This window comes from Littorina saxatilis, linkage group LG7 (genome assembly GCF_037325665.1).
Source record: "Littorina saxatilis isolate snail1 linkage group LG7, US_GU_Lsax_2.0, whole genome shotgun sequence".
Classification (NCBI taxonomy): Eukaryota; Metazoa; Mollusca; class Gastropoda; order Littorinimorpha; family Littorinidae; genus Littorina; species Littorina saxatilis.
In genome coordinates, this window is record NC_090251.1 from 51,477,480 (window position 1) to 51,549,418 (window position 71,939).

General features: G+C 41.8%; 6 protein-coding genes across 6 annotated transcripts in view; 2 read left to right on the forward strand and 4 right to left on the reverse strand.

The window, feature by feature from the left end:
• Nucleotides 1-2,133: 2,133 nt before the first annotated feature.
• LOC138970231 (uncharacterized) lies at nt 2,134-6,198 on the reverse strand. The gene is made up of 2 exons (XM_070342727.1): nt 4,872-6,198; nt 2,134-2,222 (listed from the first exon to the last, which is right to left on the reverse strand). Exons 1-2 carry the CDS (start codon nt 6,196-6,198, stop codon nt 2,134-2,136), a joined length of 1,416 nt encoding a protein of 471 aa, XP_070198828.1.
• Nucleotides 6,199-18,793: 12,595 nt separating this feature from the next.
• On the reverse strand, nt 18,794-20,546 carry LOC138970232 (toll-like receptor 2 type-2). Its single transcript, XM_070342728.1, has 2 exons — nt 20,443-20,546; nt 18,794-20,091 (listed from the first exon to the last, which is right to left on the reverse strand). Exons 1-2 carry the CDS (start codon nt 20,544-20,546, stop codon nt 18,795-18,797), a joined length of 1,401 nt encoding a protein of 466 aa, XP_070198829.1. The 3' UTR covers nt 18,794.
• Nucleotides 20,547-26,036: 5,490 nt separating this feature from the next.
• Nucleotides 26,037-44,304, reverse strand: LOC138971764 (uncharacterized). The gene is made up of 2 exons (XM_070344566.1): nt 43,980-44,304; nt 26,037-32,096 (listed from the first exon to the last, which is right to left on the reverse strand). The coding sequence occupies exon 2, from the start codon at nt 32,084-32,086 to the stop codon at nt 30,341-30,343; it is 1,746 nt and encodes a 581-aa protein (XP_070200667.1). The 5' UTR covers nt 32,087-32,096; nt 43,980-44,304; the 3' UTR covers nt 26,037-30,340.
• Nucleotides 34,568-37,962, forward strand: LOC138971763 (uncharacterized). The gene is made up of 3 exons (XM_070344565.1): nt 34,568-34,831; nt 35,228-35,411; nt 35,985-37,962. The coding sequence occupies exons 1-3, from the start codon at nt 34,734-34,736 to the stop codon at nt 36,417-36,419; spliced, it is 717 nt and encodes a 238-aa protein (XP_070200666.1). The 5' UTR covers nt 34,568-34,733; the 3' UTR covers nt 36,420-37,962.
• Nucleotides 44,305-56,027: 11,723 nt separating the features above from the next.
• On the reverse strand, nt 56,028-62,902 carry LOC138971765 (uncharacterized). The gene is made up of 2 exons (XM_070344568.1): nt 62,732-62,902; nt 56,028-58,639 (listed from the first exon to the last, which is right to left on the reverse strand). Exon 2 carries the CDS (start codon nt 58,627-58,629, stop codon nt 56,785-56,787), a length of 1,845 nt encoding a protein of 614 aa, XP_070200669.1. The 5' UTR covers nt 58,630-58,639; nt 62,732-62,902; the 3' UTR covers nt 56,028-56,784.
• A 2,918-nt stretch (nt 62,903-65,820) lies between these two features.
• Nucleotides 65,821-71,939, forward strand: part of LOC138971766 (uncharacterized) — a 10,923-nt gene continuing 4,804 nt past the window's right edge. The window contains exons 1-3 of the mRNA XM_070344569.1: nt 65,821-66,278; nt 67,069-67,200; nt 71,518-71,602. Of these exons, the coding sequence (XP_070200670.1) occupies nt 66,236-66,278; nt 67,069-67,200; nt 71,518-71,602 (260 nt within the window). The 5' untranslated portion in view covers nt 65,821-66,235. The remainder of the gene's footprint in view (nt 66,279-67,068; nt 67,201-71,517; nt 71,603-71,939) is intronic.

Here is a 71,939-nt window from a genome sequence, read left to right on the forward strand (position 1 = left end):
AGTACAAACACCCTTTCATTTAAACACTCACCGATTGAGAACATCCTAGGTGCCCTCCGTAAAGAGCGAACAATTTTCAAAGAATTTATTTTTGCTCGGTTTATCTTACCCCTGAGCCATCGTGAATCCGTGTGATCCAGTTTCCCTTTTTCACAATGTAGTCGTCAGTTAGTCATTTGAATGCGACTCGATGTGAGCTTATCTACAATAGCACGTTTTTATGCACGAAACAAACGGCTGTGGTTCACAAGAACTCTACCGATGGCTTTTGACTGTTGAGAGGAACGGCGATATGCATAAACCGTCGTCTGCTTCGACCTTTGCGTCTCCGGGCTTTTCTTTTTTCAAACTTTCACAACTTCGAATTGTACTGATCTTGTCTTGATGAAAAAAAGAATTCTTTTATGATTAAAGAATGTTTGTGTAACAAGCTGTCAATTTATTATTTAGATTTTAAAAGTTAGGTCTAGCGCAAAAACGCACCACGGTCCAAAAACATTCTGATAATCATCGATCCACGGCTATTACCAGTTTACATCGATAGAATGAGACCCGAAGGGAAGTAACTCATTTTTGACCTGAGTTCAGGATGGGTCCAAAAAGTGTTCAAGACAATCTGCAAAATTAATTCTTTAAAAATTGCTCGCTCTTTACGTAGGGCACCTAGGATGTTCCCGTTTGGTGAGCGTTCAAATGGAAGGGTGTTTGTACTGTGTGTAAAAGCCTGACAGTATCTGTGATGGTTTACGGGAGGCTTACTGTCCGGGCGTGATTTCCGGTATTGAATATTCATAACAGCCGTCCAGCACCAAAACGAGGCGCCATTGTTGTAGAGGAGCAATTCCACGAAAATAAATTCTTTGAAAATTTCTCACGCTCGACAGAAAGCAGCCAGGATGTTCCCGTTCGGTGAGCGTTCAAATGGAAGTAGGCCTGTACTGTATGTAGACGCTCGGGGAGCTCTGTGATGGTTTACGGGAGGCTTACTGTGCCTTTAAATAAACGATTTTTAAGATTTTAAGATGGAAGCCATGTCAATTGCGCTCAGGTTACGTTGTTCTGTAGTTTCTCTCATGGGAATTGTTTTCTCAGGAAATGCTTGAAAGAGACAGAGAGAGAGAAAGCGGGGAGAGGGGACGGGAGACACACACACTTATGTTCACAATCATATGCACACAAATGTACATTTGGGCACACACACACACACACACACACACACACACAGTGCACACACACACACACACATACACACGCGCGCGCACACACACACACACATGCGCGCGCACACACACACACACACACACACATACTCATGTACGCACATTTGCACACAATAACAACCATTAGCACCCACACACACACACACACACACACACACACACACTCACACACACACACACACTCACACACACACACACTTTAACACACACATACATGTACGTTTATTACACGCACACATACTCATGTACGCACCTTGGCTATCCAAAGTTTCATTAGCACCCGCATAAATATAAGTGCACACACACACACACACACACACACACACACACACACACACACACGCACACACACATACACACACGCACACACACACACATACATGTACGTTTACTACACGCACACATACTCATGTACGCACCTAGGCTATCCAAAGTTTCATTAGCACCCGCATAAATATACGTGCACACACACACACACACACACACACACACACACACACACACACACACACACACACACACAAACACGGAGTTACAGGTAATACAAGACGTCCATGCAGTTATTCGTTCCACAGGGAGTTCATTACTGGTGTTTTAACCAACATGGCGAGCACAGTAACCTTTAGGGAAGATGACTTCGTGTGAATGTTTAAAAACACCTTACAAACCTACATACGTACGCAGTATTGATCAAATAGTGGTAATCAAAGTTTTTACACCAAAGTCTTTGCGTGCAGCACAAGTCATTGACGCACCATTGAAGGAAGCTCTTGTTGGACAAAACGCAATTAACATTGCTGTTCTGAAAACTCAAGATACATCTGTTAAACCACCCAGTCGCCTATCCGATGAAGCAACGTCCATCCTGAAGGGCAGTTTTCACACCAAGTGGAAGAACAGCCTGGCCATCCATTCAGAAGACGATGCCATCGACCTCCTCACAAGAGCACAACATGTTATCTTCAGGCTCCGGACTGGTCACTGGCGGTTCGTAGCCTACCTCTACAGAATACAGAATCTTTAATTGCCCAAGGTTTGGAATTTGTGATGACGTTGCGGTTAAGAACGGCATAATCTTTATCAGTTGTTTTTCTCTGTTGTTAGTTATATTGACTTATAGGATACAAATGTGAGAAGATAATGTGGTTAAAGTGTGATAAGGTGATAATGTGATATAATTTTTAAACAGGCAATGCATTGCTTCTATTTGTAGGCTTATTTTAGTAAGTGTGTGGGTACAATGTTTGCGTGTAACGATATGATGTGAATATGCGATGTAAATGTTACTACATGCATGGTTGATTGATTGATTAATTGATTGATTTTACAGACACACAGTCAAGCTTGTAATTTCTCTTTTAGAGATGAATAAAAATTATTGTATTGTATTGTATTGTAAGAAACATTTTACTGGGTGGCCGAGTGGTAACACACTTGCGCTCGGAAGCGAGAGGTTAATTGCGAGTTTTACCCTGGGTCAGGGCGTTAGCAATTTTCTCCCCCCCCCCTTTCCTAACCAGGGGGGGTGCACTTTGAATCGAAAGTGAATGTGATGAGCGCGAAGCGCCCGAATTTGCTAGGGGGGTCTGGGGGCATGCCCCCCCGGAAATGTTTTTGCCCCAAAGAAGCAAAATGGTGCCATCTGGTGCCATTTGACTTAGAAATGGTCATAGAATCAGAAAAAAAGATCACTAAAGACTTGATTTTTTTTTTTGCTGGAGGGGGGGTGCAGTGCAGTTCTAAGCGCAGGGATTTTTTTATGCAATTTATATCGCGCACATATTCAAGGCGCAGGGATTTATTTATGCCGTGTGAGATGAAATTGTTTTACACAATACATCACGCATCCGCATCGGCCAGCAGATCGCAGCCATTTCGGCGCATATCCTACTTTTCACGGCCTATTATTACAAGTCACACGGGTATTTTGGTGGACATTTTTATCTGTGCCTATACAATTTTGCCAGGAAAGACTCTTTTGTCAATCGTGGGATCTTTAACGTGCACACCCCAATGTAGTGTACACGAAGGGACCTCAGTTTTTCGTCTCATCCGAAAGACTAGCACTTTAACCCAACACCTAGGTTAGCAGGGGCGGACGAGGGAGGGTGCACAGGGTGCAGGTGTACGCACGGAATACGCGCGATATAAGCCTCATATTGATTGATTGATTGAAGAAGCATTTTAATCCAGCCATATACACCAACACACGCATCATTTATACAAACTGATCAACAACATTAATTTAAAAACAACACTGGACAGCATAAGTTTAAAAATACATTCACTAAAGCACAAATGAAGATCTCACACACAGACGACTGTCCGTGTGGAACAGACACGCAAACCCCAGAGCATTTTCTCCAGACATGCCAAACTTTTGCGGACCTAAGAAGCGAAATTCTGGCCAGAGATTGACATGAAGGAGAAGCTGTGGGGCCCGGTGTAACACGAAATTTTTACTCCACGAAAATTTACTCCGGAGTAAATATTTCGTACGAAATTCTTATTCCGAGTGCACTTTTTGTACAAGAAAGGAACTCCCCAAGGCACGAAAAAATTACTCCCTCCACGAAATTTTTACTCCCCATTTTTTTTACTTCCAGTAAAAATCTCGTACGCAAAAATGGGATGCGGGCGAAGGGATAATGCCAATAAGTGATTTCGCGCACACAAATGTCGCGCTACCCTCCTTCCACCCCCTCCACCACCAAGACTAACAGGGGACAAGGGTGTAAAAATGTACACCTGGCATGGGAAGTTAAATTGCTCGTGTTGGGGTGAAGTAATTTATTCGTTATTCATTCGTCAGGGGAGTAACAATTTTGTACGAAATTTTTACTCGGAACTCACCTGTCTTGGGGAGTAATTTTCTCGTGCAATGGGGGAGTGCTTTTTTCGTAAAGGGAGTAACTTTTTCGTACGAAATGTTTACTCCGGAGTAAAAATCTCGTGGGAGTAATTTTCTCGTGTTACACCGGCGGAGTCCCTGCGGCGAACTGCAGACATCATCACGTCAACAACCTTGACAGTCTAGCGTGGCGACGGGAACGCAGAAGAAGAAAAAGAAGTAACTCAAGATAGATCTGACCAGGCCTTTACACGGAACAAGAGTGTGTGTAATCTTGAACAGATCTGTTGTGGTTTACATGATCTTTTACACGGAGAGAAAGTAAATTTACAGATCTCTTGGTGGGCACGCAGCTCAACGGTATCGGCGTGGTTTCGAAACCGATTTCGGAAAGAGTTTTAAACCCCGTCATAGACCCGTTTTATTTGAGTATGACCACTGGTGTGCATTTGTTATAATGCTGCGTCGCTCACAAGAAATAACGGTTTTAGGTGTGACGAAAAAAAGAACAGGGCCTCTTCTTCTTGTCGTTCGCTGTTAGATCGTCAGTCCGGACTGCAGGGCGAAACGTGCTGTCCTCTCCAAGTCCTCTTTGGGGCCGTATAGCTTCTTTTGTAGCGCTGACCAGATGGTGTCCCTCAGAGCACTGTGGTATGGACAAGCCTGCAGGATGTGCTCTGCTGTCTGATTCTTGCCACACGGACATAGGGGGGAGGGAACTAGCTTCAGCTTTGTGGCCATATGATGGTTTAGTCTGTTATGTCCAGTGCGGAGTCTGAGTAGGACGACTTGTTCTTCACGTTGGAGCAGGTGGTAGTCATCTTTCTCCGCTCTGGTTTTCCTCTTGTTTTTGATGATTGTCTTTTTTTCCTTGTACTGCAGCTGGGACGTGAACTGTTCCTTTGAGGCACCTTCCTTGGCAAGTTTGTCTGCAGCCTCGTTTCCTGCTATGTCACAATGAGCTGGCACCCACTGAAGCACGACCCTTCGGTTCTGAGCAACCTGTTGGGTGGCGTTGTTGAGCTCAGTTTCTTTGTTGGCAGACAGAGCTTGGAGTGCTGACATTGCGTCTGTCAGAAAGACGACCTGAGGACATTCATGGTCTGATCCGTCAACTATTGTGGCTGCTGTCTTCAAGGCCCGTACTTCTGCACTATAGTTGGTGCAGTGCAAACCTGTGGGAATGCTCGCTGTTTGTGCCTCTCCCTCTGGGTACCGAACAGCATCAGTGGCTGACCCATCAGTGTAGGCGTGGATCCACGCTTCTTCAGGGTAGTGGTCTGCAATCATGGCCAGGGTAAGCGCCTTCTTACTGGTGTCACTTGTGTCCCGTGATGTCACGCCTTTCACAGTTGTGTTGATCTCGAGGACCCTCTGGTTGGCTTCCCAAGGTGTTGGGCATGTTCCTGTGGCATCGAGCGGCAGAGTGCTTTCCGGCAGGTGGGGTAGGTACTGTCGCTTGAGGCTTCTGCTTTGGTGCACAAAGCTTGAGCGTTTCAGCCTGTTCCTGATAGGTTTTTCCATTCTGCTGTTCATTGGGTGCTTTGGTAGGCTTTTGTATTTCTCTGCTTGGATGAGTGTCTTTGTGTCTCTTCGAGTGATCAAAGGTTGGACTCCTGTCAGGGACTCCATGGTCTTGGTTGGAGTTGACTTCATTGCTCCTGTCAGGATACGGAGTGCTTGATTCTGGACTTTGTCCAGGGCTTGCAGGTTGGATTTGCAAGCGCTTGACCAGGCTGGGGCTCCGTATTCAAGTTGGGGTCTCACCGTGCCTTCATACAGTGTCTTCAGGGTCTTCTCACTGGCACCCCAGTTTGTTCCAGCCAGCTTTCTCATGATTGCCAATTTGCGTCTGGCTTTGTTTTCTGCTTTCTGGATCTGTGGTTTCCAGGTCAGTCGTTTGTCGAATGTGACACCGAGGTACGTTGGTTCGTCATCATTCCTGAGTGGTGTGTCGCCAAGTTTGATGACTCCTGGCTTTTGTTTTGGGGACAAGGTGAAGAGTGTGGTCGTGGATTTCTCTAGATTGATCTTGACACACCAGTCGTCTGCCCAGGCTGCAAGTTTGTCAGCTGCCAGCTGCAGGCGGTATGTTGCTGTGGTTGAATGTTCTTCGGTGCACCACATTACCAGATCGTCAGCATATAAAGCAGCTTTGACTCCCTTTGGCAGTTCAGGCAGCAGATCGTTGATGAAGATCAAAAAGAGAGTTGGCGAGATCACTCCGCCTTGTGGGACACCGTGTCGTATCAAAACCCTCCTGCTCAATCGGCTGCTGACTGTGACCCTCGATCTGCAGTTGTGCAGGAAGGATCGTATCCAAGACAGCATCTTTCCACTGACTCCACATCTCTGTGTCTTCACCAGAAGGCCATCTGTCCACTCTATCAAACGCCTTCTGTAGGTCTATCCAGGCTGCAAAGACCATCTTCGGATTCTGGAAGGCATCCTCAATCTCCTGAGACAGGTAGGTGGCCTGGTCTTCTGTGCTCTGGAACTGGCGGAAGCCTGCTTGCTCTGGTGCAATGTGTCCGATGACGGTTACACCATGCGGGTAAGAGCCGCATTAAAAGCTCTAGCCCCCGGTAAGAAATACCCCATGTGTTCCCAGGGTTAGGTTTTTGAGCCAGGAACTAAGGGCGGGGTAACCCTGAAAAAAACCTAAGGGCTGAAGTCGGAGGATCTGGGCCAACAGGCGCACCTTAACCAACCACAGATCCACGCAAAAACGCACAATGAAGAGAGAGAGAAAAAGAACAGGGCCTGAGTACGGTGATAAATACAAGACTTATTTTACAACCATTTGAAAAATACATACATCCCCCGTGGCTGCCCGCATAACGAAATCGTTTTTCTCGTGTTTTGAACTTGCGAGTGTTACAGCACAGAGCAGAGTCCGTCCCGCACTTTGCTTTGTGTACATCACGTGGCCATCCAAACACCCGCACAACGCAATATATTCACGAGAAAAACACGTTTATTTGTTTGCTTTGTCTGTATTACACATTTCTATTTACATTTACCACTGACACACCAAATTGTATACTTTAGTTTGCAAGTGAATCGTTATCATACAAAATAACGTTATCACGAGACGAACAGAGATCTCAGAGATCGTCTGCTTTTCAACTGTTTTGCGCAAATCGTGTAATATCTATTTTTGCGGAAACCTCCCGAAGAAATGCAATCTCAGCGGCTTCCACCTGCAACATAGTCGTGCTTATTTGGAATGTGACGTCCTGTTCTTCGTCAGTCACACCTATCTCGAAAACTAAGCGTCGCACAGAACCAGCGCCCTTCCATTATTGATGGCCGCTGGAGCGGCTATCTATTGGAATGCGTTCGGAGAGGTGACATGAGTCGTTTGTTACCGTTCTCACGAGATCAGTTGTTGATGGCCGAAAGGAGCGGTCATCTATTGGAATGCATTAGGAGAGGTGACATGTCTCGTTTCGGTTACCGTTCTCACGAGATCAGTTAGTTTTCTCTCTCTCTCTCTCTCTCTCTCTCTCTCTCTGTCTCTCTCTCTCTCTCTCTCTCTCTCTCTCTCTCTCTGTCTGTCTGTCTGTCTGTCTGTCTCTCTCTCTCTCTCTGTATGTATGTCTGTCTTTTTACATTTAGTCAAGTTTTGTGTGTGTGTGTGTGTGTGTGTGTGTGTGTGTGTGTGTGTGTGTGTGTGTGTCTGTGCGTGTGTGTGTGTGTAGAGCGATTCATACTAAACTACTGGACCGATCTTTATGAAATTTTACATGAGAGTTCCTGGGTATGAAATCCCCAGATATTGTTTTCGTTTTTTCGATAAATGTCTTTTATGACGTCATATCCGACTTTTTGTAAAAGTTGAGGCGGCACTGTCACACCTTCATTTTTCAATCAAATTAATTGAAATTTTGGCTAAGCAATCTTCGACAAAGGCCGCACTTCAGTATTGCATTTCAGCATGGAGGCTTAAAAATTAATTAATGACTTTGGTCATTTTTTTATAAAACGATCCAAGATTACTTTTATTTTATTTTTCATCATGTTCTGATTCAAAAACCATATACAAAAGTTATATTCGGATTAAAAACAAGCTCTGAAAATTAAAAATATAAAAGTTATGATTAAAAATTTCCGAAATCGTTTTAAAAACAATTTCATCTTTTTTCCTTGTCGGTCCCTGATTCCAAAAACATATAGATATGATTATGTTTGGATTAAAAACACGCTCAGAAAGTTAAAACGAAGAGAGGTACAGTAAAGCGTGCTATGCAGCACAGCGCAACCGCTGCCGCGCAAAACAGGCTCGTCACTTTCACTGCCTTTTGCACTAGCGGCGGACTACGTTCAGTTTCATTCTGTGAGTTCCACAGCTTGACTAAATGTAGTAATTTCGCCTTACGCGACTTGTTAAGGTCTGGGTGGCCGAGTGGTAAACGCACTTGCCTCGGAAGCGAGAGGTTGCGAGTTCGACCCTGGGTCAGGGCGTTAGCAATTTTCTCCCCCCTTTCCTAACCTAGGTGGTGGGTTCAAGTGCTAGTCTTTCGGATGAGACGAAAAACCGAGGTCCCTTCGTGTACACTACATTGGGGTGTGCACGTTAAAGATCCCACGATTGACAAAAGGGTCTTTCCTGGCAAAATTGTATAGGCATAGCTAAAAATGTCCACCAAATACCCGTGTGATTTGGAATAAAGGCCGTGAAAGGTGAATGCTCGCCCTAATAGGCTTGAGGTTTGCTGGCCGATGTGAATGCGTGATATATTGTGTAAAAAATTCCATCTCACACGGCAGAAATTAATATGTAAAGCGTTTAGAGAACGTCAAGCGCCATATAAATCTCCCCATACAATACAAAAAGCTGTAAAATCGCAGAGTTCACAAACAGAGACAATTATTTTCTTGTCAGTTGTAAACTGCGCTTTTTACGCATTCAGCACTGAAGAAAATGACTTTTCTCACTTAGAATTCTTTAATGAAGCATATAATTCGCATGGGCCGGATACTACTGCATGGATGGCTACCTTTGCCCCCCCCCCCCCTCCCCTCCCCTACCCTACCCAAAAACAACAACAACACTAACAAACAAAAACTGCAGAAGCAAGCGATGAACAAAAAGCTGCCTCACTGATAATAAGATTTATCAAAACAACAACAACAACAACAATACGTATAAGGCATATTACATAGTGCCGGAAAGAATACACAAGTCAACCAGACTGTAAAAGAACAGTTCCGCATTGGGGGAACACGCTATGAAACCAGATCGGGAATAACCATAACAGTGTTAGGTTAGTGCTTGTCCCACACAGACCTCTATGGAAAGCCGTTTGGCTCATAACCAATACACGTGTAATAAATAATTCATACACTTGTAATACATTATTTTATTTTATGCACGTGTATGAATTATTTCTGACACGTGTAAGAATTATTTATTACACATGTATGAATTATTTATTACACGTGTATTGGTTATGAGGCAAACGGCTTTCCATAGAACTCTGTAGACAGGAGTCCCGATCATCTTTTCGCCACTTACGAAAAAAGGCCTGTTATTTAAACATGTAAAAACTGAGAGACTCCAAGCTCTGCAGCATGATTATTTGATCTGCTCGTGACATCATGTGCCGAAATAATCACTACTGTTGATTGTGGGCAGTAATGGAAAGACATCCCCAGCTTGAACGATATCTCAAATTTTTACAAGTTACACATAAAGCAATGCAATTCACAAACGTGCAAAAAACTTAATGAAGTTGTCAAAGAGAGAAATCATATCAAATCAAATCTAATCCAATTTTATTTTACGAGGGTTGTGGCATAAGCAATACAAATGAACAATGTTAAGGTAGATGTGGTTTTGGATTTTATCTTTTTGTTTGCAAAGTTTTATATTTATAAGAGTACGTTACAAGAGACAAGGCCACTGTTAAAAATATTTCTAAGAAATTTGAAATACAGATTTGAAATAGAAAAATATGCCAGTTTCAAATCTGGTAACATTACCAAATTTGTAGAATTATGGTCCCCATATGAAGAGTTGGTTAGGTAGTACGCTAGGTTGTGCAGAGATGTGATGATATATATGTGTTTTGGCTTTGATTTTTGTTTGTTTCTTTTCCTTTTTTGTCTTTGTTTGACGGTATTATTAACTGACTGTATTATTATTAAGCAGGTAATACGTCCATAATGTCAAGTAGTGTAACCTGCATGCTATGTTAAGCTCCGGCCTTACTTGTAAGAGAACGGTATGTTATATGTCCGTCTGTCTGTTATGTCCTAATGCTGTGTGTTGTGTATACTTGCCAAACATATCTATTATAAATGTTTATGGATGAATGATGATAAATTGTAGACGGATGCATGCTATTGATTAAAAGCCCCACAATGATGTGCTTGGCAAAAAAAAAAAAAAAAAAAAAAAAAAAAAATACAAAAGAGTTTTTTTTCAACAAGCCCTCGCCCAGAGAGGGACTACTCTAATCATATATATACACGTAAATTCATTTAAAAAAAGAAGAAAGAAGAACAGAATTCACAGGATTATGTACACATTAGGCCTACAGGCTTTACACGAATTCTTACATCATGTACAGGAGCGGGAATTTACTGAACATACATGTTTGAAAAAAAATGTGAATGTGTTTTCAAAACTTTATATGATGGAACACTGATGCAAATATAAATCAATATTGCTATTTCATATGTTACGTGGATTTCCATTGGTCAATTGGGCAAAACTGAGCTCATTGTAAAAGTGATATCGACGACATTTCCGTCGATATCAGTTTTGATATCGACGACCTCTTTATTGCTTCCTCACTTCAAAAACAAAAACACCTGAATTTAAAAACAAACAAATATATATGAAAATGTAATGATCCCAGAATTTAGTTGAGCAAGTGACTAAAGACTTTTAGAAAGAAAAGACATTTTTAAATACTGAAAAGTACAAGAAAAGAGTGAACAAAAAGAAATAATAATCAGAGGGAGTTATATGGAACAGCCAAAACTGAGACAAATATTTTTGTAATTTCTTAACGGTAAATACAAAATGTCCAGAGAATTAGCAATATATCTAACATTGACTGACTGTGTGATGATATCTTCTGCTATTGGTCTGTTTCGACAGTGATATCAAAATCTCGACCTCCTGTCTCGATTTTGATATCACTGTCTCAACAGACCATAGCAGAAGATATCATCACACAGTCCGTCAATATTGGGTAATATGAAAATAAATCAAATACGAAGTCTTCCATCACGTGACGTTTCAAAATATGACATTAAATAATATAATAAGCTTAATGAAAGGTGTTTTTTGGTAGCATTAAGACTCGTTCGGAATCGAAGCGATTCCGGAAGATGATTCCAGAATTAGCTAGACTTAACTTAAAGAGATCTATCAGTGTTGGTTTTTAATTTTTACAAGTAGGGACTAATGTTATTGTTATTACATCCCCCTGATTATCAAAATGTACATACATATATTTCAACAACAATTGTTGTTGTTGTTGTTGTTGAAATATATGTATGTACATTTTGATAATCAGATGGATGTAATAACATTAGTCCCTACTTGTAAAAATTAAAAACCAACACTGATAGATCTCTTTAAGAAGTCTAGCTAATTCTGGAATCATCTTCCGGAATCGCTTCGATTCCGAACGAGTCTTAATGCTACCAAACAACAACAACAACAACAACAACAACAACAAACAACAACAACAACAACAACAACAACAACAACAACAACAACAACAAATGGCATACGTTAGAATAAACTATTATTTTGTATATGCGCCAATTTCTTCGCAATGTCAAAAATAAATCATAATGTTCAGAATTGTTATTACGACACAGCTCTTCTTTATTATTAAGCAGAAGCATTGTCGTTCTGATATATGGTTTTTCAAAAAATCAAATTATGTACAAAATATCGCAATCAGACACTGACTATCCACTGACATTTTAAAGCTTTTGATAACACTGTCTGCGTATAAAGCTTTTGATAACACTGTCTGCGTATAAAGCTTTTGATAACACTGTCTGCGTATAAAGCTTTTGATAACACTGTCTGCGTATAAAGCTTTTGATAACACTGTCTGCGTATAAAGCTTTTGATAACACAGTCTACATATGAAGCTTTTGATAACACAGTCTACATATGAAGCTTTTGATAACACAGTCTACATATGAAGCTTTTGATAACACAGTCTACATATAAAGCTTTTGAACTGTGAATAGCTGAATGAGGTTTCATTTCCATAGCGCTCTCAATAGAACTCAAAGTTCCCAAATCAGTGTTTCCTTCTTTCACCTTCGCCACCGCAGAAAACAAACAGAAAACAAAGTCACCGATTGAAGCTGTCCTGGCAGAACTCCGGAGGCTATCTGAAGGACAGGAACAGCTGCGGCAGGAGAATCGAGCGCTGGCTGCACAAGTCCAACACATCGCGGGGCAGCAGGGAACGGCAGAACCAACAGCACCGGCAACAACATCAACGCTGCAGTCAACAGCAGCGCCACTACAAGGGCCAGCAGCACAGCTGCCAACGCCACAATGCGGGGGTAGCGCAAGCCTGGTACAGCAGATTGCAGGTGAGCCCGGGCCCTTAATTCCGGTTGATCTCTTTGTGGGCGACAAAATCAAGGCGCGCGTGAGGAGCGGCGAGGCAATCGACCTGGCGCTGTTGCTCAAACAGGACGAACCGCGCGCCTTTAATCTTAGAATAGACAGTGCAGAGGATGGGCCCTCCGTCCGGATTAGTGAGACATCTGCCAAGACCACCTCACTGACTGCGGACAAGTGGAGGTCAGCATGGAACATATTCGGGTCAATTTACCTGGCAAAATTCACTACCAAGGCACAAGGGCTGGCGGTGCACTACCGCCACGTGGAAAACCTGATGCGGGATGGGGCCGATTGGGCGACATACGATAGGGCATTTAGGAGGCTGGTAGAGCAGGGCCGTCTGCAGTGGGGGGATGCCTGTCCAAACCTGTACACAGAGGCTCGCCTCAGATTCATTGGGGGACGGGCATCCTCAGCGCAGGCGACCAGGACTGGTCAGAACAGCACCCCCAAAAATTACTGTTACCCTTTCCACACCAGGGGTGCATGTAACAGGGATGCTTGCCGGTTCAGTCACTTGTGCTACCACTGCAAGAGGGGGAAGCACCAGGGTTCTAAATGCCCCGAAAAGTCTGGGGATCGGCCCTTTCCCTCCTCCAAAGGCTCCGGACCATCAACCAGCCACTAAAAATGTACCGACCCCTGTCAGCGTGGATCGATTGGCTTTCTGGTTAGAGGGATATGATAGCAAAAAGGCAGAGTTTCTGTTAGATGGGTTTAGGCACGGGTTTAGGGTGGGGTTTCAGGGGAAAGTTACCAGCATAGTTCACAAAAATTTAAAGTCGGCAGCTCTGCAACCTCAAGTAGTGGACCAACACATCAAAAAAGAAATTTCAGCAGGCCGGATGCACGGTCCTTTTGTAAGCCCCCCTTTTCCACAGTTTCAGTGTTCCCCAGTAGGTCTAGTAGAAAAGAAGACCAAAGGAGAATTTAGGATGATACATCACCTTTCTTTCCCAGAGGGCCAATCGATCAACGATGGGATAGGTCCGGAACACTCGCATGTAAGATATGCCACGATAGAAGAGGCAATAATGGTTGTCAGAACTCTATGTGCAAATGCCGTTATGTGCAAAACGGATGTAAAACATGCATTTCGGATCATACCGGTGCATCCAGACGAATACCATTTGTTTGTATTTCAGTGGAAGGGCTGTTTTTATGTGGATCTGGCGCTACAAATGGGATGTTCGGCCTCGTGTAAGATCTTTGAGGCATTCAGCTCGGCAGTCGAATGGATAGGGCGAAAGAAGCTGGGGTTAAATATAGTGCACATCTTGGATGATTTCTTCCTTGCATCTGTGTTCAAGAAAGTAGGGACTTTTCAGCTAAGGAGTTTTTTGGAAATGTGTTCAGATTTAGGCCTACCCATGTCTCCGGAAAAAACATTTGGTCCACAGACAACCATGTCCTTCGTGGGATTCGAAATAGATATCGTAGAAGAAGAGGTACGTTTGCCAGTTGAAAAACTGACAAAATGTACGAATGAAATTTCACAACTGTTAGCATGTCCCAAAGCTACCCTCCGGCAACTTCAGGCAATACTCGGGCTGTTAAACTTTGCATTTGAGGTGATTAGCCCTGGGCGGCCATTTCTACGCAGACTGATCGACCTAACCATTGGGGTGAAGGCTCCCCATTTCAGGATAAGGCTTACCAAGGAGGTAAAGGAGGATTTGAGAGTATGGCTTGCTTTTTTGGTAGGGCACAATGGGAAATGTTTGTTCCAGGATCTTAGGCAGATCCCATGTCACGAAGTGAACTTATACACTGATGCATCAGGGTCGATAGGCTATGGCGCCATATTTGGCTCAGCCTGGTTTTGTGGAAAATGGTCCGAATGGTGGACAAAACAAAACATCACGCTGCTTGAATTGTATCCCATAGTTATGGCTGTTGAGACTTGGGGGAGAGATCTAGAAAATAAACAGCTCATTCTACACACTGATAATAGCGCCCTGGTATCGGTCCTTAGCAAACAGACTTCGAAAGAACCGATAGTGATGGTCCTGGTGCGTAGACTCGTGTTGAAGTGCTTGGAGTTAAATTTAACTCTAACGGCAAAACATGTGCGAGGAAAAGATAACTCAGTGGCTGATGCGCTATCTCGGTTGCAGGTGCAGCGTTTTCGATCCCTTTGCCCGGTAGCAGCATCGCTACCAACCAGAGTGCCTCCGCTGCCGGCGTCGCTTGGTTAGACGCCACGGCGCAGGCGCTGGCAACCGCGTCAGTATCCGATAGTACAGTGCAGGCCTACAAGCGTACATGGACCCAGCTACATACCTTTTGTAACCAAAAAGGCGTAGCACTCCAAATCCCCGTGTCTGAGTCGACAGTGGCGAGATTTATTGCCTCATTATTCGAGGATAATTACGCTCCCAGCTCCATAACTTCAGCAGTTTCGGCCATCAGTTTCATTCATAAAATGACCAAAATGCCAGACCCCAGCGAGTCGTTCTTCATAAAAAAGATGTTGACGGGTTGCCGTAAACTGAAAGGCACAGTGGATTCTAGACTGCCTATTACCTTACCGATGCTAAATACCATCGTGAACGCCAGCAGCAACACATTGTCCAGTCAGTTCAATAGATGTAGATTTAGAGCTATGTGTACCCTCGCGTTTCGGGCTCTGTTACGATTAGGAGAAATGACCGCATCAAAAAATAACCTACAAGTGCAGGACGTAGTCTTGAGCAGTCAAGACGTACAAATCCATTTCAAGCAGTACAAACACAGCAAAGGCACGGTGGTCCGACATATCCCGACGAGTACCGGCGAGGAATTGTCGTGCGCAGTGAGCTCTCTATATCAATACATGGTAATGCGTGGTAGCAATCCTGGACCGTTGTTCACATTACAAAATGGGGAAGCAGTCTCCAGGGGGAATTTTGCAACAGAGTTGAGAGCGGCCCTCAAGTTCGCAGGGTACCAGGATGAACAGTATAATCTCATAGCTTTAGAATTGGTTCAGCTACCCACTTAGCAGCTACTGGGGCGTCAGACGCACAGATCAGGCATGCAGGCAGATGGGCGTCGGGGGCATTTAATGCCTACATCAGAATAAACAAAGTAGCAGAGTAGTCAAAACTGGATCAGGCAAGAGGCGGGGAGGGGTACTAGGGCGATCAGAGACAGGTACAGAATAAGTATCCCAATAGTATAATAAGGTAATACCCGCACTTATGAAGCAGCAAACAGAGAGGGCACAAATGTGATTTTCCAATTGCTGCGAAACAAATGATGATGTTGATTTTTTGGGTGATTTTTGTGTTGTCCAATTTTTGTTTAAGATGGTTGTTTGTTTGCTTGGAGCACTCGGCGGATGTACATAATGAGTAAAGGGCTAGTCAGGTACAGCTAGTTGGCGAAGCAGAAGCAGTAAACGGAGAGGGCACAAATGTGACTCTCCAATTGCTGCGATACAAATGATGATGTTGTAATTTTAGGGCGATACATGGTCGGTGAGGCAGAAGCAGTAAACGGAGAGGGCACAAATGTGACTTTTCAAATGCTGTGAAAGCTGAAACAAAACAATGTGTTGGCTATGAATATGTCCATTACAAGTATTTGGCCATTCAGGACGTGTAGATATGTATATTATGAATAACTGCCTAGTCAAGATGTTTGGAGGGATGGGTCCGGCATGGTTGAAGTAATCGGAGAGGGCACAAAGGTGACTCTCCAGTTGTTATGAAACAAACCAATTTTCTTTGTCAATTGGCATGGACATGTACAGGTTAGTGACTTGCTAGTCATATGATATGTATATTTGGCATGGATGCGTGAAGCAAGAGAGAAGCAGTAAGCGGAGAGGGCACAAATGTGACTCCCCAGTTGCTGATAACAACCAATTTTTAAAAAGTGATAAATCCCATTGATATGTACAGAACGAGTAAACTGCGGTAGGTCGACGGGCCCTCATTGCATGGAGTTGTTGTTCGCGTTTAAATTCTGGGTCTGCTAAAACTGTTTCTTTTCGTGGCGGTACCTCTCTGCGATGACACCTGAGAAGGTATCATTACAGACAGGTTTATGGCGATTTTACCGCCACATTGTGGAGATTGGTTATATGGAAGTAAAAATTTGTTGTCGGTCTCCGCCACAAGTTGCGGAAAAGTATTGAAACAAATTTGAAAAAAAAGAAGAACATATAACGTGGATGCATACAAATAATTATATGGTATGCAAAAGTCGCTGAAATAAAATTCAGCGGCACGAACAACAACTCCAGGTGTGGGCTACATGATGTGTGTGACAGCGTGAGGAGTGTGAACAATAATTATGTTGACGTGTGTTAAAACATCATGTACATGTTTCAGCATTGTCAACCCAAACTTTGAAACGTAAATGACTTTATGACAAGTCATAAATAGAAAACACGTAGTGTTCCCAGCACAGTTGGTCAGTTCTTGTTCTTGTTCTTGTTCTTGTTCTTCTTGTTCTTCTTGTTCTTGTTCTTGTTCTTCTTCTACTTCTTCTTCTTGTTCTTGTTCTTGTTCTTGTTCTTGTTCTTGTTCTTCTTCTTCTTCTTCTTCTTCTTCTTCTTTGTTCATGGTCTGAAACTCCTACGTTCACTCATGTTTTTTTTCACGAGTGAATCCGTATGTGTATGACCGTTTTTACCCCGCCATTCAGGCAGCCTACGTTGATTTCGGGGGAAGCATGCTGAGTATGTTTGTTTTTCTATAACCCACCGAACTCTGACATGGATTGCAGGATTTTTTCCATGCGCACTTGATCTTGTGCTTGCGTGTAAATACTGCACATAAGTTGACCTGGGAGATCGGAAAAATCTCCACCCTTAACCCACCAGGCAGCCGCGGTCGGGATTTGAACTCACGACCTTCCAATTAGGAGGCCGATGTCTTATCCACTACGCCATTGTGCCCGTCGTTCGTCAATTTAAAATCAGCTGAGCCCCGCGTCCTGTCCATTCCATTGTCAGTTCTGAAATAAAGAAATAAAGGGAAGCTGTGACTTCCTTTTTTTCTTTCTTTTCAAATTAACAATATAAACATACAAATAATGTTGCACCAGGTTTATTTTTCCTGACGGATTTATTTATGTTCGACCCTTTTGTTTGTTATTAATCAAAAACCAACACTGATTAATGGCAAGACAATTTGTTTTAAATAATTGTGTGGTTTTGCTTATTTTATGTAAATATAAAGATATAAGATGTATGTAGCTCAATATCTGAATATTATTTTTCGTGCAGAGAAAAGGAATTTCTCCCCAAAGTTAACAACGGGGATACAGGGCTTGAAATATTAGTTATCTAGTTAACCTGATAATTTAACTTCATTCCTATTAATATATATATTTGGATAAATTGGAATCAAACTTCAGGGAAAAAATCATTGAATATGCCTTCAGCAGTCCTCACTTGTAAAAATGACAAATGATTATTTTCCTTGAGAATTATATGAGCGATGTATTCATAAATAGATAACAGGTCACGTGAAGCAATATCAAAGCATTCACTTAGTTTATCCGTCTGCCTTAAAGTAAAGGATCAGCACAAAAAACTAGTCATAACCGAGCCACCACAATATAGTAAGGCTTAGCTAGCCGAAATCTGAAACCGAGACGGGTCGCGCTCGCCTCCGCAAAATATGCAGGCACAGCAGGGCTTACCTCAATAACAGATTTTCTTTAATTCTGAGCAAGGGTAAACATGACATATATCTATATATGTTTTGGATAAAGGAAGTGATACGAAATACAATGCAATCCTATAATTATGTCTCTCTAACCTACATTTTAATGGATAACATTTTAACCAACAAACTCGTTAAAAGAAGTTTAAAAGCTTCCAAGCTGAAACACACACACACACACACACACACACACACACACACACACACACACACACACACACACACACACACATTACGCACACAAACACGCACACACACACGTACACACACACACACACACACACACGAAACACAAGTACACGCAAGCACACACACACGTACGCACACACAAACACACACACACACACGTAAACACATACACAAACACGCACACACCACACACACACACATACACACACACGCATACACACAATCATACACACACACACATTACACACTCACCCACATTATGGTAGGGCGCCATCTGGCGGCGGCGGAATGATTTCGTGCAGAGCCAGACGAAGACGTCCCCAGAAGGAATGCTCGGCGTCGTCAAGCTCCTCCCACTGGATGTAGGTCGTCGTCCTCAGTACCGCCATCATGGCTGCCGTCATGTCACGTGACGCCACGTCATCCACACACACGATGACCAGGACGTCATCAAAGTTCATCACGTGATTCATACAGAACGTCAGCTCGAACTGACACCACTGGCTGCGCACAAAGTCCTTGGAGAAGACCATCAGGATCTTCTTGCTGCTCTGCACACACTCCACGATGTTGTCCACGATGTTGTTGCCGGGGATGAAGTCTCTCTCGTGCACGCACAACCGTAGCCCTAAACGGGTTTCTAACTCTGGCATGAGTCGCTGGTGGACCCAGGGAAGATCTTCTTTGTCGTAGGACACGAAGACGTCGTAGTCAAAGTGGTCAGCCAGCAGTCTCAGCCTCCTGACGTCACCGCGACCCCTGAAGACCTCGTAGAGAGCCAGACGGATGTGCCAGCGGAAGCGGAAGACGAGGGAGACGATGGTGAGAGTGACGATGATAACGCTGCAGATGAAGACGATCATCACGTTCATGTCGTGACTCATGAGACACGCCTGTTCCACCATACTGAAGTTGGCCAGGCTCGTTGCGGGCAGATTGTAGCATTTGTATTCTAGCTGTGAGCTTGCGTTGCGGTGAAACAATTCCGTGTCTGAAACAAACCAGTTTCTGAACCACATGAGTTCACATGAACACGTGAAAGGGTTTCTGTCAAGGTAGAACACATTCAGCCGCTCACGGGTTTCTACGCTGAACGTTTGTTTGGTGACAATTGTAATGTCGTTTTGTGTTAGGTTAAGCCAGTAGAGATTCTTCAGCGAATCAAACGCCCCGTCTGGTATAGAAGAAATGCCGATACTCATTAACTCCAGTCTTGACAAGTTTGAAAAGTTAGTGAAAGTCGAGAAGGAGAGTGATGCCAGTTTGTTTTCTGACAGCTTTAGTACCTCGAGAGGAAGGTGGCCCAGAAGTTCCAGGAACCTGGCGTCATCAACATTGTCAAAGTTGTTCTGCACAAGGGACAGCCGAGTCAGTCGCGGGCAGTTTGCGAAAGAATTGCTGGGGAAAAGTTCGTCGATACCGAAGGGAATGCCGTTGCTTTCCAGGTGCAACTCTTCCAGCGTGGGATGCCAAATCAAGTTGCTCCAAGATGCCGGTATATCTAGTAATATGTTGTTCACCCACAGCCTCTGCAAGCTAGGATACTGCGTGATTCTGAAAGAGACCCAATTCAGTTCATTATTGCTCAAGTCCAAAAACTTTAAGGATGGCAGACACGCTTCTTTTATGTCTAGTGCGTGGTTGTTTGATATTTGCAGCGAAGATAAATTGGGAAAAAGTGACACTTTGTTCGCAGCGCAGGATTGGGGCAAACTGGTCATCCAGTTATCATTTACGTTCAGGTGATGGACGTGGACCACATTATTGGTTTTCACGGAGCAGATGTCACAGAGGTCGAGCTCAAGGTTACGCAGCTTATCCAGAGCTGAGTATGCAGTCAAGTCATAGAGGCATGTATGGTCGACTAGGACGTTCCACGTCAAACTTAAATCCACTACATCTAACGTCATGTTACTGAACAGGTCCTCGGGAGGAGAAGACAGTTGACAGAATAGTACAAAAAGGCTCTGCACACCAGGGATGGACATGAGGACTCTGAACGACTCCATTGTCAGATGTGGGTTGCCGGTGACGTCTACACACGTGAGGTTCCTCAAGCCCCTGAACGCGTTTTGTTCTATGCGAGATATATCATTCACGGTCAGCAGCAGGTCAGTGATCTGCGTCACGTTAGAAAAGAAGTGTTCAGTCAGTGGGACTGAGGTGAGGTTGTTGCCATAGAAAAGGAGATACCTGACGGACCGTGGAATATATGTCAGATTGTTGCCGGGATTGAAACATTCTGCGTAGTAAGGCTGGTGGTCGGGTTCGCTGCGTCCACAACATCTACAGTAGTTGTCACCACACGGTTTGTCATCAACGAACACCCACCCGCACAAGGAATGGGGGGGTGGTTGGAACAGAAAAAGTGGTTTCCTCTTCCCATGGAGGTAGGGCCAACAATGCCTGGTTGACACAAAACGAACAAAAGAAGAAGATTGAAAACACAGGGGAAATATCGCCAGAAACAATTGTCGGCGCGCATACTGTCATCTGTCAGTGTTGTCGTTGAAAAATAAGCCTAGCTTTTCACCATTTACAGACTTTAAACAACCGGACTGCTGTCAGGACACTTCTGTTCGGAACAGTATTGAAGAAGGGAATGATGGTACAGACGACTTCGTGGGTCTTATGTGTGTTTGTGCCGTCAGGGAGTCTGTGTGTGTCACCCAGGCAATGAAACATTAACACATGTTATGACGATAAACGAGCAGTTGTTCCAAAGAAGCACCCTGCTGTTTCAGTCTTTTCTGTGCCGTGTATCCTGCTGTCTCTAAAAATTCTTTCCTCATATTGGATTTCTTTTCAACTAAACTGTCCACCCAGACGGAAAGTGCGTGTTGTGATAACAAAACAGACTGTGACTAAGATGCTAGGTGTGGCGTCATTATCACCATGTACGTCAAGGGTACATCCTGTAGGACGCGCCACAAGACATTGCTGATGTTTACCAAGATTTGTGAGAGCGATTCTTTCTTACTTAAAAAGATATTAGAGTGCACAGTCTCTTCTTCAGTGGAGTATGCCTCATGTTGTGAAACAGCAATACCATGCGTACCCTGTTGCTGAGTGCAACATGTTGATTAAAAAAAACCACACACACACACACACACACACAAACACACACACACACACAAACACACCTTCGTATAAGAATAAGACATAACAAACTTAACATCAAATATGTTTATAGAAATCTCAATTTACAGTTATTCATTTTCACTCTAAAAAAACAACAACCGTCCTTTGTCGCCGTAGACCCTTGGGACAAGAAACCAGCCAACAATAAGCAGTGAGAAAAACAAGACATAACACGCTTGGTGTTTGGTTGTTTCTTCATCATTTTTAAGCACATCGAAATGCGTCTTTACACTAAAAAAATAATAACTTGCCTTACAACTTTAATTGTTTATGCGGTCAATCTTTTTCTCTAACAAATGTTTTATCTTCGTCAAAACAGTCTTTTGAATGGTCATGTTTAATTAGAATGTGTTCACCGGTATCAACGTTAGTATAAAATAATCCATAACCAGAAATGTATTTACTTAACTAACACCTTTGTGTTTTAAATGTTGTCAAGTTTTAGAATGCAGTTCTCTCACTTTCACTTCCCTGAAACCATATCGACAAAACCAAAACCCCAGCAATTGTATTCAAATTTTCCTGAAAAAGAAAAAATATACAATGGGTACGGGTGTTTCTCCCGCGTTAGTGACACAGAGACAAATAACTGATGACCACACACACATACACACACACACACACACTATGGATAAAGCTCGCGTAAGAAGAATACGTCACGGTCCAAAGTCTTTGACCTCAATTAATGCATCATGACGTCATGCCTCCCTGCAGTCTTTCTCTCTCGCGCGGTGTGTGTGTTTGTGTTCATTTTGTGCACATGTGTTAGTGTTACTCTGTGTGTGTGTGTGTGTGTGTGTGTGTGTGTGTGTGTATGTGTGTGTGTGTGTGAGTGTATGTGTGTTTGTTTGTAAAGGTGTGCATGCGTAATACCTCACTTGTTTTCGCGCGCTTACCCGCTCGGACCATACTTTTTATCGCGGAATATAAATCTGTGTTCATCTTACGTTTCCTTTGTGTTTCATCTGGAGAAAAGAGTGCATGCTAAGTGTGATTTTTTTTTCTTTTTTGGATTTTACACAGTGGTATATTTTTGGTCTTTTGGACAAAAGGTAAGAGTTCGAATCGTACCTTTGCAACCTGATTGTATACTATGTCTTTCTCGTGGTGCATACAATGGTGCACCGTTGATTTCAGTGCTTTTCATTAATGTTTCTATGATCACTTGTTGATCAATCATTTCCAATGTTTTCAAGGCGTGATTTACTCTAAATTGTAATGATTTGTGAATCATATCTCACCCCCCCCCCCCTCCCCCCTCACCCCGAAGCATCGTAAAGCGCTTCGAGTTTCGGAGCACTATATAATTGTCCTATTATTATAATGATGATAAAGTGGCCAATATTGACAGCCCATTCTATCTCATGACCTGAGTGTGTAAAACAATGGATGTGCACATTGCACATTCATCATGTGTCAACAACACCAGTCACGGTGCTAACCCGGGTTGATACTGGTCACTTTGATCTGGACAATTCCAATGACTGAAGTGTCCATGATGTCATAAGTATGACCAAAATACGAGATGCTCAGTCGATGCAACCAAATGGGAACGAATTTCGAAAACTGTGTGGGGCTCAGCCTCTTTACTTTGTCAATGATGTAATGTGTTGAGGACAACATATTCATTGGATCCTATCAAGTCCCCCCCCCCCCCCTTACAATAACTATTATCCCCGAGTACGCAGTAGGAGGGTCCAGGAGACTTTAATTGTGTGTGTGTCTGTCTGTCTGTCTGTCTCGACTTAACAGCTTATTGCTGGGAAACTACTGGGCGCAGTTCTTTCAAAAGTTGATACACTAACTTGATAATAGGTCCGATTGATCGTATTAAAACTTCATAATGTTACCTGGGACCTAAATGCGAAATATTTCACCAAAACGACTCTTAACGGGGGGAGTTTTTGCGGTGGGAGGCTGGTCGCTTTGCGAACAGCCTGAACTAAAGGGGAGACTTGTAGGCGGCTGAGCCGAAAAGTGACGAGAAAAGCATGATTTGCAACACAGCCGATGGGGATTTGGTCTCGGCAAAGAAACTATTGGTCTCGGTGAAAGAGAGACAGAGAGCACGAGAGAGTCTATGGCCAAAGTGATCCGGGATCAATTCCCGGCATGGGCGGTCTATATATTTTTTTTTTAAATTCTCGTTTACTATTGTTTATTATGAACGTTTTAATGTTTTATTTCACTCTAATAATTTTTTTAATTGTGTAAAATAAATAATTTTTTTTTTTAATCCAAGTGACCCGAGTTCGATTCCCGACATGGGCGGTCTATTTTTTAAATTTTTTTTTTAATTCTTGTTTACTATTGTTTATTATGAACGTTTTAATGTTTTATTTTACTCTAATAATTTTTTTAATTGTGTAAAATAAATAATTGTTTTTTTTGTTTTTTTTTAAATCCAAGTGACCAGGGTTCGATTCCCGGCATGGGCGGTCTATTTTTTTAATTTTTTTTTTAATTCTTGTTTACTATTGTTTATTATGAACGTTTTAATGTTTTATTTTACTCTAATAATTTTTTTAATTGTGTAAAATAAATTAAAATTTTTTTTTTAAATTAACGTGCACAAGACAAAAACTTTCATACTGGGGGAGCGAGGCAGTCTGAAGAGTACTCGGGTCCAGCGCCAGCGGTTTTTTTTAATTATAAATGAGGTCAACTGATAGGATTACAAAGAAGTATATTCACTATCATTTGCGATTCTAATATGGTCGGCGGTACTTCTAAGAAAGCTTCTGTGTGTGTGTGTGTGTGTGTGTGTGTGTGTGTGTGTGTGTGCGCGCGTCTCTGTGTGTGTATGTGAGTGTGTGTGTATGTGAGTGTGTCTGTGCGCGCGCGCGCGTGTGTGTGTGTGTGTGTGTGTGTATGTGTGTGTGTGTGTGTATGTGTGTGTGTGTGTGTGAGAGAGATATAGTGTTTTGCCAGCAGGTGATATCTAATACCTTAAACATGTAATTATTTACGCACCTAATGTTGTGTGGCGATTCACAAATATGTATAAAATCTACTATTATGATATTAAAGTATATAGCTATTCTGATGGACACGTGGGGGAATTCGGGGGCTGTGATTGGATGGTCTCTTCCGATCATCAAAGCATAATGCTACGGAAGTCGGCCATTTTTCTCAATATCCAAAAGCATATTGTCAATAACAAAGACGCATGGTTCCGGTTTACCCATCTGTACCACACGATGTTTCACTGATCGACAACAGCATACACTGACAACTTGAAATTCTTCTCGGGAATGTTTTTCAGCTTTACAAATGTCGATAGCATACCCTTTTCTGCTAAATTCCCGATGAAACAGGACTAAACCTATTATTTTCTGTCCCTAAACACCACAAAATGCCTAAAGTCGAAAGATGTAGTACAAACAGGGGAGTAAAACGGAACAGCCGTTTTTGTGTGCCTGTGAGCTTAGTTCACAGTTGCCGACTGACACAAACTTTCGCATTTGGCTTTTCTTATCTCGTAACTCCACACTAAATACCCCACTTCCCCTCTGAAGTATTGATGTACAACCCATGGCACTAACATTCATGTAGTCGTTTATAACTGAGGTTGAAAAATTCGCTTCATGACGAGACAAGTATAAATGCCATTCACCCAAACTGAAAACGTCGCTGCCGTCTGCTCGCGTTGTACGGATTAGCTGTTCTCTTTTCCTCCCCTTGTTGCATCCTAGTTCTTCAGTTGTTTCTAGTTTTCCGTTGATGTTGTGTTTTGGTCTTCTTCATAATAAGTAGTCTTTAAAAAACAGTCTCAGTGCTGGCCAGGTCTCTACATAGGATAAGACCATCCCTCAACTTGGTCACATACCAAATACCAACACACTGACTGCTTCCTGTGGTGAGTTAGAATTTTTCTGATGAATTAAATTTTTTTTTAAAGTTTAACTTAATACTAGTGGCTTTTATGAATTTAATTAAAAAACAAAAATTCCGCTGCGCACATAGAGCACCCAGGCAGGTTTATTTTGTGAATGTGAACAAGTGGAGTGATGTTCTCACGTGAAAGTCGGGCAAGATATGAGACGATGAGGCTAACTTTTTTCACTAGATCCAAAATAACGGTTCAAAGTTAGCGCTTGTCCAACACAAAACTTTCCCAACACGAAGTCTCCTCTTTCATTTCGCCATGCCAAATGCTTCGTGCTACCCATTGCATGTCCCGCCATCGTCTGCGTCTGGTCAGGCGTTTTCTTTATTTGGTGTTTATCGTCGTCAGTTTCAACAACGAAGGTTATATCGCGACGGGGAAAGGGGGGAGATGGGATAGAGCCACTTGTCAATTGTTTCTTGTTCACAAAAGCACTAATCAAAAATTTGCTCCAGGGGCTTGCAACGTAGTACAATATTTTTTTTTTTTTTTTTTTTTTTTTTTTTTTTTTGCCAAGCACATCATTGTGGGGCTTTTAATGAATAACATGCATCCGTCCACTCACAATATATTTTCTTTCATCCTTCAACATTTACCACTCAAAAAGTATATAGTATCAAAATTAATGAAAAACTTTTTTCTTACTTGTACCCTTAGACAATTTTCCTTGGTTGCCCCAAGATTGTGTTACTATTTGCTTAGACCATAGCTTTTTTTCTTTTTTTTCCGTTGAAATATGTATTTAAAATGCATATCATTATAATTATACACACACAAAAAACACAGTATGACATCCACTATATACATCTTGGTGTAACTTTGGGTCCGTATCTAGAAATGAGAAGAGAAGGAGAAAAAAATAAAAGAAATAAGAATAGAAAAATAAAAGAAATAAAAAAGAGGAATAAAAGTCATAATTTTACATTTCTGATCTGCAATTGCTTTTCGAATAAAACAAAGAGAGGAATTGAAGCCTTTGTTTTTTTATAAATACTTATGCACATTTTAGCAACCAAAATTATACGGTTCAATTCTTTCAACAGGGTTGCTTGCATTTTTCGATTTTTAACACCAAACATAATTTCGTGCACTGTTAACTCTATTTGTTTATCCATATGTACCCAAATATAAAATTCTATCTGTTTCCAAAACTCAATCACCACTGGGCAAAAGAGAAAAAAGTGTTCTATATAATCAACGCTATTGCTACAATATGAACAGACATTGTCCTCCACAACTTTCATTTTACATAACATAATGTTTGTGGGATAAATATTGTGAAGTAATTTCCATTGTAATACACGCAACCTTGTTTCTTTAACCGATTCAAAACTAGTCAGCCAATCTTTCTTATCAATTTCATAATTAAATTTCCTCCTCCAAAAGCCAATTGCACAAGGTTCAACAACTTTCATACTTACTAATTCTTTTCTAAACTGTTGTGCGCTATGTACTTTCTTACCACGATATAAGGGGATATCCATCAAATCAATTTCTTTCTTTCCGTGCATCGTCTTGTGCATTACATTCAGAGCAACAGCACGAACCATGTTATATTCCAAAATTCTCCGTGGGGATTTTCCTAAAACATCACAAATGAACTGATAGGAGACAAATTCGTTTCTGTATAAAACATCATGTACGCTATTAAGACCCTTTCTCGCCCAATCTTCAAAATACAGTACATTTCCGGCATAAGCAAAACATTGGTTATTCCATAAAAGCGGATTAAATAAATTATTATCAATACATAAGCCTACGTTGTTATCAAGCCAGGTTTTCAAAACAATTTTCCAAAATTTGGATTTGACAAGTTCACTCCCCTTTAGTCTCCGAAAATTAACATTTGAATAAAAACATTCACAATTTGAGCCGTACATTGAAAACACTGACTTTGGAACACATTTCCACTTATCAGTGACTTTGCGGGATGTCAGTCTGACAGCCCATTGTAATAAAAATGATGCCTGCATGTGTTTCAAATCAATCATATTTAAACCACCATTTTCGACATCACTACACAATATTATCCTTTTAACCTTTTCAAATGCCTTTTTATTATTTTCTTTCTTTTTCCACAAAAATCTAAACAACAGTCTATTAACTTCTGCTAATACTTTATCAGGGATCACAAATGCCTGCATAAAATAAACAAATTGGGAGATCAAGAACGTTTTTATTACAATAATTTTACCCATGATACTCAAATTTCTTTTCTCCCATGCCGCAATCAAGCGCTTAACAGACGTAATTCGCTCTGTCCAATTTTCCTCAACGTCAGAGGCTGATATGTCATTACAAAAATAAATTCCCAAAATCTTTAATTTTTTCTTCCAATTGAAATCATAAAAGGTGTCTTGACAATGTTTTTGACTTCCTAGCCACATGGCTTCACATTTTGACAGATTCAACTTTAATCCGGAAACGTAGTAAAAAGAATCAAAAATCAATAAGGCATGTTTTAAATCCGTTTCGCTTTTCAAAAATAACGTTACATCGTCAGCATACAAAGCAATTTTTAACATATCATCCCAAAACCTATCATTTAAACAATTCAAATTCGAAATACCGTTAACATTCTTATTCTGCCTAATCTTAATGGCTACTAACTCAATTGCCAAAACAAAGGCTAAAGGCGAGAATGGACATCCCTGACGGATTCCAGACTCCACTGGAAAATACTCAGACAACCAGCCTGCATAATTAACACAACTCTTGGCATCTTTCATCAAAACTTCGACCCAAGTTACAAACTCCGGGCCAAAGCCAAATTTTTTAAAAACATTTATCATAAAGTCTTTTGAAATACAATCAAATGCATGAAACATGTCGATGGTGACCAAAAGACCTGGTTTATCTTGCACATTCATTTGATCTATGACGTCATCAATCAATCTTAACAAAGATGAAACTTGCCTCCCTTTAATATATCCAACCTGATCAGGATTAATCACATTATGTACAACTTTGTTCATGCGTAAAGCCAGACACTTCGCCAGTAATTTATAATCACTGTTTGTTAGCGAAATTGGACGCCAATTATTTAATTCATCTCTCGGAAGGTTTTTACCTTTATGAATTAACACAATGACAGCATTTCTTTGAGACGCAGACAAACTACCATTATCAAATGCTGCTGAAAAAGAACGTGATATAAATATACTCACTCGAGACCAAAATACTTTAATAAATTCAATTGTAATGCCATCAGAACCTGGGGAAGAACCATTTTTCATTTGTTTTAGTGCGTGCAACAGTTCATTAGCAGTTAGAGAGCCCTCGCAGCTGTTCTTATCTTCGTCGGAAAGAGAAGGAACGCTGCAGCCTTGCAAAAAATCGTCAACATTACCAACATTATCTACTATATCTATTTTCTTTCTATACAAATTCATAAAATACTTTTTTTGCACACTGTGTATTTGTTTTTGATCTGTACACACTCGCCCTTCATCATCTTTCACGCGATCCATAACCTTTGCATTTGCACGTGCTTTTTCCAGACTCAAGAAATATTTTGTGTTTTTCTCCCCTTCCTCGACCCATTTAGCGCGAGCTCTAACCTGAGCGGCTCGTGCCCTTTTTATTTCCATTAACTCGAGTTGCATTTTCACGTGTTCACGCTTTGCTTGGGTATCATTACAGTTAGGATTCTTACTCAAGTAAACGTCTAAATCATTCAGTTTATTACACAAATCTGCAACTTCATTTCTCCTTTGACACTGTTTATTTTTGCTATAATTAATGGTAAACTCTCTAATTTTAACTTTTAACATTTCCCAATCCAGTTGACAATCCAATTCTTCGCTACAAAATCCTTCAATAAAAATATTCATTTCATTAACATAATCAATATCTTCCAACATCAAATTATTAAACTTCCAATAACCTTTGCCTCGTACAATCTCACTTACTTTCAATCGAACCAGGCACCCTCTATGGTCTGAAAAAGGAACACTGACAATGCCACAATCAAAGTTCAAATCAAAAATACCGGAGCTAACCAAAATGTAATCAAGTCGTCTGGCAATAAACGGAGTCTTTCTTGACCAGGTAAATTCCTTTGTATCCGGGTTGAAAAACCTCCAGACATCATACAAATCACATGTGTTAACCACATCATTAAATTTGGCAACGTTATCCCCAGAATGATTCTCGCCAGCTATAACATCCATTTCATTATTCAACACGCAGTTAAAATCACCACATACTATGATCTCATCGCATTCAAAACTTTTAATTTTTTCCGTCAACTCATCCAAAAATTTAACTTTTTCTTTTGTTTCGTTAGGTGCATACACATTTACAATTGCAACTGATTTATTTTTTATTCTAATACATGTCGCTAAGATTCTCTTTGACGAGAACAATACAGAGACATCTTCACTAACATTCTTTCCAAACAAAATCATTTGACCGGCGCTGTGCGATGTCCCTTCATGGAACACGAAACCATTCTTCCATTCTTTCAGTACAATATATTACCTTACTGGGAGAATGCAAGTTTCCAGTACAAACGACTTAACATTTCTTACATACTGCTTGACTAAAATCTTTACAAAAATTGACTATATTCTATACAAGAAACACTTAACAAGGGTAAAAGCAGAAACAGAATCCGTTAGTCGCCTCTTACGACATGCTGGGGAGCATCGGGTAAATTCTTCCCCCTAACCCGCGGGGGGGATGGTCAGGCGTTTACATGGGATAAGCTAGACTATCGATCCCTCCTCTTCGTCAACACCCTGACTGCTCTCTGTGCAAAGTCGGACTTTTCTACAAATCCGTTTCTGCCATGCCAGATTTGGGTTGTTCTCTTGCGTTGTTTAGATTTCTCACGTTTAAAGCCGATTTAGAATCCGACCTGAGCGAGTAATCTCCCTTCATATTGTCTGCTCCTCTCATTGCATAGTCGAACTCCGCTTTCGACTGCTGTTGTTTCGGCGTACTTTCTTCAGCTTGGGGAGGATTTAGATCAGAATATTTTGAAGTGGAGGAGGGATTGAACACACTAGTTCCCATATCAGGTTGGGACGAGAGTGAGGCAGCAGGATTTTGGTGCGTGTCCTTTGGTCTGGCACCACCACCTCCCATAGTCTTAGAAATACGAGCGGCCTGTTCTGGGGAGGGATGTAGCGCCCTTTTCTTTTCAGTCCCGGGTTGGGTATTGTCGGATTCCTTATACACCAGTGGTGTGTTCTCACCACCTGTTGCTCCTTGGTCGTCAGTTTCCTCTTGTGACGAGGGGGCGTCGTCTGAAGGAGGAGTTTCGGGCTCGTCCGGCAAGTCGCTGTCCTCGTCCCTGTGATGAATGTCTTGAGTTAACGGGTCGTCCGATGAAGGCGTATCAGAATCGGGATGTTTTTTTTGTCTATGACGTTGGCGGTTTTTGCTTTTGTTTCCATGCGGCTTCTTTGGTGTCATTTCATATTCAAGGTTGTTTGGGGGTTCTTGAATTCGCTGTTTGGTAGCCAGTGCAACATTTTCTGTCTGTGTGTTGCTGTCTTTTGCTTCAATACGTGTGTTCACGTCTTCGTTAACTGTCCGAGCATTCAGCAAAGTCTTTATACGAAGTTTGGCACGTATTAAAAGAATAGAAAGAACTATGATCAAAACAACACAAACAACGATGACCAAGCAGATGGCGGCTACACTACCTTTAGACAAACCAGCGCTTGCAGCAGCAGGTGGTGCGACGTTTTCTTCGTGATTGCACTCACAGAACAGAGCATCGGGACCTATGCAGGCCTTGTAAGGGACACTGCAAGAGTATTGACAAAACGGACTACACATCTTGCTATCAACATACACAGCCATGGTGTAATTCTGTTCAGGTGGGTACGGAGGCTCGAACCGTGCAAGCAAAACCCCTTCGTCGTCGTAGGTAAAGTTTTTCTTGGCCGTAGCCATGAAGAGCGACCTGGCGGCTGCTGTCACTGTTCCCTCTCTGTCCGTGGGCATCCTCGTCACCACTCCTTCCTGGAAAGCGGAGCCAATCGGAGACTGCCACGTCACGTTCAGCGCATGCGCCTCCATGATTTCAATGTGAAAATTATCTCTCCAGAATTTGGCTTGGCCAGACACATTGGCATGGATTGCTGCCGTGTAATTCTGGATGGTTCCGTCTGAGCTGCTGTACTCAGCAGTGCAGAAGTAGACTCCGTAGTATTCGCTGGAGAACGGCGTCTCGACAGTCAGAGAAGGAGATCCTGCGGGGGTCCACGTGCCTGAAAAGGTGACCTTGGCAATGGACGGCAGCACTTTGCCGAGTTTTGCTGTCGCCATTGCTGACGTCATGCTGGCTACGGTGTGGTTCGAACAGATGTCGTAGCGAGGCGGGCAGATAAAAACTCTGATGTCGTGAACATCCAGCCAATCGGAGGAGGCCTCTAATGGTGGTTTACACTCCAGCCTCATGACCCTTGACCTGTGCTGCGTCAGTGAGGGTTTGGGAAATAGCTTGTCTCCGTCACTGAAGTTCGCTACCCACACCACCACAATGAAGACGATGCGCCACGCCATTTGTATCGACCTGAATGGAAAAAGAAAAGGAAATGAAACATCAACGAATGTGTTCCTCCAACTGTTAAGGCATGAATCACATACAGGATTTAAAAATATGCCACGCCAAGCCTCTGTAGATCTCTGTAATATGTCTCAAAAGGGAAAAGAAATGAAGCACAAGTAACATTGGTTTTTTTACTATAAATAAGCATGAGAGCATCAATCACACGGACTAAAAAGTCCCCACAAAAACAAACAAACAAACCAACAAACAAACAATCAAACAAACAAACACAAAATTAATAAATTACTTGATGAAAAAATATTAATAAAAACGAACAAGCTTACACACGAAAACAACAACAACAACAACACCAACACCAAGATGATGAACTTCGAGTAACGTGTCCTTTTCTCATATGTCTCCGTCGACATAAAGTCATGTAGGTACGACTCTTGAACACGTCATACTGTTACAATATGAATTGTGTATGTTTGTTTTTAATGTAAAAAATATCGCTCCATCACAAATTTGTTTGGCTCTCTCTGTGGGAGTGTGTGTATTTTGTCCATCCTCGTAGTATTTTGTGGCAAAGCGGGGAAGCCCGTCAGTTTCGGAAACAAGGGCGTGCATGTCTTTTTCCTTCAAGTGAAACGGATGCTTATACACACTCTAACAGAAGTTTAACGCCTATGTAACACGAAACTATGACTTGCTATGGTCAGGGAAGTGTAGACAGCCACTGTGTTGTAAATATATATTTCTTGTTTGACGTGTAAATGCTCTTAAAGGGCAAAAACAGACCGTCATTTTGCTTCATGAGTGAAATAAATATCCAAAAACAGATAGATAGCTAACGTTTCAAATTCAGAATAAAAAAATAAAAGATTTGTAGGTTATTGGAACGTTTAAATAATTAGAATCTCAAACAGAATGAGGCAGAGCGATGTTAAGATATCAAATAACCAAAGGGAAGTAATCGCTCTTAATGCATACGACATGTGTAATAGAGTAAGTGAGAGTTGTACGGAACCTTTTCTCCTGGCACATGAGAGAATAACAAGCATTGAAATGAACAAGCGACTTTCATCGAGTTTAAAGGTACTGAACTTGTCAAATCCAGGTGCACGGAGCCCCTGGGGCTTTTAGTCATACCTCAGGCAGCTATCCGTTAGAAGAACTACCAAGTTTCATTGACTTGCACCCAAAGAGTCAAGAACTGCGATTTTTTTTACGAATTAATTTCGGACTCTGTCCCGGCTGGTCTTGATCTATTTTTGGATCTAAATTTAGATCAGGTAGATCACATCATGCACAAAAAGACACGTCATTAGCAAACTATGTCAGATGATCATCATGAGTTTGTGTAAAACAAAATGGAGGCCGGAATCACTCAGTTGAATCGAACTCCGACCAAACACCACTATGATAACTGGGTTAATTTATGCACTCGCGTGAACAAGAAACTGTCGAGCTTCACAGATGTCGTCGTTGGGTAGTTTTGGGTTTGTTTTACTACCATAGGAGGATTTTTGAACTGTAAATGCACTCAGCTGCAACAAAAACGCAAAACGAAGGCTTTGAGCTGCACTGTGCCTTTAAATAATTGACAAAACAAAACGTTACATTTACTAGTATGTCGACCAAGTGGTCTTTTTAAGTAGACAGATACACAAACACTTATGATACAATTAATGAACTTGTTATGACACTCACTTGCAAGATGCCGGTGATGTTATCTTGCAAGCGAGTTCCAACCACGATTTTAAAGGCATATGAACGCGCTCCCGTGTTTACAAAGTGTAGTTTGCCCATAATCGATGTCAAACGCACCATAAGACCATATTATGACGATATGTCACCATGCGCGGACCATAATACATGCATTACAGCTTGTTCTAGCCTCTGAAAAAGTGAAGATGTCAACAAAGCCGCGGTGTTAGCTCCCTTGCATCAACGTTACATGTGTTGCCAAATCTATAAATAGGACGATCCAGATCAAAATGAAAATTAACATATCTCAACATTGAAGGGGTCCTAGACCACAATATTTTGCAGGGAACTTAATTTAGCATGTCTACAGCTGTTGGTAAAGTAATTAGCGTGTATAGTCATCGAGTACATATGCGTTTAAGATACAAGTTCATTATTTATATATCATAAGTTTGTCTCTCTGTCTACTACTTAAAAGGCCCCCCGCGGGTTAGGGGGAGTCCCATAATTATTGGTTGGGACGAGAAAGAATGTACCCGATGCTCCCCAGCATGTCGTAAGAGGCGACTAACGGATTCTGTTTCTCCTTTTACCCTTGTTAAGTGTTTCTTGTATAGAATATAGTCAATGTTTGTAAAGGTTTTAGTCAAGCAGTATGTAAGAAATGTTAAGTCCATTGTACTGGAAACTTGCATTCTCCCATTCTCCCAGTAAGGTCATATCTTGTACTACGTTGCAAGCCCCTGGAGCAAATTTTTGATTAGTGCTTTTGTGAACAAGAAACAATGAGCGACATTGCCGATAGGCCGAGTCTTAGCAGCCGCTAGGCGGCGCTGTCGTTGTAAGTGGCTTACTCTTCAATCTCCGCAGCAATCCACCATTGTTTGTTCGCGTGGTGACCCAAGCTTTTCAACGTTTTGTTGGGCTTTTGTCGACATTCAGTGAGCTAAAATGAAGAAATTTGGTGACATGACGCTGGCTGACCTTCGAACAGAATGCAAGAAAAGGGGTGCAAAGCAAGATGGCCGGAAAAACGATCTTGTTGATCGGTGAGTTGAAGCGTGTGTGTGTCGTACGGTGCAGAGAAGGTTTTTTTAATCTTTTCTGCAACGTTTGGCTCTTTTTCAGTTGTGGGAAACATTAATGATAATAAAAGAGGAACGTCTACCAAATATTTTTTTATTTTTTTTTCCTGTAGCTTTGGCATGATGGTGACCTAGCTAGTATTTAGGCCTACTGTGTAGTAGTACTAGAACTCTCTCAACACATACTTTCTACAGGTAGTGTTAATAAATTATATATGAAGTCCTGATATTTTTTGGGGGAGGGGGGGTGGGGGAGTGGCATCAATCAACTTATCAAGCCTGTTCAGTGTTGAATTTGGTTACTCTGTGCTGAAAAGAAGAATCATCAATCACAAGGCTACCATTTGTGTTTTGTTTCAGACTGGAAGCCTATGTGAAGAATGCCAACTTTGGACGAAAAGATGATCAACAAGAAAAGGCCTTCTCTCTGGATGTTCCAGAACCTAGCACATACCGGGACATCAACCTGGACACACCGTTGCCAGCAGTAACCAGGAAGCTTGTTGACGGATATCTACTGTCGGTAGATGCTGATCTGAAGCAGGTTAGTAACATTTTTTTTCTTTTCATTTTTTATACATCTGTGTGGCACCGATCTTGTCCGAGAGGGGGCCGACGGGGTAGGAAGTCAACTTTTCTTTCATTTCAATAGTGATGTAAAATATTTAAAATAAACACATATACAGTAAATTCAAGTTCCAACAGTCTGCCAACATCAGCTCATAAAATGATTTACCAGATTTTTCACGTACGTATGCCGACAAAAGTTACCAACCAGGGATGGAATTCATGTTGGTATGTTAACCTACCATATCAGTTGGTAAAATCAACTAACCGACCGACATGAATTCCAGCCCAGGGGTATGTTTGTTGCAGGTTTATATTTTTTAACATTCGGGTTATCCCCTAACCTTGGGTTATCTGAGCACTGGTGCTGTATCTGTGACGCAGGGTTATTTTAACCCCAGTTTATCTCGAGGGTTAAAAAGATGTACCTGTGACAAAGATATCACCCCAGATCAGATATAATAATATTTAGATTGCCCAAGCTATTTCTAGTTGTTTTAAGAAATATTTAGATTGATTTTAATTCTTGTTCTCTCAATTTGTGTTGCAGGTCAGCAAATCACTGTATGAGGAGACCTACCTGCAGTATTGCCGTTGGGCTGCTGGAAATGACAGCTACTTCGTGGCAGCACGGTGTCACGCCCAAATGAAAAATGGGGTGACATACCTGGTGAACATACAGCTCGATACCATCGGAGCTGTCCTGGCAGCAGAGTGCGAGTGTGCTGCGGGTATGGGGCCTGATGCCCATTGCAAGCATGTCCTTGCCGTCTTGTACGGGTTGTCAGTCTACAGGAAAGAAGGCGCGCTAAAGACAGAGAGAACATGCACCCAGAAGCTGCAGCAGTTCCACGCAACGAAAAGGTTACATGGAGGTTCACCAGTCAAGGCTGCCAACCTAACCTTGCCGTTTGGTGGTAACATCGTGAAGGACCCAAGGCCGGAGCAGTACAGGGACAGGGCGGGCTATAACACTTTTTTTTGAACACCTGGAAGGCGTGTCCTGGGGTGTCCAGCAGGCCTGTGTCTCACCTGTTTGAAGCAGTGAACATGTACGGTTTTGTGCATGACCACAACTATGGAGAGACGGACTATGAGACGGAGTGCCTCAGGAGTTTGGGAGTCCATGGGCTAACAGCGAAAGGGCGAGAAGAGCTTGAGAAAAGCACGCGGGGTCAAGCAAGCAACATGAAGTGGACTGCTGAGCGCACAAAGAGGCTGCACTCGTCCAATTTTGGAAGGATCTGCAAAATGACGGAACGGACGGACGTCCGAAGCTATGCCGAAAACCTTACCCAGCCCTCCAAGTTGACGGCCAAGCCGATCCAGCACGGCAAGCGGTACGAACCTGAAGCTGTGAGCAGGTTTTCACTTTGTCACAAGAAAGAGGTGACTGACTGTGGCATTTTTGTCTGTGCAAATCATCCCTTCCTTGCTGCATCACCAGATGGAATCGTCACAGAAGATGATGGTGAAATGTCAGTTTTGGAAGTGAAATGTCCATATGCGGCAAGAAATGAACTGATTTCACCCAAAACGGTACCATATTTGATTCAGACGGATAGCTCTCTCTCCCTGGCCCTCAAGGAAAACCATGACTATTTCTACCAAGTGCAAGGACAGTTGCTATGCACTGAGGCAAAGAAGGCATACTTCGTTGTATACACCTTCAAAGCGTTGGTCGTCATCACCGTTCCTCGAAACGAAGCATTCATTGAGGGCATGGTCAGCAAACTTTCTTCATTTTTCGACAATCACTTCCGTGACGTTTTGCTGGAAACCCACCTGTACAGAACCTACAAAGGGGAGGAGGAGATGGAATCTGACATTGAGAATTAACTTTTGTGCTGTTTAACTTATGCATAGTGCTGGACTGTGTTTCTTAAATTGAAATTGAAGGAAATGACTGATCTTGCACCAGGATTGGTAGCTGTGACTCTAGTCCTAACCAGGTACAGGATAGCCCAATGCATGAGAATGTAAAGCGCTTTGTTTATGTTCATTGCTACTGCTAGCAATATTACAGTCTTACCTACATAACTACCGGACGGTCGCTGGCTGCGCGCCTCAAAATGAGCCTGTTTATGTTACGATAGTGGGCATGATTGAATGTTTGTACTACTGGTTATAAAATATGTGGGCATGACGGCATGTGTGAATGCATCAATTTACCTCCCTTTGTAGTGGATTTTTTTTATTTTTTTTTTTAAGTGGATCCAAGTGTTAGCCAGTGTTTTTGTGTTGTGTTTTTACTGTTTGATTGAAATTTATTTTCCTGTACACGATGGATAAAAGGAGGTTGTGTTGAGGTGTCGAGTTGATCAGATGTGCGCCAAAGAATATTTTTTGTCCATGCCAAGTACATGTATGCGAAGAACGTAAAGTGTATGATCATGCTTGATAACTGATTTCAAGTAAAGGTTAGATAATGTGCTTCAAAGAATATTGTTTTGTTTTGCAAGGTACATGTATGTGAATGTAAGCTTGAAAATTTATAAATTTGAAGTAAAGGTCAGGTGTGCAATCAAGTAACAGGTCTTGGTGCGAAGTGTGTGAATGTTGTTTGAGGATGTCTTATTCCTGTAGATAAAACTGAACGTCAGCAGCCGCTTTTTGACCTGGATTGAAAATGATGTAAGCTAGAAGATTGGTGTATCTTTAGAAAGAAATAATTATCTTACTTTCACGAGCAATATAATATAAAAGTGTCAAAAACTGATTTTTCACATTGATGGATTTCTCCTGTTATGATAGGCCTATGAGGGATCATCTTTTACACCTAATACATCCTTTGAACTCAAATAATAAACATTTTAAATAGTTTTCTTGCATATTTTTCTTTATAAGAATCCAAGTACAAATAGCGACTGCTGACTTCAGTTTGTGATTAATTTCATTTCATTCGTTCTGCACACACACACTCACACGAACACATTCACAGTCAAATCCACTAAAAGTAAAACAGAACGCCATGTTCTAAACTAGCATTTTAATGCATTTGTCATCAAACTCAAACAGCACACATGCAGGGTTTGATTTTGGCATATATAATAATATATAATCATGACATTAGTCAGCCTACTACTGAACGCAGCAGGGCCTATAATACATGTACTTCAAAAACTGCTTCAGGGTCACCAGGTCATCTTTTCATAGTACAGTGGAACCTGCAATTAGTACCACCCCAAGGGACCGAACCAAAAGAAGTGCTACTTTGAGGTATTCACAGGCACGTTTAGACGTGCGTCACACGGCCAACAAAAACACTGTTTTTGCTCCTCACATGTTACAACAGTCGCCTCTCGGTGTTTGTGTTTGCCATGTGACGCAGCCCTTATACTGATAAAGACAAATTGGTCCAAAATTGACAGTGCTATTGAGCGTAATCACAGATTTGGCCCTATTTGGAGGGGTGCTATTCACAGGTTCCACTGTATTAATTATACATGTATTCATTCTCAAAATTTTGATCGCAAAAAAATCTATCTTTAGATTGGCACTTGGCATCTCCCCACACACACACACACACACACACACACACACACAATTTTAATACTAACACCACCAAGGGCTTATGAAAGAGAGAAGACCGAGCGTCAAACAGAGGCGCATGAAAGCAAAATGACGAGAGCCTGAAACACACATGGAAAAAGTGACAACAAAAAGCTGTGTTGTGTGTGCATATTTTTCATGATTCCCCACCAATCTTCCCGATTATTTACAGATAAATGTACATACCATCTACTGTGAGTTTCTTGCTGTGATAATCAGATTCTACGAAGTGCCCATGGCAAACGATACTGTGCTTCGTCGGTGCAAACTTTTTTTTCTTGAGTTCACTTGTTTCCTCGTCGACGATCGACTCTATTCCGCGTCTAACAGCATGCATCCAACTCTTCCTTCGCTCCTCATCTTCTGGAAACGTATGGCCGCCACGCCTTGAACATCCAGGAACACAACAACACCCGCTCGGCATCCTAATCTTTGCTAACGAGTCGCAGAACGTCGATAGACAAAATCAAAAATGACTGGGGATAAAGATGGAAGCGTCTGCTCGAAGCCCCTTACAACCGAAGCGACGCCAATCGGCGGCAAGGGAGATAATATCCAAAACGTCGACCATTGACAAGTGGCTCTATCCCATCTCCCCCCTTCCCTCCGTCGCGATATAACCTTGAATGGTTAAAAACGACGTTAAACACCAAATAAAGAAAGAAAAGTACTACTTAAAAGACCACTAGGTCGACGTACTAGTAAATCATAGTTTAACGTTTTGTTTTGTCAATAATTAAAGGTTCCAATAACCTACAATTCTTTTCTTTTTTTTTGTTCATGGGTAAAATAACAAAACTGAATTAACTCGCGAAATACATTCTGGTTAAAACTTAAAATGCAGGGATGTCGTTAGGCGTCGGACATCGGACATTTATCGATGAAAATCCCCAAATGTCCGATTCACATTGCCGCATGTCGGTCAGATGTCCTATCGTTTTAGCCTGAGCGTGGTCATTGTCCGATATGTACTCCATTCCTTCGGACAGCGCGATATTCGTTAATTTTCATTTCAAGATACAAATCTTCTAAAAGACCGAACGCTCTCGTGTTCAGCTGACACTGGAGTTGCCAGTGCGGGTCTTTTCTTTTGTCGGGAATTCCCGAACCGTTTGCGGTATGCGCCGTTTGGGTATAACCGTCTATTACGGTGGATTATTTTTAGATCAGTGCATGCTGCAGGAGTACGGGAGACAACTCCAACTGACTAAATTTGTCGTCTGCTTTTGTTTTCGATACGAGACGAAGCACTGAATTATGCCGCTGAAAAAAACCCCTAAAGCCTGCAAAAGATCAGCATTAGATCAAACCGATCATTTTGTTTTTCAACTTTTATCCAAATCATGCAGTTTGTAATCAAAGTAAGAGCTCTGAAGTTGTTCATGTTGGTTTCTTTGTTGTGGTTTCTTTGAAACTAAACAAATACAACATTATACACACACTGTGTTGATGTATTTACTATATTATGTGTGTGTTCTACAGCGCGCGCGCGTGTGTGTGTGTGTGTGTGTGTGTGTGTGTGTGTGTGTGTGTGTGTGGGCACATGACTTTGGAACAATTCCATGAAATGTGTTATAAGCTGTTTGGCGCAAATTCATAATGTCCTATTAGACTTTCTGAAAGCGGTCAAATGTCCTATTGATGCTGAAGAACTCAGGACATTTGTCCTATAGGTATGGATTTGTAGCAACATCCCTGAAAATGTGAAAAAGACTATACATTTCCGGACTTTGGCAGCCTGATTTAGAAACTAGGCAATATTTGGAGTTGTTTTTTCTCTTCATTATTTGAGACATTCTTTATTCAGACATTCTTTTACACTATTATTAATTATCATAAAAACCGGAGTCATATACACGAGGCAAACATTTACAGAGACATATTAGCACACTATAAAAGAAGGTATGCGGTTCGTCCAATGTTTCTGACAGCCGGAACATATTTCTTTTTCAGCGTTCGCCGTGTTCACTCAGTGATCTGTTTCGCATTGTTGACTGACTCAACGCCTGAGTGCCCGCAAGGTTTTAAATACTGTTTCCATTATGTGTGTCGTCCTTACAAAGACTGTTCATCTGATTACCACTATTATGTCACACGCACCTAACTCATCAACAGTGTTACAATGGGAACCCCCTTTTAAGACTCTCTTCTTTTTAAGACCTTGTTTTCTCAGATTTTCTGTTCATAACCTCTGTAAAATTACCCCCATTTTAAGACTCTCTTCTTTTTAAGACCTTGTTTTCTCAGATTTTCTGTTCATAACCTCTGTAAAATTACCCCCATTTTAAGACTCCCTCCTTTTTAAGACCTTGTTTTCTCAGATTTTCTGTTCATAACCTCTGTAAATTTACCCCCATTTTAAGACTCCCTCCTTTTTAAGACCTTGTTTTCTCAGATTTTCTGTTCATAACCTCTGTAAGTTTACCCCCCCTTTAAGACTCCTTCCTTTTTAAGACCTTGTTTTTTCATATTTTCTGCTCCTAACCTCTGTAAGTTTACCCCCCTTTTAAGACTCCCTCCTTTTTAAGACCTTGTTTTCTCAGATTTTCTGTTCATAACCTCTGTAAGTTTACCCCCCTTTTAAGACTCCCTCCTTTTTAAGACCTTGTTTTCTCAGATTTTCTGTTCATAACCTCTGTAAGTTTACCCCCCTTTTAAGACTCCCTCCTTTTTAAGACCTTGTTTTCTCAGATTTTCTGTTCATAACCTCTGTAAGTTTACCCCCCCTTTAAGACTCCCTCCTTTTTAAGACCTTGTTTTCTCAGATTTTCTGTTCATAACCTCTGTAAGTTTACCCCCCTTTTAAGACTCCCTCCTTTTTAAGACCTTGTTTTCTCAGATTTTCTGTTCATAACCTCTGTAAGTTTACCCCCCTTTTAAGACTCCCTCCTTTTTAAGACCTTGTTTTCTCAGATTTTCTGTTCATAACCTCTGTAAGTTTACCCCCCTTTTAAGACTCCCTCCTTTTTAAGACCTTGTTTTCTCAGATTTTCTGTTCATAACCTCTGTAAGTTTACCCCCCTTTTAAGACTCCCTCCTTTTTTAAGACCTTGTTTTCTCAAATTTTCTGTTCATAAACTCTGTAAATTTACCCTTCATTTTAATACTCCCTCACTTTTCAGACATTGTTTTCTTAGATTTTCTGTTCATAACCTCTGTAGATTTACCCTCCATTTTAATACTCCCTTTTTTTCAGACCTTGTTTTCTCAGATTTTCTGTTCATAACCTCTGTAAATTTACCCCCATTTTAATACTCCCTCCCTTTTAAGACCCTGTTTTCCCCGATTTTCTGTTCATATTACCTCTGTAAGTTTACCCCCATTTTAAGACTCCCTCATTTTTAAGACCTTGTTTTCTCCGACTTTCTATTTATAGCCTCTGTAAGTTTACCCCCATTTTAAGACTCCCTGCCTTTTAAGACCTTGTTTTCTCCGACTTTCTATTCATAACCTCTGTAAGTTTACCCCCATTTTAAGACCCCCTCCTTTTTAAGACCTTGTTTTCTCAGACTTTCGGTTCATAATCTCTGTAAGTTTACCCCCATTTTAAGACCCCCTCCTTTTTAAGACCTTGTTTTCTCAGACTTTCGGTTCATAATCTCTGTAAGTTTACCCCCATTTTAAGACTCCCTCCTTTTTAAGACCTGATTTTCTCAGACTTTCGGTTCATAATCTCTGTAAGTTTATCCCCATTTTAAGACCCCCTCCTTTTTAAGACCTTGTTTTCTCAGACTTTCGGTTCATAATCTCTAAGTTTACCCCCATTTTAAGACTCTCTTCTTTTTAAGACCTTGTTTTCTCAGATTTTCTGTTCATAACCTCTGTAAAATTACCCCCATTTTAAGACTCCCTCCTTGGGGGAATCGAGACGAGGGTCGTGGTGTATGTGTGTGTGTGTGTGTGTGTGTGTGTGTGTGTGTGTGTGTGTGTGTGTGTGTGTGTGTGTGTGTGTGTGTGTAGAGCGATTCAGACTAAACTACCTGATTTTCTCGGATTTGTGATGGACTTAAAAAGCGGGTTCCACTGTAGGTCTTAATTTCAGTCCTTCAAATCTGAGAAGACAGGGTCTTAAAAAGGAGGGAGTCTTAAAATGGGGGTAAGCTTACAGAGGTTATGAACAGAAAATCTGAGAAGACAGGGTCTTAAAAAGGAGGGAGTCTTAAAATGGGGGTAAGCTTACAGAGGTTATGAAGAGAAAGTCTGAGAAGACAAGGGATTGCCGAATGAAACAAGGAGTGTCACCACCTTCACTGCCATGGCGGTACATTAAACCATTATAAAAAAGAAATAAATCAATTTTCCTGATGTTATTGACACTGCGCAATAATGACACCCTCTCAGATCAAACGTTTTTTTCTTAACTGACCTTTTATATAATGAACCATTGCACAATATCGACCCAGTCACGCAGTCTTGCGTTTCCATTTATAGAGTTACTACAGAAGCAGGCCGTACTACCAGAACGTGCAATCTATTTTTACCGTAGGTTCCAGGACAAAAGAGGAAATGTCGATCATTGGTAAGTACTCATTGATTTTTTAACCAGAGCGTAACGTATACCTTGTTGTCTCCATGGATTCCATTTATAGCCGTGCTAAACTGAGTACAGATTACAAAGCGAATTAAAACTTTTAAGACCTACCTACCTATAAAAAAAAACCACACACCGATGACAGCATGGGTTTCTTTTGTGTACACCTAAAAGCCAATCAGCCTTCTTCTTCTTCATTCGTAGGCTGCAGCTCTACCTCGTGCCCCCCCCCCCCCCCCCCGAGATAAAATCGCATAAACGACGATGTAGTGGTGGGGACCCATAAAACCTCACTCGTATACGAAGTAGTCGAAGTACACGACACTCATGAAGTACCCTCGTACATATCAGTGTTGAACAAGGTCATCCATTCTAACGACAGCGTCAAGTTACGCTGTGTTCTCTGAACACCATATTCACACGAGTGCTGTAGTACAGATTACAATGTAAATCGCAACTTACCGGCGGCTTTAATGCAGTTCACAATGCCTGAAGACAGAAGAAAACGAAGAAACAGCCACCGGGTGTGTCGTGTAAGCAAAAATGGCGGTGTTGAAACTTAATAACTCAACTTCGAAGCACTTCACTTTGAACAGTACCACTTTCGAAAGTAAGCTACTCCAAAGCAAATGGCGGAGAGAGAAAGATGTAGGCCTACGTGTACAGGCAGATAAGTGTTTAGGGCACGGTCTCGCCTCAACCTGTGAAAATGACGACATGAATGGGTCTCAAAGCAGGCGCTTGAACTTTCTGCGTGTGGCGGTGAAGGGATCGGTGGGCGCATTATTTGGACAACCAGTGCGTTGAACCTGGGTGTGTGTGTGCGTGCGTGCGTGCAAATCCACGGCAGTTCAAAGAGAAAAGCTTAGAAGACCAAGGAAACACCCACTATCGAACTGCAACAATTAATCAAACAGACCAACCATTTAAGAACTGTATAAAGAAAGTTGAATCGCATGTAGTTGTACGTAGAAGTTACATGCCGAGTCTCAGTGATTATCAAAAATAATGGTCGAAGTTAGCGGATCATGAAAAATGCGAGCTTTAGCGAGCTTTTTCATGACCGCGAACTGAGACCATTATTTTTTATAATCACTGAGACGAGGTGTGTAACCTCTTTATTCCTCCTTTCTTCAGTTATTCAAAGAAAAGAGGAGTTTTTTTGCGAAAGTTTGATCGAATCCTATTCTCTCAACCAGTCAACCTGCGCAGGCGATCGATTAATGCGCGGTTGTATAGTTCCGTGCAAATCATTCCATTCTGTTAACACTTCTTGTCAGTTTTCCTATTTTGGGCTAAAATCAAGTACACAGATATGCTGTTATTCTGCTGTGGCGGCAAAGGCAGATATTGTGTGTTCTGTATATGTTTTGGTATCGCTTAGGTATCGTTTTTTAGTCAAATGGGACTAGCAGACGAACTTTTGCACCCGTGTTCCAACGTTAAAAACTGTATGAAGTTCAGTTTTCTGGGGAAAATAGTGTATGAAACCCCTTTATGTTGTTTAAATTGATGAGATGTGTGCATTTGGTTGCGTGTGATCTGTTTATTAAATGAAATATTGTTGAAAACTGACCGTCGGATTGCAGTTTGTTGTCGAAGGAACTGAGTGAAAAGAAGGGGAACTACTCTTGTCGCTAGACAAAGTATGAGTTACTTGCCTTGGGAAATTGCTTGTGATGAACGGCTTGAGCACGGCAGATGAGATTCAGAAAACAACCGAACTCATGGATTTTATATGGAGATTCATGTGTTCAGGCCTGTAGTTGTTAATTTAAATGCGGTATGTTTGTATTGTTTGCTCCAGAGATGTATACTTCGTACATTAGAGCGTTCGGAACTTTTCAGTCGCAAAAAGTAGTACCGAAACAGAACAACCTCTCAACCCATTGCACTATCGAGGATTCAGGCTGTTGCTGGGTCGTTATTTGTTTGGTTGCTGGGTCATTATCGAAAAATAACTACCCCTACAAGTTTACAGAGGTAAAGAAGCAGAGGGGGGAATAACTGTCTTTAACTGGTGAAGTCTAAAGTATAGTGACTGAGAAACTAAAACACACGACTTTTTCCCGCAGTCGAAACAACTACTTGTGTACACGATGAAGGCCTAATTAGTGCATTTATCAAGGGACTATCTATATATATATATACGACTTGTGTCTGTCTGTGTGTCTGTGTGTCTGTGTGTGAGTTCGCGATGCACGGCCAAAGTTCTCGATGGATCTGCTTCAAATTTGGTGGGCATATTCAGGTACACCCGGGACAGGACACAACCTGGTCGATATTTCAACACGTGCTCTCAGCGCGCAGCGCTGAACCGATTTTGGTTCCACCTCAGCTACCCGGGCCCCCATACCGACACACCAAAGCCGCTACACCACATCACAACGCCAAAGTTCTCGGTGGATCTTTTTCAAATTTGGACACCGTATTCAGTTACACCCCGGACACAATATCATCGATGAGATATTTCAACACGTGCTCTCAGCGCGCAGCGCTGAACCGATTTTGGTTTTTGTGTTCATTTCACCATTATAAGTAACTCTTCCTTATCTTCTCCAGTGTTTTGCGTTTATCTCCCTTCCTTCGTGTGGCTTCAATCCATATTCCCGTTTGTAAGTTACTATTTTTAGAATGTCACTGCGCTGTCCACAACGCTTCCCTTGCACCCGTAAGTTGTTCTTACTGTCAAAGTGAAAAGGTCGAATCAATTTATAGCCACGCGAAAAATACACTCTCACCTATCTCTATACATTTATAGATATAGATATACATATATATATATACGGCTTCTCTGTGTGTTTGTGTGTGTGTGTGGGCAAAAACCTGTGTATTGTAGAGTTCTGTTTGTGATGTGGTCTAGCGGCTTTTGTCTGTCTGTATATTCTGGCATTTGAGAAGCCACAACAGATAATATAGGGCTAAGAAATAAGCTCTAAAAATCTCAAACCCGTTTGACAGGACTTCGCCTTCAAAGGTGATTGTGGTGAACCGCCACGCTGTCTGTCTCTGTCTCGCCATTCACCCCGGCGAATTCACCATTCCCAGTAACTCTTCCTTATCTTCTCCAGTGTTTTGCGCCTTCGTGTGGCTTCAATCCATGTTCCCGTTTCTAAGTTACTATTTTTAGAATGTCACTGCGCTGTCCAGAACGCTTCCCTTGCACCCGTAAGTTGTTCTTACTGTCAAAGTGAAAAGGTGGAATCAATTTATAGCCACGCGAAAAATACACTGTCACCTATCTCTATATATTTATAGATATAGATATACATATATATATGTACATAGGCATGAAAAGGAGTCTAAAACTGTGACATGCTCAGGAAAACTTTTATCCTAAAAAGGAGACACACAAAGAAAGGCTAGACAAATCCAGTCACACTTATAAGCTCATAAACACACTGCCTCATTCTGTTTGAAATTCTAACTGATACTTTCGAGGCAACCCTGTAACAATGTGTGTGTTTGTGTGTTTGTTTTGTTTAAACCAGTCTTGATCTAAGGACTAAGTCCGGTCGAGAATAAAAGCTGGTTCTTGTATATGACTGTGTATGTAGGTGTTAGTTGGAGTGCCTTGGAGAATGATTAGCATATGAGCTTGCAGTGATTATCCTTTTTTGAGGATGAAAGTCGCTTGTTCATTTCAATGCTTGTTATTCTCTCAGGTGCCAGGAGAACAGGTTCTGTACAACTCTCGCTTACTCTACTACACATGTCGTATGCATTAAGAGCGATTACTTCCCTTTGGTTATTTGATATCTTAACATCGCTCTGCCTCATTCTGTTTGAGATGCCGGAAGACGACAAATCGGTCTTTTGAGTTGAGAACCACATGTTCTTTGGCGGCAGAAATCACTATGGGACAAGATGAGGATTGTGTTGAGGAGGTTAACTGACTGACTTTTAGATGAAGAGTTCCTAGACCTGGTTTTGTAGAGGCATCATGATGATATCCTGTGTTTTTTTAACGTTCTTGGTGACAACGCGCCAGAATCGGGTGCGTATCGCTAGCGCTACGTGTCATTTGTGCTACGTGTCATTTGTCCTACGTGTCATTTGTGATACGTGCCGCTATCGCTACGTTGATTAGTGCTACAAATAATTTGTCTATGAGTTGCTATGATTCGTTCATTATCACTACGTGTCGACAGCACTACATCTTGTCGCGCCACGTGTCATTATCGCTACGTGTCAATACCACTACTTACTGACGACTTCTCTGTCTCATTTGTTCTCTCGCTCTCACTCCTTCTGGTTTGTGTGTGTATATGTGTGTGCGTGTGTGTGTCTGTTTCAGTGTGTGTGTGTTTCAGTATGTGTGTGTGTGTGTGTGTGTGTGTGTGTGTGTGTGTGTGTGTCTATCTCTCTCTTGCTCACTCGCTCGCTCACTCTGTCTCTCTCTCTGCCCCCCCCTATCTCTCTCTCTCTCTTGCTCACTCGCTCGCTCACTCACTCTCTCTCTCTCTGCCTCCCCCTCTCTCTCTCTCTTGCTCACTCGCTCACTCACTCTCTGTCTGTCTCTCTCTGTCTGCCTCTCTCTGTCTGCCTCTCTCTGTCTGCCTCTCTCTTTCTGCCTCTCTCTGTCTGCCTCTCTCTGTCTGCCTCTCTCTGTCTGCCTCTATCTTTCTGCCTCTCTCTGTCTCTGTCTGCCTATCTCTCTCTCTCTCCCTGTCTGTCTGTCAGTCTGTCTCTGTCTCTGTCTCTGTCTGCCTCTCTCTCTCTCTCTGTCTCTGTCTGCCTCTCTCTCTCTCTCTCTCTCTCTCTCTCTGTCTCTGTCTGCCTCTCTCTCTCTCTGTCTCTGTCTGCCTCTCTCTCTCTCTCTGTCTCTGTCTGCCTCTCTCTCTCTCTCTGTCTCTGTCTGCCTCTCTCTCTCTCTGTCTCTGTCTGCCTCTCTCTCTCTCTCTGTCTCTGTCTGCCTCTCTCTCTCTCTCTGTCTCTGTCTGCCTCTCTCTCTCTCTGTCTCTGTCTGCCTCTCTCTCTCTCTGTCTCTGTCTGCCTCTCTCTCTCTCTCTGTCTCTGTCTGCCTCTCTCTCTCTCTGTCTCTGTCTGCCTCTCTCTCTCTCTCTGTCTCTGTCTGCCTCTCTCTCTCTCTCTCTCTGACTGCCTCTCTCTCTCTCTCTGTCTCTGTCTGCCTCTCTCTCTCTCTGTCTCTGTCTGCCTCTCTCTCTCTCTCTCTGTCTCTGTCTGCCTCTCTCTCTCTCTGTCTCTGTCTGCCTCTCTCTCTCTCTCTCTCTCTCTCTCTCTCTCTCTCTCTCTCTGTCTCTGTAGTAGGCCTACAAAACCAGCTTAATGTCCTGCGCTGCTCTCCAGATAAACTGTGTCTGAACGTGAACTTGACAAAGACTAAGGTCATGGTTTTTAGAAAGGGCGGGCACATTGCACAGAAAGAGAAGTGGTTCTACGAAATGGATCGTCTTGAGATTGTGAACTTACTTTTTTTTTTTTTTTTATTCTCTTTTTGTACATTTTTTTTTTTTTACATGTATATGCTGTACATTACAGGACATCACCTAACCGAAAGGACAGAATCATATAACAGAAAAACACACTTGGACAATTACAACATACATGGGGTGGGAGGATGGAATGGGGAGGGGGGGATGTTCAGTGGTTTGGTGGTCGCATTATCAAAAGGTTTTAAGAATAAAAAAACCTAAGGGTTACATCAAAACGTGCATATACAGGCGCCAATCCTTGTAGAATTTATCTACTGTATTATTCACAACTGCGTTATACTTTTCACAAATAAATCTTTGCTTAAAGTTTCTACTAAATGTCTGAAAATGAGGGGTCTTTTTGTTCATTTTGGAAATATATACATGGTGTTTGGCACAGATTAATAACACATCAAAAGCTTTATCGGTGACTACATTGTTCGCCACTCCAAGAAGAACCAGTTCTTTAGACAGTTTTAAATTGTTGCAATGGGTGCAGTTCGCCTTTAGCCAATTTACAAATTCTATCCAAAAAGTCTGCACTTTATCACACTCCCAAAACATATGTAAAAGGGTTTCTTCATTTCTACCACAAAATGTACACAATGACGTATCCACAATTTTTCGCAAAAATAGAAACCTTTCTGTGGGCAAAATTCTGTACAATAATCGGTACTGGAACCATCTCAGACAAGTGTCTTTTGTTGTTTTAAAAACATGTTGAAAAATAGCCTTCTTATCTAACAAACAGTCTAAAGATTCAGACCATTTTTCGATACATTTTGGGACCGTAGTATGTTCAATCAGTTTTTTGTAAATAAGTTGTGTCTTACCTTTACAAATACATTTCCACACAATGGGCTCTGTCATAGTAAAATGTTTATCAAATTCTAAGCCGATTTTTCTCTGATATTTCTTAACAGCCTGGATTACACCTTGATACAATACAAAATCGCCTCGCACATTTGGATATTTGATTTTAAACGCATTATAGGATAAGTATCCATTTTGTCCCAAAATATGACCAATCTGAGCTATTCCATTGTCGATCCAATTTTGAATGTACACTGTCTTTTTATCTCTCCGAATATTAACATTATAATGTAAACATTCTGATACAAAATCGTTAAAGGTTATAGGGTCACATTTTCCATGTAGTTTCTTATAATGTTTAAAAACATTGGTCCAAAACGGGTTTTCCATTCTCTGCATCAAAACATTTGCAAATTCCTCTCCTCTCATATTAATTGTTGTAACAGATGGACATGCTTTAAACAGTAATCTTGATATTAATCCAGTAAGGCCATCAACTCTTTTTAACCAAACGATTTTTAGAGATGACAGAAAACTTTTCACGTCAACCATCTTTAATCCTCCATCTTCATAGGGTTGGGTGACCGTACTTCTTTTAATTTTATCTCTTTTTCCATCCCAAAGAAATTTGAAAAAAATATTATTTAACTCCATCATAAACTGTTCATCTGGATCAGGTAAATTAGTAAACAAATGTGTCAATTTGGAAATAGCCAAGGTTTTTAGGACTGTTATTTTACCAAAAGGTGTCAGGTTCCTTCTGGTCCATGAATTCAGAAGTTTTTGAATTTCCTTTAACTTATTTCTATAGTTAAGAAAAACAACCTCGGATATATTCACCGAAAAAATAACGCCAAGTGCTTTAAAATTATCCGGGTTCCAGGTAAAATTCATATCAGGCAAAAATCTTCTTTTGCTAAACTTTAAAGGTCCTAACCAAACTACAATTGTTTTATCATAGTTCATTCTCAGACCTGACAGTGATGCAAAATGTTGTAACACTTTTATACTTTCGCAAAAAGATTGCTCTGTACCATCAAGAAACAGACTGGTATCGTCAGCGAATTGTGACAATAAAATATTTTCGCCAAGAATATTCATACCACCAATCTTTTTGTTCTGGCGTACCATAAGAGACAATATTTCAGCACAAATCAAAAATAGATAAGGTGACAGCGGATCCCCTTGCCGGGTGCCTCGACCTACATTAAACCATGCTGAATACCGACCATTGACTGAAACACAGGACTTAATTTTGCAATAAAAAGTAAAAATCCATCGTTTCATGTCATTTCCAAAGTTAAATTTGCTCAAAGATTTTTCAATAAATGACCAGGCAACACTGTCGAAAGCCTTTTCAAAGTCGACCATCAAAAGTAGGCCAGGTATATTATGTTTATTTGAGTAGAACAGGGTATCATATATTAATCTGACGTTTTCACCAATATATCTTCCTTTCAAGAAGCCTTTTTGATCATCATGAATCAGATTTGGCAAAACACGTTTAAACCGTTCTGCAATGCACGTTGATGCAATCTTATAGACCGTATTTAACAGAGTAATTGGTCTCCAATTTTTCAAAAGTGTTTTATTTTTCCCTTCCTTTGGAATACATACTATAACGCCCTGTCTCTGAGTCACTGACATTTCTCCTTTCTCAAATCCACAATTTATAGACCGTAACATAAACTTTCCTAAGTCAGAATAGAAAAACTTGAAGAATTCCGCAGTGTACCCGTCTGATCCTGGGCTTTTGTCGTTGTTTAATTTTTTCACAGCTTTGAGTAGCTCACATTGAGTAAGTCTACCTTCCAATTGTTTACTCTCAGCATCTGTTAATACAGGATGAGCCAGGTTTTCATCAATCTCTTGATTTACCAGTTCGGCTTCTCTTGAAGTATATAACTCCTCATAAAAAGTCTGTGCTTCCTTAACAATTAAAGCATTATCATGAATAACTTCACCATCATCTTTCTGCAAAAAACACATGGACTTCTGGACAAACTGTCTTTTCTCCAAATTACAAAAATATTTTGTATTTTTTTCCCCTTCTCCAATCCACTTCGCACGGGATCTAATTATCATACCATCCACTTTTTTCTGCCTTATTTGACTTAACTCCTGTCGTGTTTGCTCTAAAAGTTGAATATTATACTCTGTCAAGTTACTTTCCAAAGTGTATATTTGAGAAAGAAGATCTTTTTCTTTTCTGTTACTTTCCTTTTTTTTATATGAGGAATATGAAATGCATCTACCTCTTATTTCCATCAACAACATCTCAAAAAACAACTGATCATCAATCAATAGCTGTAAATCATCATCGTCAATCAAGTCAATATTGTCCACATTATAAACAGGTAAAGCATATTGTATCTTTACATCAACAATAACCTTCTTCACTATATTTACAAATTCCATGTCTGTCAACAGTGAATTATTAAACTTCCAAAAGGGTCTATCACGTTTAACAACATCAGTTCTAAAACTTACTCCAACAATTGAGTGATCAGAGTAGTAACCTGGTGTAATATCCGCTTTCACAATCTCAAAACCTAACTGCTCTGACACAAGGAAATAATCAAGTCTGCTTCGCTGTGAACTATGAAACCGCCTCCATGTATACTGTCTCACATTAGCATGTAAGGCTCTATATATGTCAATGAGATCATACTGCTCCATAAAATCAACAACTTTTCTCCTACTATTGACTTTATAAGATTTGGCCGGGTAGTTTGTATCAACATTGGGGTTTATAACAACATTCCAATCACCTCCGATAATAATTAACTCATTATCCATCTGCACAATTCTCTCAAACAGTTTGTAAAAAAAACCAGGACAATCAGCATTACTTGGGCCATAAACATTTGCAAGGGTCAGACGTTTTTTCAAAATCTCAATATCAATCAAAATATACCTTCCATCATCATCTTTGACAATATTATGAATCTTATAATCAAAATTATTTTTAAACAATACAGCAACACCTCTACTTGCAGAATCATTACCAGCAACAATACATTCATAGCCCCACTGTGACCTAATCCAATTTTCTTGGTGACTTTTCCAGTGCGTTTCTTGTAGCAAGAAAACATTTCCATTCTGCTGTCTTAAAAAGTCAAACACATCTTTCTTTTTCTTGAAGTCTCCAAGTCCATTTACATTAAAGGAACAAATTTTTAACTCTTCATGGACTACCATTGTGATCAAACACAAAAACCATTATACTTTTTCATCCAAATAACTATATTGATCAAGCGCAAAAAGTGTATTGTAGACCATCCACATTCAACACAAATACACAAATATATATGCATGTAAGCAGCCCTGACCACATTCAACACAAATACACAAATATATATATGCATGTAAGCAGCCATTTCTCACAAATCGAGCAGAAGAGCACAGCAACAGGTCGAGGCAGTAAGACCAGGAGTTTTTTAACAAAAATTGCAAACATTGGGAGACAGCCCACAAAGGCAGTAGTGATACAACCAAACTCTGGACAATACATCGGCGAGCAAACAGAACCATTACCCATAATCGACACAGGCATGAGAAAAATAGAACCATACATCCAGCATAGTGATGCTAATAGACACAGCATAGAAACGCGACCACCAGCTCAACACACTAACAGTTGTGAACTTACTAGTATCTCGGTGTAACCCTTTCCACCCAACTGAGCTGGAACATTGCAGTAGAAACAAAGACAACCATGGCGAAAAAGGGAGTGATCGAAATCGTTAGATTACTGAACAGACTTTGCTGCCATTCGGCAAAGGTGTTTTTCAAACTGTTTGACGCACGGATCGCCCCTATGCTCTTGTATGGTTCAGAGCTATGGGGATATGGAAAGTATGACTCTGTGGAAAGGGTCCACCTGTTTGCGTGTAAAAAGTTTCTAAAAGTGACAATTCGAACTCAAAACAACATTGTGTATGGTGAATTGGGAAGACATCCGCTGTATATTAACTCTGCAGTCAGATGTGTGAAATACTGGTTTACACTGCTGAAGCAACCTGATTCAAGATATTCCAAGATTGCATATAAAGCTTTATGTAATTTGGCATCGAAGGGCCACACAAATTGGGTCTCACATGTGCAGAGTCTTTTATGTTGTAATGGTTTTGCTGCTGTGTGGATGTACGGAATGAGAAGTGTTTCTTACAAGAGTTTAAAAGACGTTTACACGATCGTTTTGGTCAAGAATGGTTCTCCTTTTTAGAATGCAGTGAACGTTTCGACATTTATAATTGTTACAAAACATGCTTGGAAAAAGAGAAATACATTGAATTAATCGAAGATATTAAGTACAGAGTTGCTCTTACTCGTTTCCGCGCAGGGGTATCCGAAATCAACGCTCACAAGTTTCGGTACGCACCAAACCAAACGACAAGAAACTGTCCTCTCTGTACAGCTGATAAAGGATATGTGTAATGGTAAGTCATTGATGTAGACAGAAAATAATAAAGGTCCGAGGACCGAGCCTTGTGGGACCCCATATAAAATTGGCATTGCTTCAGAGCTCGAACTGTTAAAGGTAACTTTTTGTGTTCTTCCCGACAAAAAAGAGGCTATAAAAGTCTGTGTGGGCTGTGGTAGTCTATAAATGGAAAGTTTCCGCAAAAGGAGGGCGTGATCAATAACATCAAATGCCTTTGCAAAGTCCATAAACAGTGCTCCACATAACTTATTAGAGTTGATTTTTGATAACCAAGAGTCCACCAGTTCTGTCAGTGCCGTATGGCACAAGTGTTTAGGTCTAAAACCAGACTGTGTTTCATGAAACAAATTGTTTGATGTAAAGTATATCATAATATGGTCATTGACATGTTTTTCCAGTAGTTTTGACAATACTGGTAAAACGGATATCGGTCTAAAATTTGAGGGATCTGTTTTATCACCTGCCTTAAAGAGGGGGATCACTTTAGCTTCCTTGAAAGCTTTGGGATAAACACTTTTTTCAATACAGAGATTGTAAATATACGTTAGAGATTCCGCTATATGTGGGGCTGATAATCTAAGAATTTTGCTGTCTATTTCATCAGTTCCCTTTGTGCTACTTTCTTTCAAGTGAGTTAGAGAATTATATACTTTGGAGACTGACAAAAAAGGTATAACTTGTGCCTCGTGTTTAATTTTGGTGTCACAGTACTTGCGCAAAATGTGTAAATTGTTTTAATCGGATTTGTCAGTTTTTATTACTTTACTTGCAACTGAACAGAAGTGATTATTAATTTCATCTGGCGAAATATCGTTTTCGTTCCATGATGTGGTCTTTACACATTTATTAGTTAAAAGATTAATGGCTTTCCATGTTTCCTTGGAACTCTTGCCTTTCTTATAAGAATGTTTTCGAAGAACTGCATTTCAGAGAGAGACAGAGACAGAGAGAGAGAGACAGAGAGAGAGACAGAGAGAGAGAGACAGAGACAGACAGACATACAGATCCGTCAGACAGCCATGCAGACAATATATATACACACTCACACGCACACACAAAGGGAAGTGTCTGCCGTTTGAACATGTAGTGTAGTGCTATCGACACGTAGCGCTACAGTACATGGGTTTTCAAAAAAATAGTGATATCGACACGTAGTTCTATTGAGACGTAGTGATAATGGCATGTGTGAATTGTGGCAATAATTGTGGCTGTGTGTGTGTGTGTGTGTGTGTGTGTGTGTGTGTGTGTTGGGGGTGGGGGCTGGTGGAGGGGGGGGGGGGACAAAAAGGAAAAACGGAACTAGATCACTACAATGCAACACATTCAATGAATGATAGTTTGCCACAATTGCATATATGTGTATACCGGCTTACTTTCTTCTCGTCCTCTTTGTCTGCCGCAAGTCCTCTTTCGCCACAAAACGCTACAAGCAGGGCACAGATGAAAAATAGCGACACGTGCATTTTGTAGCCGAGCTTCATGACGCGCGCGTAAAAGGGGAATCCCCGGTAGTTCCCATTGCTTGAGAAAATTATATAAAAATGAAAATGTAACGAAACGCGAAAATGTGGCAGTTTGTCGGTAGGCTTGATATTTATCACTCGTATCATTGGAGTATTTGAACTGTCTTCCACAAGCAGTGAAAGTGCAGAAATGGCTATTTTGACCCATTTGACCAGACAGTACTGGCCAACCAGACAGTACACACACACACACACACACACACACACACACACACACACAAGCATGCACACACGAACGCACGCTCGCACACACACATACCCGCACACACTGACACGCGCGCATACACACACTAGCTCTTTCTCTCAATGTCCTCTATAGCTGCCTTACTTATTAATGCTGACCTATATATCAAATCAAAGTTTTGCTTTAAAATGTCATGTCTTAGTGTTTACAAGTAGCCTACATGTCCACAGTTTACAAAATCTGTCTCACAAGCTAGCAGATTTGTTTTTCACACAAAGCATTCATTTAAACGGAATATAGGCTTACAGAGTGGATGGCAACCATGGACAACAAAACTGAACCAAAGGAAATGATTAAAAACAAATTTAACCCACTAACAAGCATAATTTTTGGCATACATGTAACGGCTCGTTTAAATAGTAAATTAAACATTCTGTCAACGTAACACATGAAAACTGAACGCACAGTTTTTACCGAGACTTTGAGACTGAGTCCTTGCTGGCCGAATACGGCTATCCCGACGCAACGAACCTTCCAGAAAGTCAACGTCAGTTGCGATGGTTTCAAGGATGATGCCTCTAACACTGTTGATGAAGGAAAACGCCACTGTACAATGCTGAATGTAAAAGAACCAAAGTTTCATAATCTCCCTACGTGTGACCATACTTGTGACTGACTGCACTGTACCGAAAAATGTAATGAAAATAAATCCATTTGTGCACAGCGAGTATCAAGGCTGTTAATGTTTGGTATGTGACCAAAGGGAGGGATGGTCTTAATCCATGTACAGTCCTGGCCAGCTCTGAGATGGTGAGCCCAACTGTTTGTACAGTAACGAAGGCTTGTGGGTAACAGTGTGACACGTTTATTGCCTGTCCTTCTCTAGCAAAGGAACAGACGCTGATTCTGATGTCGTTTTTAGGTTTTTTCGAAGGTTCACGTTGCTCTGCGAATTTATCGAGTAATCAACATTCTCGTGGTCAGGCTGTGGTTGGTCTTCATTTCCCCCCAGGGCCAGGGTCGGCCTGCCTGCTTGATTCCGATCAGCAGAGGGACTTTCATGAACAGTGGCTTGAACGACAGCAGCTGACCCAGGTTGGGGGGAAGGTGTGGAAGTAGGAGCAGGAATGGCCACGCTTCCTTGTCCACTGCTCGGTCTGTGTCCAGCATTTTGCTTGCTCAAACGCGATGTTCCTTCATCCACTGGTCCTTCCGGTCCGTCCGATCTATCCAGCGTGCCAAGTGATGTAGGTTGGATTTCTGGACCACGCACTGATGCAATTCTTTCCAAATCGGCGAGGTCCTCTTCGTTCTCTACTCGAGTGTCAGGAGCCTCCGCGCCACCAGCGGAATCAGGTTGGCCATTTTGTTGATATTTTCTTTTCGACGACTGAAGGCGGTCCTCCTCTGGTGGTTCTGGAGCCTCCGCGCCACCAGCGGAATCAGGTTGGCCATTTTGTTGATATTTTCTTTTCGACGACTGCGGGCGGTCCTCCTCTGGTGGTATGTCAACTATCAATGATTCTTGTTCAGGCTTTGCGTGAGCTTCTGTATATTGCTGGTTGGTGGCCCCTATGTCCTTTTTTGTCTGCTCCTTTCCTTTCTTTTCACCGCAGTTAGTTTCTTTTTTCCTTTCTTTAGCACGCACCAGACCACCTAGCCAGTTCCTGAAATCTTGAAGTTTTCCGCGTCTTAACAAGAAAATCAAAACTATCACCGCAACAAAGCAAGCAATGATGAAAACGGCAAGGAAGATGGCAGCTATATCACCCGCACACAAGCCAGTGCTGGAAGCCACTGAGTAATACACAGGCTCCGTGGTTGCAGTCACCGACTTCTCTGAGCTCTCAATGCTTGCAGTGGTTGAAACAACGTTTTCTCCATGAATGCACTCACAGAAGTGAGCATCCTCACCCCAGCAGGCGTGATACGGGACACTGCATGAATAACGACAGAACGGAGTACACTTCTGGCTATCCACGTACACACTCATGGTATAGTTTGGCCCAGTTGAGGACGGAGGCTGGAACTGAGTCAACAAAACTCCCGCCTTGTCGAAGACAACGTCCTTGTTGGTGGCTGTCGCCATGAACAGTGACCTTGGGGCGGTCGTGACCTTTCCCTCTCTGTCCACAAACGACCTTGTCACTCTCCCCTCCAGAAACTCAGAGTCGTCGGGAGGACGCCAGGTCACGTTCACAGCATGTGCCTTGAAGATTTGAACCTCAAATCTATCTCGCTTAAGCGGCGACCGGCGTGTGTCGCTGGAATCGTCCACAGAGAGTCCCGCTGAATATTTCCGAATGCCTTCTGAGCTGTCGTACTCAGCAGCGCAGTAATAGACGCCGTAGTTTTGGCTGGAGAATGGCGTCTCGACAGTCAGAGTAGGAGATCCTGCGGGCATCCAGCTGCCTGAAAAGGTGACCTTTGCAATGGACGGCAGCACTGAGCCGCGTCTCGGTTTCTTCATTGCTGACGTTATGTTGGCCACTGTGTGATTCACACAAGTGTCGAAGTGCGGTGCCCGAAGGCAGACGAAGACTCTGATGTCGTAAACATCTTGCCAACTTGTGGTGTCTTCTGGTGGTTGACATTCCAACTTCAGGACCCTTGATCTGTGTTGCGTCAGTGAGGGTTTGGGAAAGAGCTTCTCTCCATCACTGTAGCTTGCTAGCCACACCACCCCAATGAAGACGATGCGCCACGCCATTTTTATCAGCCTGAAAAAAAAGGGAAAGGAAATAAAACATCAACGAATTTGTTCCTTGAACTATTAGGGCACCAAACACATTCAGGATACAAACAATTACACACCAAGCCTTTTGTAATTTGTCTGAAAGAATAAAGAAATGAAGCATCAGTAAAAAAATGTTTTTCAGACTATACGCACTAATCACACAGATTTAAAAAATAAAAATGAAAAACACACATACACCAATGAATAGATACATTTAAAAACCAAAACAAAACAAAACACAAACACACGTACTAGCTAGAAAACGAAATCAACACCACCAAAATGATGAAATTCGAGTCTCGTTAACTTTTATCATTATGTCTCCGTCATACGACTCTTGAACACTTAGTAATTGTTACAAATTTTTTTTCTGAAGCAAAAACGATCGCTTTTTCACAAATTTGCTTCAAAGTAAACAGGCTCTCTCCGTAGTTGTCTGTTTCTCCATGTGTATATGTGTGTCTCTGTGTGTATTATTTCCATCCTCGTTGTGTTTTGTGGCAAAGCGGAGAAGCCCGTCAGTTTCGGAAACGAGGGCGTGCATGTATTTTTCCTTCAAGTGAAACGGATGCTTGTACACACCCTAACAGAAGTTTAACGCCGATGCAACACGACACTTGGACTTGCTAGGGTCAGGGAAGAGTAGACAGCCACAGCATATTTCGTGCTTGATGTGTAAAAGCGATTAACTGGCAAAAACAGACAGTCATTTTGCTCCATTTTGAGTGAAATAATAAAACTTTACTTACTCGCGAAATTGATTATGTTTCATACTTAAAATGTTCCCTCCCCCTTATGTCCGTGTGGCAAGAATCAGACAGCAGAGCACATCCTGCAGGCTTGTCCATACCACAGTGCTCTGAGGGACACCATCTGGCCAGAGGAGACAGCGCTACAAAAGAAGCTATACGGCCCCAGAGAGGACTTGGAGAGGACAGCACGTTTCGCCTTGCAGTCCGGACTGACAATCTAACAGCGAAGGACAAGAAGAAGAAGAAGATACTTAAAATGTGAAATAGACTTTAAATTTCCGGACTTTGGCAGCCTGATTTACAAATTACTACTTTGAGTTGTTTTTCTCTCTCCATTGTTTGAGACATTGTTTATGAAGACATTCTTTTACACTATTAATTATCATAAAAACCGGAGTCATTATACGTCAGGCAAACATTTCCAGAGAAATAAACCCACACTATGAAAACCACACTATAAACGAAGGGAATGTGTATAGTCCAATGTTTTTGACGGCCGGAACATATACACTCTTCAAAAAAAAGTTAAGGATCACTTTTTTACAAGCACGCCACACAAAACAGACAAGACCGAATTCTTTCGTTTTTTTAAAATTATATAATTGAACAACCAAGGAGTAATGACGAACAAAGCAAAGATCGAACGCGGCAGCGACAATTTAGCTAGAGTGTGTCAAACGTGACAACCCTCGAAAAGGGAATTCACCACAATGTGAATTAGTGTCAATTACGCGTGTGCCCTCCGTTGTGTGCCAGGCATTCAACACATCGTTGACGCATGGATTGGATCAGGTTGCATATATGCATGCTCTGGGAACTACATTCCACTCCTGCTGGAGCCATTGCAGCAGTTGACCCAGATTGGCAGGAGGAAGGTGATGTTGCTGTACCCGACGACAAAGCTCGTCCCACATGTGCTCTATGGGGTTCAGGTCCGGGCTGTTGGCTGGCAACAACATCCTGTTGACCCTGGCCTGCTGGATGAAGGTGTTTACAGCTGCAGGGCGATGGGGAGGTGCGTTGTCATCCTGAAGAATCGCACGAGGGCCGATCGCTTGGAGGGCTGGAACGACCAGGGGTTGCAGGATCTCATTCTGGTAGCGGACACCGGTCAAGTTGCCCACCACATGGTACAGAGGTGTCCTTAGACGTGTGCTGATCCCTCCCCAGACCATCACAGAGCCTCCGCCAAAACGCTATCGTTCCCGAACAGCGCCTTCTGCGAAGCGCTCTCCGCGACGCCTCCACACTCGGATGCGACCATCAGCAGGTTCCAAGCAAAAGCGGGGCTCATCTTTAAACAACACCTGAGCCCACTGCTGACGTTGGCACCTCACATGTTGAGTGCACCAGGCTCGGCGAGCTGCTCGGTGATTAGCAGTCAGGGTTGTTCCTCGCCTCGGACTGGACGCCTTGCACGCAAGCCAAAGTTGTGTAAGCGGTTTCGGATCGTCTGACCACTAACAACAGTGTTGGTGGTAGCTTGTAGGCGTTGCCTAATGTTGTTTGCCGTAGCCATTCTTTGTTGCATGGCCTCTCTTTGTGTGGTGACTCTGGGCCGACCAGAACGTTGTCGCTCCTGCACTCTTCCAGTTGCGTGGAATCTCTGTTTTAGTCTGATGATGACAGAGGGAGCCACTGCAAGCCTCTGGGCCACTTGCCTGGCAGCAACACCGTCTTGTAGCCATCCTATTGCCCTTCCTCTATCCAAATCGCTCAGTTTTCTTCGTGGGGGCATGTTGCTACTGTGCATAATTGTGTCAGCGTGTCAACCTTTAAACACAAGCTGGTGAGCGATGTTCATAGCCAGGACCCTGTTGTAGCACGTGCATCACAACCTTTTGCCCTGGCATGCGTTCCGCAAATTTCATGGGGCTATAAAAAACACCCTTTTTCTTCCAAAATGCAGAAGCTTTTGAGAAGTCCCACAAAGGGAAATAACTCTGCCTGCCAAACAAAATTCTAGGTCAAGACTCATTGTTCATTTGTTAATTCAAACACATTAATCTTTTAATTATTATGTCGATGTTTAAATTTTTTGGAAATTTTTTATAATTAGATCCGTTTTTTCAACCGATCCTTAACTTTTTTTGAAGAGTGTATATATTTCAGCGTTCGCCGTGTACACTCAATGATGTTTGAGGAGGTGATTTGTTTCGCATTGTTGACTGACTCAACGCTTGAATGCGCGCAAGGTTTTAAATCCTGTTTCCATAATGTGTGTTAATTGTCCTTACAAAGACTGTTCATCTGATTACCACTATCTAGTCACACGCACCTAACTCATCAACAGTGTTAAGTCTTTATTTCCTTATTGCTACCACGAATTGACAGGGATCGCCGAATGAAACAAGGAGTTTCACGGTACGTTAAACCATTATAAAGAGAAATGATAAATAGTTCCTGATGTTATCGCCAATGCGTAATAATGACACCCTCTCAGATCGGCTTTATTTAGCCAAACGTTTCTTCCTTAACTGACATTTTCGGTGATGAACCATTGCACAAAATCGACCAAGTCAAGGAAAGAGAGAATGCTTACTGTCCTACAGGCTAAATATTTCGCCTCCTAAGGACAAGATATGGGTTATAGGATTCGAGTTTTACGCCCTCACGGCTTTTGACGAGATACACAAGTGTAGGCTATTCGTGTTTAGGTGGTATCAGCCATCTGCACTTATGGCAGAATGACCAAGATCTTTTACGTGCCATTGTGGTGACACGGGGGTGGGACATGGCTTCCGTCTCTAGGTCTGCACATAAAGTTGACCCGTGTCCTGTCCGTCCCGGCCCGAATTCGAACCTGCGACCTTCCGATCACAAGTCCAGTGCTCCCACAACTGAGCTACCGGGTCCCCCAACCCAGTCCCGCAGTCTGGCGTTACCAATTATAGATATGTCACGGAAGCAGAACATACCGCCATAACGCACAATCTAGTATTCATTAGGTTCTAGAAGAAAAAAAAACTAACGAAATGTCGATCATTGGCAAGTGCTCATTGCTTTTCTAACAACAGCGGAACGTATACTTTGTTGTCTCTATACATTCCATAACTTACAGCCGTGCTAAACTGAGTACAGATTACAGAGTAAATTAAAACTTACCTACCAATATTCACACTCACAGAACAGAAGAAACAAGTAAGGGGGTGGGGGGGGGGGGGGGGAGCAGCCAGTTAGCCTGGGCCGGTGTTGTAGTTAAAATCTCAATTTAAAGGGTATTTGAACTTCTGTCAGTCTTTAAAAGTTGAACAAGGTCGTTCTAACGACACAATATCCACACGAGTGCTGTAGTACAGATTACAATGTAAATCGCAACTTACCGGCGGCGTTAAAGCAGTTCACAATGCCTGAAGACAGAAGAAAACGAAGAAACAGCCACCGGGTGTGTCGTGTAAGCAAAAATGGCGGTGTTGAAACTTAATAACTCAACCTCGAAGTAGCGAAACTACTCCACTTCTCTTTGAACAATGCCACTTTCGAAAGTACTCCAACGCAAAAATGGCGGAGAGAGAAAGATGTGTACAGGCAGATCAGTGTTTAGGACACGGACTCGCCTCAACCGATGAAAATGACGTCATGAATGGGTCTCAACGCAGGCGCCTGAACTTTGTGTGTTTGGTGGTGAAGGGATCGGTGGGCGCACTATTTGGGCGCAACTAATGCGTTGAACCTGTGTGTGTGTGTGTGTGTGTGTGTGTGTGTGTGTGTCTGTGTGTCTGTGTGTGTATATGTGTGTGTGTGTGTGTGTCGTGTGTGTGTGCGTGCGTGCGTAATTTGTGTGTGTGTGCGTGCGTGCGTGCGGAACTCGTTTTGCATTTACCGTCTACAATGTATCGAATTGCAACATTTAATCAATGAAAAGACAGACCAACCAATCAAGCACTTTAAGAGAAAAAAAAGAATATGTGAATCGCATTTGCCTGTCGTGGTCATAGGCTGGTCGAGTCTAAAGTAGTGAGAAACAAGAACACGATAAAGGCCTATTAAGCACTCATTTCTCCTGGGCCAACATTCCAGTTGTGTGCATTGAACCCCCCCCCCCCTCCCACACACACACACACCTTTTAATTAAAATGTGTAAGAAAAAGGTAATTGTGCTGATAGATGTCTCGAACTTATAGAGCTCTGAAAAGAAACTGGATGTTTTTTTACAGCGTCAATTATTTCGCGAAAATGTACTTTCACTAAAAAATCACACAAACACGCGCAGACACACACATGCACACGCAGACACACATGTACATGCACGCACACACACGCATACGCGGGCACACATAGACACACAGACACACAGAGTCACGCACGCACGTACGCATGCACGCACAGTACATACCCAGACCCCCTACACACACAAATCTGGCTCTCCAATAACTTTTCAAACGGAAACTTTGCTTTCACTTCTTTCCAAGCATACACTTTCGGCGTTCATTGTCAGTACTATACCCGAGGCCAAACCGTGGCCGTGTAACAGATAAAGAGTCGTGATTAACTTGAACCCAAGGTTTGAACTGCAAAGTCAAGTACGTAGATTTGTACGCAAGTCAACATGATACGCGAAGTGAACCTACACGCCAAATGACACTGTTTATGGAGAGAGAGAGAGACCAAGGCGGGTGGGGGAGGGGGGTGGCCAGGGGTGTGTGTGGGGTGTGTGTGTAAGGGGTGGGGTGTGTGTGTGTGTGGGGAGGGGGGGGGGTGGAGGGGGTTGGTGGGTGGGTAGGGGTACATACGAGGGCCCAGGGTGATATGAATGAGTATTTTTCGTGTGTGTGTGTGCCAGTATGCGGGGGGGGGGGGGGGGGGGGGGGGGGCTATTCTTGTATTCTTCCTTCTCCCTTTTAAGTCCTTTTCTCCTTAGGCCTACTTGTTTTGTTCGTCGCCGTTAGTACCACTGCTGTTGCAGGGACGTAGCACACCTAATAAAAGTGGTAGGGCGGAAAAAAATGGAAGACAAAATGCTGAGACAGCTAAGGAAATATGGGGCTTACACTACCGCCCCCCCCTCCCTTCCCGTCCCCTTGTAATGGTCTAAAAAAGAAAGAAAACATGATGCGATTTCGTGCCTTCTGAGCTCAGTTCCATCTAATCATCTTTCCATCCTCCACCAAACAACGGGCTGGTGAATGTATCAGTGATTATCAATCGACTTACATTTATATCTAAATTCCGATACGTTGAATGTGATGAGCACTTACTTCAAATGACTTTCGTCTTCATTATTGTCTAGTGTGTTAAAAAGCAAGGATTGACAAACTGGTTTACTTCTAAACAAGCAATTTATTGATCCGTCCAGCCATCAACATTGGCAGCCTGAGTGATGACTGAAAAATAGAGGGATTTGTCAGAATATTTTTAGCGCGTTTTCGATCCATCACAACCAGGATGCACACTTGTGTCCATTGTTCAATTCTCTCTCTACATGTTGTTTCATGTGACACTGTTAACCCCACAAGTTACTGTGTTACTCAATTGTTATGGCGTACTTACGGTTGACACACAATCACTCACCCCTCAGTCTGACCCCAGCTTCACACACAGAATATACAAAACATTTCTTACCTCCATTGTTTCTCATGGGAGCAGACGGACGAAGAAGCAATTTTCACTAAATTGGCGCCAATACTTTTATGGCCTGACGGAACTCGTCACGTGTGACGTTCTCGTCAAAATAAGACGTCATCCTATTCCAGCAGTTGACCAAGACTAACACACAAAAAAAACCCAAAAAAACCGACCTTATGCCATCGCGTGAATACTACGTGGGGTGTTCTGTTGGTAGATCTCTCTCTCTCTCTCTCTCTCTCTCTCTCTCTCTCTCTCTCTCTCTCTCTCTCTCTCTCTCTCTCTCTCTCTCTCTCTCTCTTTTTTTTTACGGAAAAAGTGGTCGGGCGGTCGCCCTACATGCCCTACCGGGTGCTACGTCCCTGTGTTGTAATTTTTAACTCCAACATCCAACAAAGAAGTCACTGTTATTTACTCACTCTATTCATAACTGCTGATTTTCCCGCTGCTGAAAACTTGCTTGTAACAGCTATGCTATGCTAACTTGGTTTTTCTGTCCCCAGAACTAATGTCTATTTTGGGACATGAATAGAACTTCAGTCGGACACAACAGAAAAAGAAAACAGTTCATTAACTCCACCCCCTCCTCTCTCCTCCGGTAAAACAGTTCTGTCAATCGTCACAAAGGTTTCCAAGCCAACTGGCAACCTTGAAAGTATCCTTCAGCGATAACAGGAACCGCTGATTATTTTAAACTTGTCTTTTAAAGTCTAGTCATGTACCTATTTTTAAATATGGGTCGGATTTTCCGAGAAGTTATATCCCGGAGAACATGGAGTATACGTGTTAAAATCTCGGTACATCACCCGATCCGCCTTCATTGTTGAGATTTATTTCCTGCACTCTACTGAATTGAGTAGTGAGGCGAACAGATAAGCGGTGTCAGGGTTCTGCGTTTTGCTGTCAGTCAGACGTGGAAGGTTCTGTGTGTGTGGACTTTTAATGATTGAGTAGGCATAGGATCTGACTGTTTCTTGTGCCTTAAACCAACAGTAAACATTACATTGTTTTGACAAAAACAAAATTGGATTTTATCTTTTTTGTTTCATCCGTCAGTGTTAGCTTGGAGTGATTTAGGTGTAATAATCGAACTGACTTAATTGTTTCATCCGCTCCGAAAAATATTGTATATCATAGTATTATACTTTAGTGTAAAATCATTACAACAACAACAACAACAACAACAACAACAACAAAAACAACAAAAACACCATCAACAACAACCACCTGACAAACGAGTTTGTTGTTTTGGTTGCTAAGCCATGGCACAGAAAACGTTATCGCGCCCGTCGGCAGCAGCGACGGGTGAGTGTTATTTTCGCTTTAGTGTGTGTGTGTGTGTGTGTGTGTGTGTGTGTGTGTGTGTGTGTGTGTGTGTTGGGGTGTGTGTGTGTAAGAGAGAGAGAGAGAGAGAGAGAGAGAGAGAGAGAGAGTGTTTGTATTAGCTACTTAACCTTTAAATGTATTTATGTATGTATGCAGGGGCGGATCAGTTGCTTTGTAAGGGGGCGTGCACTTTGAATCGAAAGTGAATGTGATGGGCGCGAAGCGCCCGAATTTGCTAGAGGGGTCCGGGGGCATCCCCCCCCCCCCCGAAATTTGTTTTTTCCAAAGAAGCAAAATGGTGCCATCTGGTGCCATTTGAACTTAGAAATGGTCATAGAATCAGCTTTCCAATTTTATTATTTTTTTTGCTGGAGGGGGGGGTGCACCTGCACCCTGTGCACCCCCGCTCGTCCGCCCCTGGTGTGTGTGTGTGTGTGTGTGTGTGTGTGTGTGTGTGTGTGTGTGTGTGTGTGTGTAGGGGGGGGATGGAGGTGTTTCGTCTCAAAAGTTTGTAAGACTGTTCTTTGAATGCATGGAAGCATGTCAGAGCCTTATAGTGCAAGAGGATGATTTCACGTAAAACAAAATCGCACACCTGCTAGCGTTCCTCTGGGAGGAAGCGACCCGAGTCCCCCAACAATGTGATAATACGTAACAAACTGTAAGGAATAAAATGTTACCCCGGCACATGATGAACTACACACAGACGTCATGAGGTCGGAATGCCAGTTGACTCAAAGTCTTTCTGTGTGTTACGTCATGCTTTCAGAGGGTGACGTAGAGAGTCAAACGCGTCATCTGTTTCACCGTGTGACGTGTGACGATACTAAAGACCAAGGGTCAGACCTCAACGCCAGAGCCTATGAAGAAATGCAGCATGACGAGCCAAGGGCGCTGTTTGGTCAGTTTATTTCTCCCTCCTTTTCAGTATTGATTGGTTGATTGATTGATTCACCCATTCGTTGATTGACTTCATTTATTTTGTTCATGCATTCAGTCTTAAATTTCTATTTTATTTATCTTTCTTTCTCTCTCTCTTTCTCTATTTTTTTTTTACGTTTCTTTTTTTTAAAAAATTTTTTTACGTTTCTTTCTTTCTTTCTTTCTTTCTTTATTTTTTTACGTTTCTTTATTTTTTTACGTTTCTTTCTTTCTTTCTTTCTCTCTCTCTTTCTCTATTTTTTTTTTACGTTTCTTTTTTTTTAAAAATTTTTTTACGTTTCTTTCTTTCTTTCTTTCTCTCTTTCTCTATTTTTTTTTTACGTTTCTTTCTGTCTTTCTTTCTCTCTCTCTTTCTCTATTTTTTTTTTACGTTTCTTTTTTTTAAAAAATTTTTTTACGTTTCTTTCTTTCTTTCTTTCTTTCTCTCTTTCTGTTTTTTATATTTAGTCAAGTTTTGACTAAATATTTTAACATCGAGGGGGAATCGAAACGAGGGTCGTGGTGTATGTGTGTGTGTATGTGTGTGTGTGTGTGTGTGTGTGCGTGCGTGCGTGCGTGTAGAGCGATTCAGACCAAACTACTGGACCGATCTTTATGAAATTTTACATGAGAGTTCCTGGGATTGATATCCCCATACGTTTTTTTCATTTGTTTGATAAATGTCTTTGATGACGTCATATCCGGCTTTTCGTGAAAGTTGAGGCGGCACTGTCACGCCCTCATTTTTCAACCAAATTGGTTGAAATTTTGGTCAAGTAATCTTCGACGAAGTCCGGGGTTCGGTATTGCATTTCAGCTTGGTGGCTTAAAAATTAATTAATGACTTTGGTCATTAAAAATCGGAAAATTGTAAAAAAAAATAAAAATTTATAAAACGATCCAAATTTACGTTTATCTTATTTTCCATCATTTGCTGATTCCAAAAACATATAAATATGTTATATTCGGATTAAAAACAAGCTCTGAAAATTAAATATATAAAAATTATTATCGAAATTAAATTGTCCAAATCAATTTAAAAACAATTTCATCTTATTCCTTGTCGGTTCCTGATTCCAAAAACATATAGATATGATATGTTTGGATTAAAAACACGCTCAGAAAGTTAAAACAAAGAGAGGTACAGAAAAGCGTGCTATCCTTCTTAGCGCAACTACTACCCCGCTCTTCTTGTCAATTTCACTGCCTTTGCCTGACGATGCTACGAGTAAAATGGCATTGCGTTCAGTTTCATTCTGTGAGTTCGACAGCTACTTGACTAAATATTGTATTTTCGCCTTACGCGACTTGTTTCTTCTTACTTTCCCACTTACTTTCTTTTTATATTTGATTTGATTTGAATTATGCTGGATGTATTTTTGGCGTGCACTTTCTTGCCGAAGAGAAAGCTACAGTAACTAAAATCTTCTTTTCCTGAAAGCAATGTAACAGTAACACCTGAAAAATAACGAACAGGCTGACATAGCTTACGGCTGATTTTGATAACAGTGTGTGTGTGTGTGTGTGTGTGTGTGTGTGTGTGTGTGTGTGTGTGTGTTGTACACATGCTTTGGCGTTTCTGATAAATTATGCTTACTTCATGAAATGTCATTCTTTATTCATACAATAAAAGGGTCTTGTAGCATTAATGACAGGTCCTGAAACTTTTCCTCGTTACGTTATGAATCCATGACTAGATGTTATCTTGACAAATCATGAAACGGAGATTCCCGAAAACTTTTCCCCTGCCTCCAAAAATAGATTACATCCAAAGAGCTGCTCATAAAACTGGCTTATCTCCCTTAACCCCCTCAACTCCTTTGTGTGTGTGTGTGTGTGTGTGTGTGTGTGTGTGTGTGTGTGTGTGTGTGTGTGTGTGTGTGTGTGTGTGTGTGTGTGTGTGTGTGTGTGTGTGTGTGTGTGTGTGTGTGTGTGTGTGTGTGTGTGTTTCAGGGCAGCGTTCACAATAACATCCCTCAACGAAATAGGATCGGTTGATAGGAAGGATGTTTCTTTATCTTTCACTTTCTTTATTTGTTTGGTAAACGATATAACCATTGCTTGATTCATTTAATACAGACATGTTACAAATAACTCGCACTCACTCATACTCTTGTGCAAAATAGCTCTCTTCTTTTGTTGGATTTAATACTTCTTCTTCTTCTGCGTTCGTGGTCTGAAACTCCCACGTACACTCGTGTTTATGCACGAGTGGAATTTTACGTGTGTGACCGTTTTTACCCCGCCATTTAGGCAGCCATACGCCGCTTTCGGAAGAAGCATGCTGGGTATTTTCGTGTTTCTATAACCCACCGAACTCTGACATGGATTACAGGATCTTTTCCGTGCGCACTTGGTCTTGTGCTTGCGTGTACACACGAAGGGGGATAAGCCACCAGCAGGTCTGCACATAAGTTGACCTGGGAGATCGGAAAAATCTCCACACTTAACCCACCAGGCGGCCGCGGCCGGGATTCGAACCCTCGACCTTCCGATTAAGAGGCCGACGTCTTACCACCCCGCCACAGCGCCCGTCGGATTTAATACAATTATATATTCTTTCATTTTTGTGTTTGTTTTATTTCTTTTTGTTATATACTTAGTGGGTTTTTTCCATCTTGAACTTTATAATAAATTTGTGCCTACCCCTCTCCGCTTTCATTCATTCTTACCCCCACAACCCACCCTTAATACTATCCCACTAACAGCCCTCCCCACCACATCCCCCCACCTACCCCTACCGCCCCCCACCTCCTCCTGCAGATACTGAACTTAGCATAAAAAGTGTTTCTAATGTCATTTTCTGTCTGACCACTTTGAAAACCTTTGTGTCGAAGTACCGTGATTGTAACGTTTTGTTTTGTCATAGATTAAACGTTCCAATAACTTAACATTCTTGATTTTTTTTATTCTGAAATTTGGAACGTTAGTTAATTGTCTACAATACGATACAGACAGTCTAAGCTTGTCTACGCATCTGTTCAAACACGAAAGAAATCGGTAGTTACCAACACAAAGACAGCACACACAAAAACAAAGTCGAATTCTCGCCTGTGGAGGCTTTTTCAGGACAACGAATACACACAAAAACAAAGTCGAATTCTCGCCTGTGGAGGCTTTTTCAGGACAACGAATACACACAAAAACAAAGTCGAATTCTCGCCTGTGGAGGCTTTTTTCAGGACAACGAATACACACAAAAACAAAGTCGAATTCTCGCCTGTGGAGGCTTTTTTCAGGACAACGAATACACACAAAAACAAAGTCGAATTCTCGCCTGTGGAGGCTTTTTTCAGGACAACGAATACACACAAAAACATAGTCGAATTCTCGCCTGTGGAGGCTTTTTCAGGACAACGAATACACACAAAAACAAAGTCGAATTCTCGCCTGTGGAGGCTTTTTCAGGACAACGAATACACACAAAAACAAAGTCGAATTCTCGCCTGTGGAGGCTTTTTCAGGACAACGAATACACACAAAAACAAAGTCGAATTCTCTCCTGTGGAGGCTTTTTCAGGACAACGAATACACACAAAAACAAAGTCGAATTCTCGCCTGTGGAGGCTTTTTCAGGACAACGAATACACACAAAAACAAAGTCGAATTCTCGCCTGTGGAGGCTTTTTTCAGGACAACGAATACACACAAAAACAAAGTCGAATTCTCGCCTGTGGAGGCTTTTTTCAGGACAACGAATACACACAAAAACATATTCGAATTCTCGCCTGTGGAGGCTTTTTTCAGGACAACGAATACACACAAAAACAAAGTCGAATTCTCGCCTGTGGAGGCTTTTTCAGGACAACGAATACACACAAAAACAAAGTCGAATTCTCGCCTGTGGAGGCTTTTTCAGGACAACGAATACACACAAAAACAAAGTCGAATTCTCGCCTGTGGAGGCTTTTTCAGGACAACGAATACACACAAAAACAAAGTCGAATTCTCGCCTGTGGAGGCTTTTTCAGGACAACGAATACACACAAAAACAAAGTCGAATTCTCTCCTGTGGAGGCTTTTTCAGGACAACGAATACACACAAAAACAAAGTCGAATTCTCGCCTGTGGAGGCTTTTTCAGGACAACGAATACACACAAAAACAAAGTCGAATTCTCGCCTGTGGAGGCTTTTTCAGGACAACGAATACACACAGAAACAACAATCAGAAGCAAAAACAAAAGCAGCACTAAGACCAAAAAGGGGTAACAATATGGAGGGAAACGTAAAGGGAAAGAACTCTACGTATCTGTGTTTGTGTTTGTGGCAATGTTGGTCGTGTGTGTTGTGTCTCAGGGCCCGACAGCCTGTTTCTGGACAGTCTGGTGGGTCACCTCCACAAGCACGCTGACAACATGCGCAACGACCCGGCCCTGCAGAGGTACGCTACCGTGGATCCCCCTTTTAAGACTCCTCGTTTGAAGACCCACCACCTTTTAAGACTTTTTTTGTTTTTAGATGTTTTGTCCATACCTTTTGTGAATGTGGAACCCCCTTTTAAGACTTTAGTTGTTGTTAGATGTTTTGTCCATACCTATGTGAATGTGTAACCCCCTTTTAAGACTGTTGTTGTTGTTAGATGTTTTGTCCATACATATGTGAATGTGTAACCCTCTTTTAAGACTTTAGTTGTTGTTAGATGTTTTGTCCATACCTTCTGTGAATGTGTAACCCTCTTTTAAGACTTTAGTTGTTGTTATATGTTTTGTCCATACCTT

Coding starts and splice junctions, on each gene's coding strand:
- LOC138970231 (XM_070342727.1), bottom strand. CDS start 6,198: ATGTGGTGCACCGAAGAACATTCAACCACAGCAACATACCGCCTGCAG. Junction 2,223..4,871: donor TGACTACCACCTGCTCCAAC/GTGAAGAACAAG, acceptor TGTATTCTGTAG/AGGTAGGCTACGAACCGCCA.
- LOC138971763 (XM_070344565.1), top strand. CDS start 34,734: ATGAAGAAATTTGGTGACATGACGCTGGCTGACCTTCGAACAGAATGC. Junction 34,832..35,227: donor AAAAACGATCTTGTTGATCG/GTGAGTTGAAGC, acceptor GTTTTGTTTCAG/ACTGGAAGCCTATGTGAAGA. Junction 35,412..35,984: donor TAGATGCTGATCTGAAGCAG/GTTAGTAACATT, acceptor TTTGTGTTGCAG/GTCAGCAAATCACTGTATGA.
- LOC138971764 (XM_070344566.1), bottom strand. CDS start 32,086: ATGGCGTGGCGCATCGTCTTCATTGTGGTGGTGTGGGTAGCGAACTTC.
- LOC138971765 (XM_070344568.1), bottom strand. CDS start 58,629: ATGGCGTGGCGCATCGTCTTCATTGGGGTGGTGTGGCTAGCAAGCTAC.
- LOC138970232 (XM_070342728.1), bottom strand. CDS start 20,546: ATGGAGTCGTTCAGAGTCCTCATGTCCATCCCTGGTGTGCAGAGCCTT. Junction 20,092..20,442: donor GACCTGTTCAGTAACATGAC/GTTAGATGTAGT, acceptor GGTCTCTTTCAG/AATCACGCAGTATCCTAGCT.